Consider the following 68,355-nt stretch of genomic DNA (forward strand, 5'->3'; position numbering starts at 1 on the left):
ATAGACAGAAAGAGAAAAAGAAATCAATAAAAAATCATAGCAGTCAAATATTTTTTCCATTATATTAACATCTAGGGATACCCACTGAGGCAAAATCAGCTGTGAAAAAACATACAGTGAGGGATTAAATTTTTATGGTATAAATAAACAACACATGGGAAGAAGCAAATTACCATCTCTAATTCACAGAGAGGAAAAAGGCAATATGTAACATGTCCAAGGCCAAGTAGAAACAGAGATAGGATGCTCAGAGCATAGTTATCTTGAGGTCCATGTCAGTGCCCAAGCCACAAGTATATTACAATATAATGTTCTCTTTTTTTAAGATAGTAAAGGGCATGTACTAATACACTGAAGTGCAAAACATACATGAAAGTGTATCAGATGATGGGAAGTTTAGGTGAACACTAACCTACAGTAACAGTTCCTGTTTGGTGACATAGTGAACATCTTTGACCTCTGTGATGAAACCTCCACCAACTGGGGAAGGATTTGTTATTTTTTCTATTTCCTATTCACTTTTTTTGGCTCTGAAATAAAACTGGGACATGTGGACTGGTGGCCCCAACTAGCTTTTAGTTTTTTTGGACAGAGTCTACTCTCAAGTGAAGTGGAAGAAGAGCGTCAATATAGTATTTACTACTTTGTGGAGGAGGAAATTCTGTTGCTTCAAGTAGCTAACCTCTTCTAACCACCGTGTAAAATGCCAGAATCTGCCCAATGCAGATAGTGAAAAGATCACCATAAACAAAAATCCTGTTTTATTTACATGTGTACCAAATGGTCACGCTCCGACCTTTGTGAAAGGACACTGATTAATTCATCTCCAAACCCACGAGCCAGTTCAAGCCAGTAGAAACCAGATGTGTTTTTTAAACTAGAGTTTTTACTGAGGCTGTTAGAAACAGATCAGAGCAGTGCAAATAGAAGCACTAAAATATGATAGCATCTTGCAGATCCTTTCCCAAGAGATGACAATGTTCCTCATACACCTGGAACTGCACAAGCGCAGTAGGTCTGCGGAGGGAGGATCAGAAAACCAGCAGCAGGTGGCTGTCCTGCAGAGCAGGTACAATCCACCTGGGGAACAGAATCTGATCAGGTATAAATCTGTAGGAAACCTGTGGCACATGAGAACGAGAAAGCCAGGGATGGGTGGATGAGAGCAAAGCGCTTTCCACAACGCTGTCCTGGCATAGGAAGGGCAGATGGATTGCGGATCCTCTCCCCAAAACCTTCCAGACCAGGAGACTTTTTCAGGGCCCAGCACTTACATGTATCCTCAGGAAAGAAATATGCTGCCTTAGAGAACTCTGTAACCAGGATTTTTTTTTTTTTTTTTTTTTTTTCAGAAGTTTGACTATTTGGGGGTTTCGCTCAATCTCCGTAGCCAGCTTCTGGAGAACTTTTCGTTTCATTCAGTCCGAAATCGAAACCAAAGCGGTTTTACTCGCCCAGGACTCGGGTTTGTGGGTCAAAGCGGAGCCGCCGCTCGCCTCAGCGTCCCCTTCCCGCCCAGCGCGGGCGGCCCCGCGCGCCGCCGTGGCCGTGACTCAGCCGCCTGGCGCGCGGCCGTTTGACCCGCGCGCCGGTGCGTTGGCGCCACCTGGCGGCCACGCGCGGGAAGCACGCGGGCCCCCGCAGGCGGCCCCGAGCCCGCTGCCGGCCAGGCCCGGGGGGGTTGGGGGGGGGTGTGGGGGTCCCCGGGGGTCCCCGCCGACCCTTCCATCCTCCTTCTGAACCGGGTTTTGTGTGGCAGCGGGACGTCTGGGTTAGTCCTGGGCCTTCTGCAGCCCACGGGAACAACGTACAGCGTCCTCGGCCCGCCTGAGGGGCCTTGAACAGCCAACCAGTATTTCCAGAATTATATCGGCGTGACCCTCAGGGTTATAATTCTTTACAGCAGTAATCTAAAGCGGAACACGTGCTGTTGCTGTTGAGAAATCACAGAGGGTGAATATAACAGAAATTTAAAGAAGTCGTAGTTAAAGATCAGTAAGAAGAGAAAGAACAAGCTCAAACTGATGCCTGAATGGCAGAAAACAGAATTACCCAAAGAACCCTTGTGGCAGAGAGAAGTGGCAGGTGGAGATGCAGGGAGGTGGTGGAGTCCCCATCCCTGGATGTGTTTAAGGGTCATTTGGATGAGCTGTTGGGGGATACGGTGTAGGGGAGAACTTGTAGAGTAGGGCTGATGGTTGGACTCCATGATCCAAAGGGTCTTTTCCAACCTGAATGATTCTGTGATTCTGTGATTGGAGTAGTTTCTTCTGTAGCGACTGGTGATGCTTTTGCTGAGAAGTTCACGTCTCAGTGCGATCCATACACTGCACTGGATAAACACAGTGTCAGAATGAACGTTGGAACCATGCCTGAATGGTTCTAAGCGCAACCAGCCCACCCTGACAGCACACATACCTATATAAAGTAGAACTGTACTGTGCTAATTGACAGCCAGAACATATCAGCATTTCACCACCACGCTGTACATGTAAGAAATATTTCTGTCACTATATATTCTCATTACAAGGCGTTAAAATTGGCTAACAAATATACTGCTCCTTTTTAATGTATAACATGACTGTACTTTAGTCAGTGTTTCTTGTCTCATTAAAAAGTAAAACAATTTCTCACTGGCACAAAATAATTGGTGCGGTTGATTTGCATACAGAGGCTTCCATATCACTGCCACATCTTGAAACATCAAGTCATATTTCTTTGAAAACCCCCAAAAAGGATTACATACTCACTTCAAAGGAGTTATTCAGCATCTGAGAGGTTACTAAGAACCCCAGAAGGATCTGTTGGATTTGTTTCTGCAAATACTGCCACAAATGTGCTTGAGTCATTTGCTTTTGTGGTGCTTGTTGTCATAAAAAGATGAAGTCACAGGTCATGCACCTCTCAATCCAAATGGAGATTCCTAAAAAAAGCTTGGATAAGCTTCTTGCTGATGAATATGCATCAAAAACATAATACGGCATAACATAGGTGGTCTTTGTCCAGAAGACAGCTGCGTTCTAGAAGGAACATAGAAAATAAGACACACCAGGGAGCTTGGAGTAAGGATTCTTTTAGCATGTTTTCCTCCTTTTAAAAAACCTACTAATGAGCTCGGTATCATCAATTAGCCTGATTACTTCTTCTTTTTGTCTCCTCCATCATCCTCTTCAGTTGTATCAGCATTATTGGCCATTAACACTAGTTAAAAGCTCTTTACTGCACATTTTCATGTCCAAAATTAAGTGCTCATATCCTGTATTTTGTAATCCCTTTTCCCAATTCGATTCAACAACAGGGTTCTGATCTCAGGGGTCAATATGGCCTCAAAGTAAACACCATATAAGCCTCAAGGCAGGACGTATTTACAAGACATTGGGCAGAGAAGGAGTATAACCAAAGTACATCAAAAAAATTTTTTTCCAGACCCATCCTTTAGGTGCAAAGGAAAATAACTTAAATTGGCAGGACCACATTCCTAATAGGATGTTTCAGTAAAAACAGCTCATTATTTGAAGTGAGAAACTCTCCCCCAGCCTACAGAAACTGGTGATTTACAGTATGATCCCCATCTGGCTTGGGATGACATCAAGACTCAGGGTGACATGGTATCCAAAATGGTCAGAAGCCCAGTGATTAGGATATTAACACGGCGTGCAGAAGCCACGGTTGAATTCTTCCTCTCCCCGATTCAAAGACGACTGTAACCTCCAGCTGTCATCTCAGGTAAGTTTTATCTGTACACTGCCTTGACTCTGACAAGATTTATCCCTCCATCTCAGAAGCAGAGCTTTGACAAATAGGATGGGTTGTTTCGGGTTTTTGGGGTTGTTTTTTTTTTTTTTTTTTTTTTTTATAGGAGATCTTTTTGTCAAAAGCAGCTCAGATAACAAAGGCCTGACTATTTGTGGTTGAGTGTAGAGGCTCATTTACTTTGCTGTTTTTAAAGGCAGGATCCCAGTCAATGTTTCATGTAGTCAAGGAGAATTTGAGTTCAAAGGAATTTAAATTGTGTCCCAACAAAGCACTATGGCATGGAAACAGGATAGAAAGCTTGGATGTGTGTTCTGGATCTGTTTTATAAATAGAGGGTTTGGGGCCCATGCAGTACTGAAAAGATTTCCAGTGATTTCAAGACCTATGGCCAGATCTCTTGGGTGAATTTTCCTATTATATAGGACTGCTATACATATGCTTAACTGCACGATTTCCTTTGTAAATGAAAAAACCCCCCCAACTATTATCATTAGTCTGTGGCTTTGCAGTCTGGCATAACACCTGGGTAAGCACCAACCAATTGGAACACACTCTGCAGTCTTTTACATGTTTGCATATAGAAGTTGTGATTAGTGGCGACAGCTTTGGCACCTTGAATAGTGTTTATTATTGCCAGAAGAAATCCTGTACTAATTAAAAATATTGGGCATATGCCACTCATGGGTTTATCATCAGAGGATACTCTGCATATGCCTTTTAGAAGGCAAATGATATCTACGTGCTTGCTTCTTTACTGCCTTTCATTTAAGTGAGTTCTGTTTTTTGCATGTCTGCTGTTTTCTTCCCATGCTAAGCCAGAAGCACCAACCTTTGAGCTGCCTACACCAAGGAAGAAGTTTATCTTACTAACTGCTTTAATCAGTTACTGCGAGAAAGAGGGTGCTGGCACTTTGGGAAAAGAAGGGGTGTTAGGGTTAGGGTTGGACCCCTCACAACAAAAAGGACATTGAATGACTCGAGCGTGTCCAGAGGAGGGCAACGGAGCTGGTGCAGGGTCTGGAGCACAGGTCTGATGGGGAGCGGCTGAGGGAACTGGGGGGGTTTAGTCTGGAGAAGAGGAGGCTGAGGGGAGACCTCATCGCCCTCTACAACTGCCTGAAAGGAGGGTGCAGAGATGGGGATGAGTCTCTTGAACCAAGGAACAAGCGCCACAACAAGAGAGAATGGCCTCAAGCTGCGCCAGGGCAGGGTTAGACTGGCTCTTAGGAAGTATTTCTTTCCAGAAGGGGTTGTTGGGCGTTGGAATGGGCTGCCCAGGGAAGTGGTGGAGTCCCCATCCCTGGAGGTGTTCAAGAGGCTGGTTGACATAGTACTTAGGGATATGGTGTAGTTGGGAACTGTCAGTGCTAGGTTAACAGTTGGACTAGATGATCTTCAAGGTCCTTTCCAACCTAGATGATTCTGTGATTCTAACGCAATGGAAGAGACAAGCTCCATTGATCCTATGGCCACAGAAGGAGAAGTACCTTAAGTGAGAACTTAATAGATGCTGCAGATAAGAAAACCTGTAATAGCCATAAAAGCAACTTGTCTATTAGAGCCAGGATCTGTTAATGTTATGGGTTAGCGTTTGAAGCAACTTCTAGGTTTTCTCTGAGGATCTGAACTGAGAAGCCAGAGATGGAGGGGTGTTGAGGGCAACCTACTCTCTCTGAGCAACAAGGTGTCTGTGTGCCCAGTTGTGCTTTGGTCCCCCAGCAGCACCCAGCATAACAACCCAGCAGATGCTGTAGTTGCCATAAAGCACATGCAGGTCACCCGGAGCCCTCTACCATCCCACAAAGTTTACAGGACAATATTTGCCAAGCAGGAATTGTGTGGGAGTACTGGCTTGCCCGAGAAGGTAGTTAATATGCCAAACATCAAGTTTAAACCAAATTCTGCTTTTCTGGAACAACTGTTTTCCCCAAAAGTGACATTACAGAGTGTCATCCAGCCTCTGCGAACCTGGAAGTTTTTGGTTGTGTGTTGCATCACACACAAATGAGCTGACATGATATATTTGCGTGGGTTTTGAAGTGAGCTGCAAAAAGTACATTGCTAGCAGCATGAAGCTAGTTAAAGTCAGGGTTTTAGCTGTTCCCTTCAAACAAGGAAAGAAACCCATTTTGAAGCAAAATATCCTAGATACCATAATTCCCACTCAAAAAATGGAAATTTATTTTCCATTTTAAAAAATTTACTTTGTTTCAGACCAGGCCATATGCCTTTGATATTTATGAGAAATATTGGCATATTTGGATATAAGTGATGTGTCCAAAGAAGATGGGTAATCCTGACTGATCCTGAGGCTTCATGTCTTCAGAAAATCATATACAACCTACTTCTTGAACTAGTTTCAAAATTTGCACTGAAACACATGAACAGAGACCTAAAAGACAGGGCTGACCTGAGGGAAAAAAAAAAGACAGATTCAGAAAGTTCAGTAAGCCCACTTTGAAAACTAATAGGTCTCCAAATACCATTGTGACAAATGCAGTAAAAATTTCAGGTTTTTAGGACAAAAAAAAAAAAAATTCAAAGTGGAGTATGAAACTTACAATGTGATCTAGTCTATGGTTACTGTCATCTATTAACCAAACTTCATTTATGTGTCCCAAAACAGAGACAACTCTTTTTCCTCAAAATACCCTGCAAAAGTGAAAAAGTGAGAGTCGGACTTCAAAAGCTCTTCAATGCTGTAACAGTAGATCAAGTGTATTTTAATTAGAAAAAGATTCAGACTGCAGAATACAGGTCTGGCTCAACCTAAACTGCTCCAACGTGCAGTCTGGCTGTCATATTTCAGCTGGGGCCTCTTACTTTTACTGTGGAAATAAAAACAAAAAAATTCTCCACTGTAACATTGGTATGAGTCCAAATTGACAATAAAATTACTGGAGTTTCTTGGGATTTCTTCTAACAGGAAGTTTTATCACTGCATATCAGCATTAGTCATGCATTAGGTTATAAGTCAAGTCAAAACAAAGTAATCACATATTAAACTGTGAAGTCAAAAGAAAGTAAAAGTGAAATCTTGAGTATACTGTATTCAATAATGTGATGTTGACTTTAATAGAACCAATATCTCACCCAGAAAACTGTCTGTAGAAATTCAGGTCTTTGTTTTGTATACAAAATACGCATTACATAGGATGCTCCTCTTCTGGGAAGGGTAGACCTCAGGTAAATATATCTGCATACTTGATTTGATTAGGAATTGCACTTTTAAGCAACCATTCTTAAGAGTAGGAGGTCAGGAATTATGTTACCTAACTAACCTTCAGATTTGGACATTTCTGCTATCTGAAACTGGAGAAAAACATCAGCTTCCTAGCAGCACGTTTGTTCTACATGTACTATATGAACTCAAAAGCCATGTTGCTTTGTTGCAGCAGCCTTCTCCATTCTTTGAGACACTTTACAGATAAAACAAGATAATTTTAAGCAACCAGGAAGTTTACCTGAGTCACTGTAGGAAGCTCACCATAATGAAATATTATTTTACCAGAATTTGGCAAATTCACTCTCCTCATTGCTGGTATTTTAATGCTAAAATAGGCAATAATGTATTTTGATTTCCAATTGTTTTGGTTATTTTACCCCTTGGAATAACACAGCTCTACTCCAGATGTACTTTAATCTTCCTTACTGCTTCTGCCAAATTTCTGTTTTCTGTTTTCCATTTGCTTAGTGCTCTCATTATGAGCAATATGTCTGTGTCACTTCCTCCCTATATGTTTAGGCTTTTTCTTGAAACATGCAATATGTAAGAAGAAAAGCCAAAAGGAGAATGCAAACTCTTTATGGTTGCTATTTTTAAATACAGGAACTTCTGTGGGGCTGTTTGAGAAGGAGATTCCTTTTGAAGAGTAGATAATAAACAACATGCTAGAAATAACATGCATGTACAGCTAGTCCTTTCAAAATCTCATGTTTCGGCCCTCAAGCAGGTCAGCGTAAGCGAGACTCCAAAAACCACAAAATATCCAGAGAAACAACAGAGAATCAGGTTCCCAAGTGCACCTGATGCTGTGGGGATTTGGGATATTTGCTGAAAGATGTGGACTGTCACTGATGATCTGGGCCATGGCGTTGCTGGTATCTCTTCTCTCTCCCCCTCTCCTCCTCAAGGACTGCCCTGAGTTATGGTAAATACAACTTTGATTCCTCCAGATGCAAGGCCAACTGCCCCACGAATCATAACCTCCTCTTTTCAGAACAAGAGCTGAAGAGGTGGGGAGGAGGGGAGATCCCCTCTGAGCCTGGAGTTGAGAGAGGCAAAGGGCTCCTGGGGCAGCACAGAGCTCAGTCCATTCCTATTTGCTCTTCCTGTGTGAATTGCCACCCTCTTTCAAATCACAGGGCACCTTCCTGAGGGACCACCAGCTCCTCAGTCTGCTGGCAGTCGCATATTGTAGTTCTGAACCCCCACCTGGGGACAAGGTTGTCTTATGTTTAAAATAGAATGAGTGGAAAGCAGCAAGAATATGTTAATAGTATACTAGGATATTCTACTATGAAACAGCAAGAGAAATCTCGGTAAGACAAACACTGTCTTTGGGTTTCTGCCAGGATATAAATATATTCCATCTAAGAACTTCTGCAGCATTAAATGGTGCCATGGTACCAGGCAGCGCGCTGGGGTATGATGATGACTGTACTCCAGCAATGTGATTCCACTTCAGAAAGCGTAATCAGGAGTAAAACCACCGATGCTGCTTAATACCCTAATCCTGTTCACATTCCTGTTTTACTATCACTTTTCTGTTACTTTTGTCTAAACAAATAGTACCATAAGAAGCTTATCTTTGAAAATCTTCTGTTTTATAGTTTACTATGAAAAGTAATGGTAGCTTTTCCTGTTCTTCCAGTATTTATAAAGCATTTTTCCATGTTATTAAATGCTAGTTGATACCACATTTCAACCTTTCCCTCATGGCTCGCTCTCCTCTACCCAGCCACCTATTTGCATGAAACTTTCAGGAATGCAATATCCGAGATTGCTGCCCTCTGATAAGTCTGCTTGAATCAGACAATGAATTGCAAGGTTTTAAAGGGAACAGCACGCAAACACAACACCCTTGGCTGACTGCAGCCTCATTTCCTAAGGAAACTAAATTAAAAAAAAAAAATCAAACAAAAAAGTCATGCACTGAGCTGGACTTCACGCCTCTCAGAGGCTGTTATCATCACGGCCAGAACACAAGAATGTCTGATAACATAGATGAGTAGGTTTTGCTCTCAAAGCTCATTATTTATTATGCAGTAATTCCATACAGAGGTTCTTAATAGCAGCCATAGTGCTTCTTTATTCACAGTGTAAATGTGTTGTGTAAATGCTTGTAAAACTTTATGAGCTCCATTGCCTCAAAGCACTTACCATTCAGGTATGATTAATAAATCATGCATATGCACACTGTCTCATGTCTCTCCCTAACCTTTCAGGGCAATACTCCAGTTAGTTTGTGTCACATTACAGGCAAAGAGCTCCTCTACACTGACTGAGCAGTGTTGTTCGGGGTTTTTTTGTTAGCTCACTCTAAAAGACATGAGTCCCCTTGTAATGGAGCTGTATCAGAGATTTAATTAACTACTTTTTTCACCCACACATGGTCCACCAGCTGTTGCCTTTATCCCACACACTCCCTGCCTTGCTTATTGGTGCTGCTGAGCACCCACACCCTCATCAATGATTTCTTTATTTCACAGCCTGACCTCTACGAGATTTCTTTAGGGTGTAAAGCAGCAAACTGGTTCTACTTAATCTTCTGGAGAGCTCCCACTAGGTGGCACCGACTATCTGACATTCTTCTCTCCACCCTGCACATGAATTTCCCTTGCTTTGCTCCAGGTCTTCTCTCCCTTTTTGCAGCATTTCCAAACACTGAGGTCATCGGTTTTAATAACTGCAAAAACAAACAGCTCCTGGGATCTTTTTTCCTGTCCTTACAGTCCTGCACAGATCCAAGCCAAAAGACAAGCTATGCTTTTTCACAGACAAAAAGATCAATTTCCCATGTCATTTTTTACAGCTAGTTCAAGAACCTTACTGCTATAACCATTAATTACTTCTTTCAGGACCATCTTCATACAACAAGTCCTTAGTGGTTCTTTACTTTGTCATCCTCACTTACGTGTGCACGCATAATAAACCTCTGCAAGAATACCCATTATCCCAGACAGACTGCCGAGCTGGACAAACAGGGAAAGCTGTGAGGAAAACTGATGTGGCAGTGACTGAGAGCTGCCAGCAGGCATTTATCTCCTGATAAGAGAGGAGGGGGAGAGAGTCCTACACAAAACCCCTTGAAGGGAACTCAAACAGAACCTGAATCAGGCAAAATGTGGCTCAATGAGGTTTTGGTAGCAAACAAAAAAAAAAAATAATTCTCTCCACAGGAAACAGTCAAGAGTAATTCCTCACCAATAGGACTGAAGTAATTTTGGATATCTCAGACATAAAATATTTATAGTGCACAAAAGTGAATGATTTCAAACGCAGTGAAGAGCTGTACTCGTGTGAGTGAAATGGAGAAAAGATTTACAAACCTGAGGACCGGGATGATCTCGTCTGTTAAGGTGTCCAGTCATGTGCGCTGAACCATCTGAACACCAGGACGATGTTAATCCCACAGCAGCTCACACAGTAAAGAAGAATCCCACTCAAATTCTTCAAGGCATTTGCACTACCAGTAAGACAAATGCGCAAAAAGTAAACACTAACCAAAAAAAAACAACTAAAAAAATGCCCACACAATGAAGTCCTAAAGAATAGGGGAAAAAAAATTGGGGAAATTGCAGAATTTTCTGAAACACAAAAAATGCATAGGGTTTTCACCTAAATTAAGGACTTAATTTCTTTAGCAAGAGCTCAGTGAGTTCCTAGATAGCCTTTTACAAATTGAGGCCTAGACACTGCAAACAAGTACGTATGTGTTTAAGTGCAACCACTGCTACCAACTTCAGCGGTGACACTCGAAACACAAAATGTTACAAATCTTTCAGGAGAAGAGCTTAAGATTTTTCTGACAGGTCTTTCTCAAATTCAGCCATTTTCTCCACTCCTCTATACTCTTTTATGTTCCCAAATAAATCTGTAAAATTTCTGCACTGGAACTAATTTTATTTTGTAATATAACAGTAAAGCACTTCCAACACTAAAAATTAGGAGAGATAGTCATGCTTTGTGAGAGCAGGCTGTACACATTTTCCTGGTGTATAAGAGCAGCACAAAAGCTAGAAGTAAATAAATTAAAATAAAACTACAATCCAGGGATAACCCTGTAACTGACTGGAAAAAACAGTTTCTATTTCTGAGTCTGGCAGGCCATGATAATATCACTAACGGAGACGGCAGTCCCGTGAAGATGAGAATGAATGTGAATATGGCTGTTAAAGTCCTGAGTTCATTTTAATCTCATTTAAAGTTCTTTATCTACATTTCTTCAGATTTTATACATTAATTCCTGAGTGCTTGTTTTCTCTCCTCAAATTAACTCTACAGAGTTCTTTCCAAACTCTGCTTTAAAGTCTCCATTTCAGATCCTTAAAAAAATCACAAAGATATCACAGATATAAACATCAATGAAATTTATATTAGTTCATCAGTCACTACCTTATCTTACAGTACAGTGATAATGGAAACAATTACAAAGATGAGATTTCTCTGTCCTGGAAGGCCAGACAGTTTTACAGCTGTAGGATATCAGATCCTGGCTTTTATTCAGCTGCTGTAAAACCAAAAGACTGTGAAAAAAATAGACAAGTCTGACAAGACTGGAAAAAACAGGGGATGGAACAATTCAAAATTCACTGACCTATTTACTCCTCCATCTGCCATGGCCTCCAGTCTGGACAGCCCAATGGGAAATGCACCAGGAAAATGTTATCACTGGGGATTATTCTATGTATCAGAAAAAACAACGTCTGCAGTCAGCATTCCCAAGTTCAACATTTTCCTCTAACTCACAAAACATGGAATGCAACTGCTATCTTTTGAAACAGTAAAATGGGGAAGCCCACTTCCCTCGCAGAATGTTTCAGCTGGGACACAGGATTCCCCAACACTCTACTGTGGAAAAACCACCAGGCTCCTGTGTCCAAACTGTTTTTATATTTGCATGGTGCTTCCCCCAGCAGTTAGATTTTTCTCCTGTTCCCACCTCAGTGCAGGCACAGCCCCTGGGGTGTTTTATGGCTCGTACTTTCAAACACCCCCACCTGCGGGGCAGACTGAGCGTTGTTGTTGTTTGCATTTCGCCCAGTGGTTCAGATTGATCTGTAAACAGAGCACACAGAAGCAAAATACACACAGATCCCTGTCTTGGAGCACTTGTGTTCTATGCAAATAACATGCTCTTAGATAAATGCCTAAAGGCTCAAATATCCAGCCCCTTATTGTAAGAATATTCATATTATCATTAGCACTCAAACATTATTTTTCTTTTTTGTAAAACGCCAGCCCTCAGGAACACAGGGGTTTCCAGTTGCAGGTTTCTTATAAGGTGGATCACCTGATCATTGTTTAAAGTCAGTTCATGATTTAATATGGTATTTAAATCATTTGGGATCCCAACAGTTGTTTTAACTGTTTACTATCAGTTTTTATGGTAGCTGTCTTGTTAAGAACAATGGAGCATATAACGGTATGAGGAGTTTTTGGGGGAAATGCAGCAAAAGGCTGATCAAATTCCAGTGTTTCTTAGAAGCTCTTCTGCCTTGACAGACAACTAATAGCTCCAACACAGGATACACTGGAGTGCTGCCCCTTGAAGTTGGTCTGTGGTGACTGTATGGCCATGTCGTAATGTGTGACAGTTCCAAGTGTGTCCTCTGTGTGTCACACCTAGAGCGAATTTGTAGATCTGTGGCATCCACAACTCCATTACTTCCTACTCCTATTAAAACAACTGTACATTTTAATACATCTACTTACCTGCATTAATTATTTACAAAGGATAATGGTTTGGAGCCACTAAAATGACAAGACGTTTAAGTCAGGAAGCACCAGAAACAAGGTATTCAGAGTGTAGCCTCCTTACTCATCTCCACCAGTAACCACATTTTCTCACCTCAGTATGAAATGCTGTTTTAATTACTCTATGTACCTACGCAGAATTTTCTTACCAGTGTTTTATCCCCATTCCTACCACGAATGCTGAGTGATTTAGAAAAATGTATCTTTATATGCATCCATGAGGTAGAAGTCAGTCATCATCTACTGTTCTACAGTCAGAACTGAGGCACCAGAAAACAAATGTCAAAGCTGTGTTAACTTTGAGTGTCTGGTTTGAGATACTGTATGTTTGATTTCTTTTTTTTTTCCAGAATATTAAGCAGCATAGCACTTTCTATATTAAAACACAGTCCTCCTTGTCCTCACCTCAAATTAGGACACCGGCAAACAGAGTTCAACTGATTACTTAGGCTGGACACTCAGTCACGGGCAGCTGATAGGTCAGCTATAAAAAGCCTGACTTCCCCTAATGTCACAAACTATGACCTCAGGCAAGGATAAACTCGATTTTCCCAGGAGCATTCACCTCTTCAAGTCCAACCTTTTCATTCCTTCAGTTCCTGACCACTAATAAATGACACTGAGTGTTAAAACAATCTTTGTACGCATTAGTAAGCTTCAGTCACTGGACAAAAAGGTCATTCTTGCCTACACATCTGCAGTTGGAATGTACTTTGTAGCTGGAGAGGTAATAACGTACGCCTTGCCAGTACATTCCTTAACTTCTGGCAACCAAATGAATGGGCTGTGACTTGTATGGGACAACCTTCACTGTACATTTCCATCACTGTGGATCCCTGATCCATTGATTGGTAGGATTTTAAAAATAAATAAAAAGACCTGCTACCTGATCTATTTAACTACTGTGTTCATTGGATCATTCTGGAAAATCTCAAAGCTGTTCAATGATCATTTTTATTAGAATCTGGTATCCCTAGCTACAAAATAATCACAGAATCAGGCTTAATAAAACTGACAGTGAAAAAATTAAAGAACATACAAGAGAATTACATTAAGAGGAAGAAAACAAACAAAGGAAACAAAAACCCCATGTAGTTCTGCAATGTCCAAACTTACTGAGAACTGGCTTCCCACATCTTGTGGTTGATCATGAGAACCCATGTCCCAAAGAAATGGGGTATTTCTAACAACTCTCCCCTGAACAGGCTCCCTGTCATCCACTTGAGTCTGAGCACATCTGAGCCTTTCCTTCCATCAGAGAACTTACAGTGTTATACTTTATATATTGCTCCTCTAATTTCTCAGAACTTATAGGAACTTCATTTTGCTCAATATTTCTACGACCTAGTTAAATTTGTCTGAAATCGGCCAACGTGTTGGCCAACTGCTTGTACTTACAAGGCACAAACTGACAGCCAGTTTGATTGCACAAGCCTCATTTGCTTAGGAAATTAAGCTAAAGATGATAAATAGGTGTGTATTAATGCCTGCCCATGAATTCCCCGTTGCAGCCTCCAAGCATGCTTCCCATGGTACAACATGGCTCAGAAAGCACTTATCCTCCATCTTTTCTGATTAGATCAGTAACTTATTCAGTGATTAGTCAAAGTAACATTCCTCTCCTAGCAACTAATTTAATGCTTTTTAATACATTACAGTCTCTTTTAGGTCCAAACCTTTCTATTTTGGGACCTCCAATTCAAATTTGCCTAATAGCTTCACATAATAGTCCCTTGCTCCCAATAAATTCCTCATTTTAACTCTAATTGGTTTGCTCATGAAGAATCACAATTTACATGAGCTGAAGAGGAGATATATCGCTAGCTATTACTGAATATAAGTAATATTTGATTAAGCAAAGGAGTTACTAATTTGCTTTTTTCTCAGCATTTGTTAATGATATGTCCAATTTCTACAAGGAGATTAAGTATATTTACAACATAATCAATTAAATGTATTTGGAATAGGTATTAAATAACGATGTCACTTCAGTGTCCTCTTAAATTTATGGTGTCTATGTAACCCAAAGTGACTGCAGTATTCAGATGAAGTTGCTGGTTAGCCAATTGTTCTCCAGTGCAAAGGGATCAAAACTAAAGGCGCAATCTGCTTTTATGAAAGGTAATGTAAGCAAGAAGTGGAAACACCAGAAATAAAATAATTTGAATCTCTGCGATACTGAAGTATAAATCATCTTCAGTGATTTCGAGGTCTCGGTCTAGAAATAAAGAATTGTCTCATTCTACGTTACTGAGCTCAGCCTGAGGACCCTGGTCATGTAAAAATGCTCAGGACATCTCTGAAAGAGCCTGGGAGAGGAAAGGAAGCTGGAGTTTGGGTGATACTAAGAAACCTACTGGAACTACTTTGTGAAAGAAATGGATACTATAAACCTGCCTGAAGATGAGTCATTTTGAAACACTCGTGGCTTTGAACAGAAGTTTTTAAATGTAACTTCAAGAATTTCAGGAAGCTTCTTAAAGGCAAGGGAAAAGAATATGATTTTTTTTTTTTTTTTTTTTTTAAAGTATCACTGTTTCAAAGCAATTACAATTTCTTCCTGGGTGTCTAACTCATAACATTGAACACTTCAGTCCTCAAACGGAGAGCAAGGCATTCCGTTAAATTAAAAGACAACAAATATAAATTTGAAATACGTTTAGGTAGAAGTCATACTAGCTCGTGGTACTGACTGCTATTAATTACTGCTATACGTAGAATGTTTGAATAACAAATTTTTAAGCCTCTTTGATGTAGTTTTTCTTTTGCAGCCAGAATAATGCCTGTGAAAACCACAGATCACCGAGTTAGATATATTTAGAAAAAAATAACTTTGGAGTATGTCTTTGATTTTTTTTTTTTTTTTTTTTGCTTATTATTACTTCTAGTTTAGCTTGGTTCTTGGTTGTTTTTCTTTCCTGTAATAAAATCCACTAATAGTGAGAACTCTAGTTATGCCAGTTCTGAAATGCCGCCGATTAAGGACAAACAGTTTCAGGCACGGCGGCGGCATTTGGGAGCAGTGCCCTGGCACAGACACAGCCTGAGCCTGAGCGAAGATTCACCAGCGGCCTGAGCGCGGCTCTTGAAGGAAAAGGCAAAGAGCGGAGGCCGAGACGCGCGGTACCTCAGGGGTACGGTCAACGCCCTGTGAAAAAGATAAAATAATCTGATGCCGAGTGTCAATAAATCAGGGGGTTGGTTATAAAAACAGGCTCTTTGGGATTTCGCCTTCTCCGTACGGGAGCCCTCAGCCGCCCGCAGGCCCCGGTGTGGCCGCGGGGGCCGGTGCCCCCCAAGCGCCGTGTCACCCCCCGGCCCGTTCCGCACCCGCCAGCGCCTCGTCCCACGCAGTGTCACCCCCTTGCTCGCCGCCTCACGGGGGGCCGGGCGGGCGCGCAGGCCCCGGGAGGCCGCCCCGCGTCTCCCCCCAGCCCCGGGTCGGGCCGGGCGTGAGGAGAGGGGCGGGCGGCGGGAAGCGAGGCGCCCGGCGGGGCGGACGGACGCGGCGGGCACCCAATGCGCTCCGGCGCTGCCGCCCCGAAGGGAGGGGAGAGACCCGCGGTTGGGCCCAATGAGGCCGCGCCCGGAGCGGGACTTCCTTCGGGGATCCCGCGGCGGGGAGCCGCGGCGGAGCGGGGCTGACACGTAAGTGCGGGGCCGGGGGAGTTGCCTTTGTTCCTCTCCGGTGGCGGCGGCGGCGGAGCCTCTGGGCGGGCGGGTCCGGGCCGAAGGCGCCGCCTGAGGGGAGCGGGGAGCCGCCCCCCCCCTCCTCCCGCAGGCCGCGCTCGCTGACGCCGCTGCCCGCCCCTGCCGCGGGGAACCGGGACGGGCAGCCGGGGCCGCCCCCTCAGGGCCGGGCAGCGGCGTCGCGGCCGCAGCATGCGGCTGGGCCGCCCGCCCCGCGCCCCGCAGAGTCCCGCCGGCTCCGCTCCGACGCGCAGGGCCCGCAGGCAGGGGGAAGCCGCCCGGGGCGTCGCGGCGGTGCCCAGGGGCTGAGGCGGTCGGCCGGGCCGGCCCGTCCCTCCCTCCGTCCCTCCCTCCTCCTCCTCCTCTTCCTCCTCCCGACGCGGGCCCGGGGCCTCCGATGTCGCCGTCTCGTCGTCCGCCGCCTCCAGCTGCCCGCTGCTGAGCCGTGAGGGGCGGGGGCCCTCGGGACCCCGCCGGGGACATGGGCAACGGGATGTGCTCCCGAAAACAGAAGCGGATTTTCCAGACCCTCCTGCTCTTGACTGTGGTGTTCGGCTTCCTCTACGGGGCGATGCTCTACTACGAGCTGCAGGGCCAGCTGAGGAAGGCTGAGGCCACGGCGCTCAAGTACCAGCAGCATCAAGAGTCCCTCTCAGCTCAGTTACAAGGTACTTACCTCGGCAGGAGCTTCTGCCGCCCTTCCCTAAGGCTTGCAGAATGCCCTCCTCCTCCTCCTTCTCCTCCCCCTCCTCCTCTGGGGAAGTCTGGGTGCCAGCTGTCCAGCCTCACAAAGTTTTGCTCCTTCCACGCTTCTAACCCTTCTCCCTCCAGCCTGCAGGGTTTGATATCTCTCCGTGGGTAGGATCCTACCCTTGCTGAAGTCACTGTGAGTTTTTGTCACGGGCTCCAAGAGAGCTCTCATTCCCCCTCGCTCTCACACATTTTACAGAGTGACTCTTACTCCCAAAGGACTGCACATCACTTTGTAATTCCTGGTATAAATGGAAAAGGCAGGCATACCGCCTGCCGCTCCGCTAGCAGGACAGACCGCATCCAGTTCTGGCAGTTTTGCGTGCTTCTGTGTTCTTAGCGGTATTAATTTTATGCTGCTGAGAGAACGTTCAGCTGCAAAAATGCAAGGCTGCAGTTCCTGGGCAGCATAAACCTTAAATAGCTCCAGGAAGGAGAAGAAGAGTATTCTGATACAGCATGTTTTTAAAGGGTATTTTGAAAGTGAAGTTCAAATACGTTATTTGGATAAGACTGTTGTATTACTTTTGGAATAACTTTGAATTTCTTGGCTTAAAGCTGCCACGTAACAGATCCTTGTGTATCTAGGTTTAAGGATGCACCAAATGTGGGCACCCTGTACTTGATGAAAAGATGCCACTGTCTGACATCTACATTGTCCAGAAATCAGATGCAAAGCAGCAGATACACATGTGAACCATCAATTCTCTAGAAAGTGCAAGACCTCAGTGCCTCTCTGATTCTCGAGTGCAAGGTTATCAGGTTGGCATATACAAAGCCCAGAGCCAACTTTCAAAATTCCTTAGAGTTGTATTTCTCAAAACTGTACAAAACAAGAGTAAGAGTGGTCTGCTCTAGCAGTGTAACGTTACTTAACTTCAGGGTGATCTTCAACCAGACGTTTCACCATGGAAGCATACATAAAAGCACACCTAGAGGCATGTAGTTTTTATGCAGAGTGCAGAATTGGGCTTATGCTGTTAGATTCTCGTAGTGATTTGTTACTTGAATATGTTTAGCTATGATCTGAGACTATTGTTGCCTAGTATTTCAATTTCGGGCCATTTCCAAGTAATGCTGTGGAAAAATTTGACAGAAGCTTTCATTTTAGTCACAAAAAAGGTATAAATGTTTGTCTGGGAGATGGGTATGTGGCAGATGGCTAAAGGGCTGCTTTTGCTAGTCTGTGTATTTGCCAACAATATTTGAAGAGGACACAGGAACATCTTGTTCTCAAGCTAAACTTCAACAAGTTTAGCTTTTTCTGTTGCTCTGGCTATACCAAAGAGGAGCATGTGACAAACTTTATCCTAACACAGAGGGAGAGATTCTCTTGATCAGATATATTGGGTCTCGACTGTTAGTTTAAACCTTCTATGTCTGAAACATTATTTTCAGTAGCCATCATCTATCCACCTAAGTTCATGGAAGCCGCAGGCAACTAGTAGTTGATAAATGCAGTGAAAACATTGCATTTTATATAAGTATTCTCTTGCTTGTTTTGGTGTATCAATGAGAAATGTAAAATATGGACCAGAAGCTGAAAGCATGAATGCATTTGATTATCAGTGCAATAAATTCACGTGGTTCTGGGACCCATGCCAATGTATCAAACCTATTAAGCAGGAGATCTTATCTATGCCTAGTATGGTAACAGTAAACCTTGTTTAAAAAAGATAATTACTAGCAGTTAAGTCACAGAATACAAGGAAAAATAAAATGTAACAATAAAATTGGTTGTTTAAATTTTCCTGTATTATGGCAATAGCTAATATACCTGAAAGAGGGTGAGGCTGAGAGCCCACAGATGTACTAAATGCAGCAGCAAGCCTTAGATGCCTAATCTCTCACTAAAGTAAATGGAAGCTATATGTCTGAGGACTTCGGAGGATTTGGGCCTAGTGAGCTAGAAATAAACTTATCTTCCCTGTCTTTCCCTGTACATTTAATGACTCTTTCTGAAACGGCCTGCCCTGTAAAATCACTTGGATTTTTGCAGTAGGAGTTTGTTAGTGCGGAGAACATAGAGAATGGAGAACCTGTGCCTATGCCCAACTCACCTGGAGATAAGCAATCACTGTGCTAACTGGTGATGTTCAACACCAGAACCATTTCTGAACCTTTCCTATTTAACTCTTTGATATGGAACAGCAGGAAGGAATTTTCTTTAAACAGAGACTTTGAAACAACATGAAATGATGACAGAAAATCCTGTGTTTGCAGGTGCAGTATCTGACTGTACTTTGAACTCTTGATTTTAAATCAATATTTCTGTTGCCAAACAAAAAAAACCCTCTAAGAATATCTAGACTACATTTCTTTGCTGTCCTTAACATGAGAGATTATTCTTTTATGAGAACAATAAAATGTATCACTACTACAGCAGTGCAACTTATCTTTCCCATGCAGTGTAATCAGTTTATAGATACTGGTCTAGGGTTAACTTTGGGGCCTGAAGTATGATGGGAGCACTCTGAAATCTTTTAAGCAGGAACCAGTTAAAGGGCAAGGTCACTGACGTGGCATGGCCAGTAGGAAAAGAGGGTGCTGTGTCAACAGTGGCTGATTTTTTTAGTGTTTATAGTTCTCTTCTGGGGGATTAAATAAGAGTTTAAAGCTCGTTACAAGCTGAGGAGAGAACCAAACTTTGGACTTCTACTTCCTGAACAACCATTTGTCAGTAGGCTTTATTGTTTTAAATTTTCTTAAAAAAAAAAAAGAAAAAGAAAAAAAAAAAAGGTAACTTCTTGAAGTTGTCCTTTTGTGGATCCTGAGGCTGTATTGTACTGGGCTGGCTGTGCTCCTAGAAGGCTGACTGGATTGAAATGCTTGGATGACAGTGAAATACTGAATTCTGGTTGGGTTTTGTTGTGACTGCTGGTGCCTATAATGACAGTTACTTTCCTGGTTGTACACAGAGGAACGCTGTTAGGGCTTCTGGGTGAAACTTGAGTCAGTTTGTACAATGCTTAAGGATTGCAGGGAACTCCTGAGTTTATGCATAAGGTTGCAGTTTTGGACCTGAATGCCTTTGGTCTGCCCAAAATCTTAAGAAGGATCATCAGATGTAGCTTGGAGTGCAGCCTCCCTTCACCTCCTACTTCCCACTCTACTATTTTTCTATCTCTGCATGTTTTTTTAGGTATTTCATGTATGTAGGTAATAAGAACTTTCCTTTTGGTACTTGCCAGTTCTTTGTGCCTGAATGCACAGTGCTTTCTCATTTTGCTTGAAAAGCCAGTCATCTTAGATTTTTATCTTTTTCATTGCCTTGATTTGCTCAAACGCAGCATGTGAAGAAAACTAAATCTTCAGTGTATGTGGGAAAACAGCACTCACATCCACCAAGGGAGAATGTACAGATCACTGAAAAATGGTTCAGGAAGAGGTCTCAAAACAGTTAACCCATGCACCTCATTTGAAGAGGGCTGCATATGACTGTTTTGTAGGGAGTTCTGCTTTTTCTGGTGTTCGCAGCTTCAGCTATCAGATGAGAAGTATTTGTGCCTCTTGAAATAAGACCAGGATGCGATTGGAGGGATGGCAGACTTGGGGAACACAGTAAGAATAACTGGTTTGGAGAGGCTGGGATCTTAAACTCACCCCCTTCGACAGCTCACATAGAAAATTTTGTATTTGAAGGCTCAACTTCTCACAAAAAAGAATGTCAAACTTTGCATTTTTAGCTCTTTAACAAAGTTCTGATGGGCATGGAGAAAGTAGGGCTGCTTTTGTAACCCACAAAGGGAGACAAAATTTCTTAGCTGCTAAGAAAACCTAAAGTTGTCGTTATCTGTACGTCTTTCATAGAGAAGCTGAACTTCCCAGTAAGCTGATTATTTTTAAATCTCATTTTCTGAGCATTATATGTTCAAAATGTGAAGATAATCTTATTTAGTATTTCTTAAAATGATAAAAACAAAAGTTGGCACTCTTAGTTGGACACATCTTTATAACAGGCAAAGTCTTAAATTATTGGCCATATAGGAACAGACTTCAGTTGTTAGAACAGAAAAGCATTGACAGCTGTAGATGAACCTGATTGTATCTTTGACTGCTTCAAGATGGAACGTATCTACAAATGTCTTTTTACCCCTTACAGCTTCTGTCTTCTTATCCTCTGGGTATTAAGTAACCCCTTGTGTGCTATTTAAATCTGTTTAATCTGTTTTAATCCCTAACCCTAATAACAGCCTACATTTAGTGCCTTTTATACCTTAATTTTCCTCCTCTTGGAGTCTTAACATACCTGATGGCTTCAGGCAATCTCCGTGCAGTCTGAGACCATACTGTAATCTTTCTTGGGAGCCAACCCAGCAGGGACTCTGAACTTGAGAGTTCAGAGTTTGCCCTACTGTAGGCAAGGTGTGGATTTCCTGGCAAGCAAACGTAGAATTCCTCTGTGCCTGTTGTGCTATTTCTCCTAAACTGAGGCCCCTCCTTGGAGGTGACCTGCTAGAAGTTGATCGGATCTACAGCAGCTCTACGTATAGAGACTTGCATAATGCATCACAATACTAGATCACAGTTCTGTGTAACTTTTGAGATTAATATTTATTATGTCAGTCCGCATGCTAACTACATAGGTGCCAGAGCTGCCCTTAGTGAAGTGCATACCAATGTGGATGTACTTCACTAGCTCACCCCTCTTTTATAGTACTCTAAATTTCTACCTTAAGTTGTCAGAGCTAGGAAGAACTAGCAGTACTGTTGATGGCTTATTTTTCACATGCATCATACAAACAGAGCTACATCTAGGCAGCTGCTATATGGTTTGGTTGTTCTCCGTAATAAAGGCAGCCTGAATTCCTGTCATTCCTATTAGTTTCAGATTGCATGTAACACTACAGTGCTTATTTTGACTGCGTTTTGTTGCTATCTGAGATCTGAAAGATTTGTGGTAGCACTAGCAGAGGTTAGTTCTCTGTGCACTATTGGCATGCGGGTGTGCTTCAACACCGAGTACAGTACTGCACGAAAAGGCAAACCCAGCAGCCCTACTTCTGCTGCCTGGCTTCCTGAAGTGGTATGCTTTGGTTTGTAACCTCATTGAAGAATCTGTCTTTTGTACTTCCCTTCACTGGGTATTTAATGGCCTATATACTTAAAACACATTAAACATTTGAAATCATTTGTGCAATATTTGAATATGAAAGATCTATATGGTGTAAATTTATATTCATATGTGCATTTGTATGTACATATATGTATATATAAAAAGTATATTTAGATAGATATACGCCTGTTTTGCAGCTCAACCTGAAGGTTTTGGGCTATCTGGAATTACCCAGATTTCTTCATGATCCAAGTACAGAAAAGGTGCTGGAGCTTTGGTTCAGTTAACTCAGGTAGCTGGTTTGTTCCTTCTAGGTCCATAATGAGTAAGAGTCCCAGCAGCTGAATTCTTTGACTGGAAAGATAAATTGAGCAAATGCCTGTATTGATGCATTTTTTTCATTCCTGTAATCCGTGCCCGAATGCCCTTAAATTACTTTCCTTGTGGACATAATACTTCTGGGATAAATTTCTACCAGTGCTGCAATGTTACATCTGCACGTGAGTTGGAATCTGGGCCGAAGAGCACAGAGCGTGTAGTCTGAAGGAATATTAAGCAGCATGAGGTAATAGGGTGGTTTTGTTCCCTGGGTTTTGTTGTTCCTGCTCCCCAGTTTAATACTGGGCCTGGTAGCTAACAGACTGATGCAAGATAGAGCCAATATCCTGAAACTGCTTGTTACTGATGATGATTTAAACCTTTTTAAGGCGAGTGGTCTGTCTGAGTTTATGAACATTTCAGAGCTGAGAGGGCAGGCAGGAGGCAAGATGGGTGGAAGTTTTGGTGAGTTTGCATTCTGACTTCAACAGTCATCTTCTGTCACACATTCCTAGCAGGCAACGGTTTGGCAGAAGCTTCTGCATCGCCTAAAAAATCATCAGCTTTGTTGGAGGGAGACCAGTGGAGAAGCAGAGGATGAAACAGCCACGCTCATGATCTGACAATTGTAGCTGCAAACTGAGCCAGAAATCCTGTAGACAACAGTGTAGCTTAAGTGGCGGCAGGCTGTGCTAAGCACATCGTGTGGGAAGAGTCTTGGGGTCATTGTAACTTTGCAATTGTACTGACAAAACTTTAAAGTTAATATCTTGAAAGTTAGGCATGGTTGCTTTACTGTTAAAACCAAAGCTTAAACCACAGAGTGGAATTACTTCCTTACTTTTTACATGAGCAACACTGATTGAATTCTTAGGTCTTAAATATGATGTTCCAAACACATTGTCTCACTGGGCTGATTGTTTTGCTGGGCAGGATACAGGCTGTCAGCCTGTGTATCTGGGTGGGGCGACCTTATGAGTAAGGTTTCCACCCACTCTGACATTATAGCATCTCTTGTGTAGTGGTGAGGATATTGCCAGCAATTTGTGGCTAATATAGTTCACTTTGCTCATTTTGGAATAGGATCCTTGCATAGAAAAAATAATTAAATGTCTCCTGCTGAAAGTCAGGTGCTGTTTTGAGGTTTAATGGTAATGAAAGCTAAATAATTCAGATTACTGAAAAAAAATGAACTATACAGAACAACTAATCAAGGCAGAATCTTTTGTCAGGTTATTTTTTTTCTTAGGAATTTTAGGATTCAGGGGCATGAATTTCTAGTCATGTTGGAGCCCGAGGCAAGCACTTAAGGAATTCAGCCTGTGTGGATGCAGTTGTTCCTTGTTTAAAGGAAGGTCTTCTGAGCTGGATGTAATTCTGATCTTCTGGTGATCTAGCGTAAACCAAATTTCCTGAGATTTTTCTACTATGTATCATTAAATAAGAATAAAAGAAACTGCAATTACTCCACCTCTTCCTCTACATTTCCACCCCCCACCCCCCAGGTATCTGAAATTAGCCTAGTATCTTATTTTCCTGAGGTGACTCAGATCCCCGAGTTTGGCAGTCATTTCTAGGGCTTAATTGCAGAGATGTTGAGAGAAATGTGACCTGCTTGTGCTCCTGGAGGGCAGAGTACACAGTCTATTCCTATCCGTGCCACCACCTTGAACAATGCCGTTGTCAGTGTCTCAGTTAATCTGTCATACTCAGATGCATATTTTGAGGTTTGACAGTGATCTTCTGTTACCAAAAGAAAAAAAAAAAAAAGATTATGAACCACTAACTCAAGCTATTGATTTCTGTGTGCAGTTTTTTGAAACGTACCACTGGAGCTGACTCCAAGTCCCCTGTGTTGGAACTCTCAAGAACTAGTTTAAGGAAGCAGTTTAGCAGGTTTGTAGGGTGATAACCATAGCTATTACATCAGTTTTTGCTATATTCCATTACAATAAAAATCCAAATGTAAGCTTCAGTTAGGAGAGACCATTAGAACAACACACGTGCATATATATAGATTGCGTTGTTTTTCTTCAGTGTCGATTTTGCACTAGTTTATGAATATACATATATATTTATATAGAACCCAATACCATGTAGATAGAATCACTAGACTTCTGCATAAAATTGAAAAAAAAGTCTAAAAGAATTTTTGAGAGAAGGAACAGGCCTTTGTTTCCTGGAGCTGAGAGTTGAGCAAACCCAGACATTCAGAGATGATGTGAGAAAGAAACTGTTGTCTCTGCAGCTCCTCTGATTGTGTGTTTTCTTCAAAATGATCTGGTGTGTCATGACAAAAATGGCAGAATAATGGAGAGAAGAAAATCATAAAAAGCAAAAGGAATGGAATTTTTTTAGAATTTTTATGCTAACTTTAAGAATTTAAGTCTAAAATCACTCCACAGGTTTTGTTTGAACTATTTGCATTTATTGCTTCAGAAAAAAATATCTGTAGCCTAGATAGGTGTATAGAAAACAGCATATGCAAGGTGAGATGCTAATCTAACCCAGCATGTCATAACCGTGGGTGGCACCAAAGGTTTGAAGAAATCTTTTGTGGAGCGCGCAGGAAATCTTTTCTGGGGTGGAAAATGTGATCTGTTTCCTAATAAAAGTCATGTCTGAAGCCCAACTGTTAGGGATTAAATATTTAATTGCATTTAATATCCCTTCTCAAACTTTTCTTTTTAGCAGCAGCTATTTCAGTTTACTTCTTCAATATGATAAATACCTCCCTATATCCCAACATATATTGCAATTTGTTTTTAAATCTGTTGTTTCCTAGAGGTGTTATTGACTTTCTAAGAAAGGGAGTACATGAGGCAGCGTGGAGTAAAAGGATTCTATTAAATGTAGATGTTCACTCCAGTTTAGAAATAAATTTTCATGTCATCCTTATAATTGAATAGAGGCCACAACTATTTCCTATAAATATAAGCATGTGTTTCTGGGGTGAACTGCATTAGTGTGACATTCCCCAGCATTCCCCCATTTCCAGAACTGCAGTCAAAGCAAAAATTTAAAGATCTGCAACACTTCTTCACATTGTGCTTCAGATTTCCTCCTTTCTTTTTTGCGGATGCAAAGCTGACGGTTTGATAAGCATATGAATTTTCCTACATGCTTATCTGATCTCTCCACACATTCCAGAGTCTTCTTGAAGTTCTGTCATGATGAGTTCTGATACCTTGTCTAATCTGTTATCAAGCTCTGCAATGTTAGTCTGGGAAAACCCCTTGATAGAAGGCAAGTTTCGTAGAGAGCATCAGTGATAATTCTTGTCCTGGGCAAGACACCAGGGACTGAGTTGGAGTTTGTAGAGCCAAAAGCAGGAGTCTCACAGCTCTAGTTAAGGAGTCACCTGTGAGCTTGAATGGATTCCCAGCGCTCAGTGTCATGTCAGCTACCAGGATACAGGTAATTCCCAAACTATTATTTGGGTTTTCAGATCTATTCCAACTTACCCAGAAGAAAATCCATGTTCCAAGATGGAAAATGTTATATAAAAATGCATGTAGTCAGTTCTCTGCTATCTTTGGGTAGATCTTATCTGACTTACCGCTAAACTTTGACCTAAGCACAGGCACTTGGTCAGTCTCCATCCACAGCTCTGTGTGGAGCTGTTTTAGTAGCAGTGGTGTATCGTTTGTGTAGAACCACTCTGCGTCGGGAGCACGGTGCAGGACATCGCTGGCGTACAGCTATCTGCCTGCGCTCAAGCTAGTCACACCCAAAACTCCATAAATTGCTCAAGTCCCATTCTCCAGTTCTAGTTTCTTGTTGGAGTACTGACTAAATCAGAGGCACAGGTTTACTTTAGTTGATAGGTTATTTTTGGTGCAGGATCTTTGAAAGCAGTAGATGTTATGTTTTCTCATCGTGCAGTTGAAATCAGTGGTAGGTCTATGACAGAAGCTACAAAACCTCTGAATATGAAGATCCAGATAATAAATACAAATTTCTTAAAATTATTAATAACTGAGCAATGTAAATTACTACAGAATTAAGTCAAAGCAGTGGTTATTTTTAAGCACAACTGCCGATGCGTGGTTTAGTTTGCTAGGAGGAATTCTGCTCTTTTGCAGTGACTGGCTGTAATTTGACAAAGCTATTACTTGATCATTCTTCTTGTGAGTAAATTGAAAAGTGTAGGAGTTTCTTTTAAAGTAAATTGTCATACTGTATGCAGTGCTGGTTGTGGTTTCCAGTGAGCAAAATGAGAGCAGTCCATCTCTGCCTGTATGCAAATTGTTCCATAATTAAGACAGAACAATGCTCACTTTTCACACAAAATCAGTTTCACATTATCTGGGCTTCTATTTGCATCCTTTTTGTATAAATTCAAAACAGAAAACTTCAAGGGCGTAATACATGAAATGCCTTCAATGTTTTGTTCAATGTATAGTAAATACATGGTTTCTGTAATGCTGCTTTCTTGCACCATACTTAAAACACAGTTTTCTTAGTCTTTATTGTGGGAATACTTCCACTGTTCCTTAGATGTTTGCAATGTCGCTGGAATATCCATTTATTGCTAAACTCTCAGTTGAGAGTCTTTGAAATAAATGGAGTGCATACTGTGACCTGTATGGGTAGTAACTGGTGGGGAATCCTGATACTTGTTCAGGAGCTGCCCACAGTTTGATAATCTCTTTCTGATAAGATTATCAGTGGTGAAATAGTGGATCTCCTTGTTTGAAGCCAGATTTACTGACTTAAATACAGAGCTGGAAGCTTGGAGAGCAGGTCTTGCTGTATGACTAATGTGTTCTCTAGCATAAAACGTTAGCATCAGACGAGTCAAGAAATATCTTCTGAGATCAAAATTTTAATTATTGTCATTAGACTAGAAAATCTGTCCTACATGCTGTACTAAAGGGATTCTTCCTTGGCTCATGGAAATGCTTTACTCTCAGCAGAAAAGCTATTTGCATGGGTTCACATTTTAAATGGTTCTATTTGCAGTGACAAGAATTGGAAATTTAACAATTTTTCTAACAAGTCTATGTTCTACAGACCTTCATAGTGTTACTAGAAAAGTGTCAGTGAGGCTCACCACACACTGCTGGTTCAGTTCAACTCTGCCACAGTCTGAGAGAAAATAATATTGAATGTTACCAAGACTACTGAAATCTGCCGGTTTTAAACGAAAGGTATCACTGTAAGCTCAGAGGAAGATTGCAGAATAGCATAAGAAACAATAACACTGAAATGAATGAAATTTCTTGCATCGTGTATATTTAAATCCCAGTGTAATCTTAATTTTCCAGTATGTAAGATGGTGGGAGCTGGGGTATTTTTGACTCTGGAATTGTGCTTCTGATAGACCAAAATACCAAAGTAACACAGTTGCAAAATTGCTGGTAATGTAAAATTGGAAATATTTTCTTTTAAATATACAATAATGGCTTATTTGCCTTAATAATAGTTTTACTGCTTAGGGGTGCAAAGCAAAGATAAGAGAAATAACCATGACTGTTAAATAAGCTTGCTTTCATCACATTGCTTGACTCCTGTGTTGCAATTAACGTTCAGCAATGGTCACAGTGGTGTAATCTTCTGAGAACCTATAGAGCACTGCACACCCCCCCTTATTCTCCACTTTCTTTTCTGTATGAGAAAAACTTAAATCAAGGATTTGATTTAATTGGGCTCAATTCAAGAACTGTTAAATATTTCCTTGTTGAAGTCAAAAGGTGTTTTAACCAGCTGTGATGTTACCAGTTCTGTTTCTGGGCTCTGTTCTATGAGGCTGGATCACCTCTCTGTGAGTTTATATTGATCTTTGTTCATTCATGTAGGTTATGTTATGTAGATAACTTAAAGAATTAAACTGATACCTTCAGTTATTCCAGCTTTAAATAGTGCATATTAGCCATTCGATGACAATGTTTTTCCCCTTTTTTGTACCATACTAATAAATGTGACAGAGCAACAAAGTTCAGTTATTTGTGGAAAGATCAATACAAAATTAAGAACTTACCCTAGGAAAAAATTATTTGTGAAGTGCCCTGTCAGTGCATCACACCAGTAGGAATTTGTCAGATTCCTTATACAGGTTCCACCCCCCAGCTGGAAAACCTATAATAGAAAAGATGTTTTTCAATGTATTTATTTCTTTGAGATTCTTGCTCAGACATCTTATATCCAGGCTGGTAGTGAAGAGGGAGAAATCTCCTGCTGTAGTAACAAGAGCCTTGTAGTTTGGACTCTGCTTGCCTAGGAAGTTCCCAACTGGTGGGAATAATTTACATTTATAGGAGATAAACTCCTATATACATACTTACAAAATCTGACCTGCAACCTACTCCCCAAAAGAGCAAGTGAGAAAATATAGAAGCTATGCTTTCTTAATAATTAATCAAAATCTTTGTTACGTTGCACATTAGGAACTTTTATCAGAGAAAAACATTGCTGAACCAACCAGTAAATGAACTAGACGAGGAGAGGTGTAGGAGGAAGTTTTTCTTAACCATTTTTGGCCATTTGAACGGCTATTTTAAGACCTTGCTGACTTTGCTCCAGTATTGCAAAGGTTAGCACACAGAAGGTAGCAGTGAGGATGCACCTGGGAGGGGTGTAGACATGTTGCTTGAAAGTGCAGGGTGAAGACAGGAAAGCCAAAGCTCAGCAGAGATGCAATTAGCTGTGAAAGGTACAGAGCACAGTGGTCCCTAAAACCCAAACCATTCCATTATCTTTCTCCTTTCTTCCTGTCCTTACTAGGGGCTTGTTGTGCAGGGTTTCCCCCCCCACTTGTTAAAACACTAGGAGAGGCTGAGGAAGGTACGCTTGCAGACAAAAGCAGAATGGAAAAATGTTACCTCTGAATCCGTTTGTGGTTTAGTCTGTTTGCCAAAAAGCCTATTTCCACCCCTGATTGTATGGGAGGGGAAACCCATTATGGATTTTAATTTCTCTCCTGAGTTGCTATGCTACAACCACGGTTCCTTTTGCAATGTAATTCAGCATTTGCAGTCTTCAGTGCCTAGATAAAACCATTACTGTAGTGCTGCAATTTTTTTTTTTTTTTTTTCCTCCCCTGAAAGTTTACTTGCTGGTGACTTTGTGAATATTCATTACATGCTTGTTTTGTTGCAGAGGATGTTGGTACATTAGTTCATCTTGACTGATGCCCTTGACTTTAGAAGATAAATAGCAAAGTAGAGATAGATGACAAGGATTGATTAGCAATCCAGCTTCTAAGCCAAAATGTACACACTTGTAGATAAGCCAGTAGCTAAAGAGCCTGCAGAATGCACCTTGGTGGAATTAAGAACGTATTTTAAGGTGCAAGAAGAGTTTTCTGTGGCTGCCAAGATATAAATCTTTATTTGATGCTTCCTGTTGAAGACTTATGTTCACCAATGGTTTATTTCTCAGAAAATGAGTTTCCTAGTTTTGAAGGAAATATCACACATCCCATTAACACAAATTAATAACTCTTTAAAAGAGTGCAAATACAATCTTGGATGGTGAAAGACCCTTGTGTTAAACTGAGCTTGAACAAATATAATTGTACATTTGCAGGAGTTTTAATTAATAGCTTTGCTGCAAACTTGGTAGGCTATTTCAGATAATGATCCTTCAGTCTAGTGAGTGGTGAGGAAAGGGTAAATAGGTCCTGATGTGCCCCATTGCATTGGAAACTAGATGTTCAAAACACAAGCTGAATGAAATGCTGCTTTACTGGCAGCTAAGTGGTGGGACTCTGTGCCAGAGGATATTGGATATCCTAAATACACATGGATACAACAATTAGACAAACTCTTGAAAGTAAAATCCATTTTGGAGTGGTGTACTCAAAGGACCCGTGGTTGCCTCGGACAGTCTTTGAGAGTCATAAAATGCTGGGAGACAGTGCCAAGGAAACACTGTAAGCTCACTCTGTGTATTCTGTATTGGGTGTCTACTCTTGTCAGGGCCTGAGAGATGGCACGGTTGGTCTGTTGGACCATTGATATGATCAAGAGTAGTTGTCATACTATTAAAAAAATCTAAAAATAAGATCGTCTCTGCCTTCTGTGATCAAACCTGGAGCAGTCTGTCCCATGCCATGCCACCCAGCATTCCAGGTCACTGCCAGTCATTGCTGCTGCTCTCTTAAAAACTGTACAAGCCAGCACTGCCACCAGAGAAACTGTTACATGCCCTGTCCCCCACTGCTAGGTCCTGCTGTCCCATCACCCACGGCAGCGAGAGCAAAGGGAGGGACAGTACAAGAACAAGCAGCAGAACCACCTCTTCTGGTAGCAGTGTCAGCTCAAAGGGCTTGTAGAATTTGGCAAAGATATCAGAGCATCTTTCCAAAAACCCACGTGCATTTTTTGTAGTCAGTGACCCCGCTGGAGGGGACAGTGACACACTGTATGACTACTGTTACCTGGTCTGCTGAGGATGTTGTGGGTTGTACTATGAGTGGTGCCCCTAAAACCTCAGCTTGTTGCTGTATGCAAACGCTGTATGCAAAACACTTCATTCATTTCTAGACTACCGTGTGGGTATTTTGACTCAATTAACGGAAATGCATAAGTGGATTTAAAAATCGGTGAAGACTTAAGTTTTTCTCTCAAACTGAACACTTGATTCCTGATGAGCACTCCCTGCCCTAGCCTTACAGAGAAGCATCTGGTTTAGCTTTATACTTCCACTCTCCTAGCCCTTCAGATGATTTCTTTTGTCCTTCCTGCCTTATCTGTGTAACTGGGGGGTGAAAAACCCCTCAAAACCCCCCAAATCCTCCTCAGATTATATGGCTATTGCAAGTACAGGCTGCTTTACTGTATGTATACTCGCTGTCAGCACATGCTTACGTAGAAGTGTAGGACATTATACCTAAGTATTTAATTGTGCGAGCTGGGGGTCTTCAGCAGTGCTGTGGTGTAAAGGATACTGTTATCCAGGCTTTACAAAAAAGAAGGTCACAGAAGACTGAGTTGTCCAAGTTTTTGGAAGAATTTAGGAATGGATCTCAGGTTCTCCATGTCTTACAGTGCAGTGCTGCCCCTTTTTAAGCTGTCCTGCTCTTGTGCATCTCTCTTCCCTCCTTGTGACAGTGTGTTTGCTGCAAGGATTTACTCTGGCAGGGAGGTTGTCCTGCTTTACTTCCTTGTCTCTTTACAAACAAGGCAGGAGAGAATGAAAGCATGGGGAAACGTGTACCCGCACACCTAATAGGGAAAGAGGATTTGGTAGCATTCACGTAGATCCACCATAGCTCACTGTCTCCATAAGCACTTAAACGGTTATCCCATTCTATGCTTATGCAATGGAAATAGCCCAGAATTCAGGATCAATAAAGCATAGAAAAAAGAAAAAAAGTTACTGTCCCAAATGATACAAACAGTCCTTTATCCTATGACCTCATTCCACTTGCATTTTTCTGGTACGTTTTGTGCCAGTGCTCTCTAGGTGTGCTGGGGGTGGATGGTGTTTTTTGTAATATTACTTTTAAAATGAATTGTGTACAAAATTTCTCTTTTCAGTTGTATATGAGCACAGGTCAAGATTAGAAAAGTCATTACAAAAGGAAAGGCTTGAACATAAGAAAGCGAAAGAAGGTAATAATATTCTTTTCCCTTTGACATTTAAAATAACTTGATTGTTTTAGAAAGTAACTTCAGATGTATCTTGTTCAATTATAAATGAGTTACCAATATATAACGCATTAGCAGGACCACCTTGGCAGATCTGTGGTGGTATTTTTGGTACATCTTTTCAATTTACTTTTTTATTTATTTTTTTTTAATCTAATCTTTTTTAAAAGTAATCACCTTTTTAGTACCATTTACAGATCGCTGCAACATGGCATATTATACACAGTGAATATGTGTATATTGATGTACATAAACCTAATACATATGTGGATTATGGGCATGTGTAAATTCTGTTCCAGTGTGCTGAAAATTTAACATGTACCAAAAACTTGGGATATTTTCCTGCGTTCTGCCAATGTGAAATTAGACTCTGAATCAGTACTTTTACACATGCTTAAGGGTAAACACATGCTTACATACTTTTTTCTGATTAAAAGTTAAGTTCTAGGTGCGTGTCAGGGGGAAATGTTGGCACACGTTGTATTTCTTGCACACCTGCCCTCCATGAAACTTCAGCAGAATGCAATACTCTGAGTTTCCTCCACGGTTTTTATTGTTTTAAATTAACTACAATATTCAGAGTAAAGCCTGTATTCCTCCTAAAACTGAGGACTCAGCCGCTGGATTAAAACTACTTTAGCAAAGATTAAGAACGTGTAAGAAACTATTTTTATCATGCAGCTCTTGATAGCTTTCTGGTGCCATCTAGTGTAGAGCTGTCTTATTGCTATGCAAAGGTGAGTTGGCATTTTTAAATCCTGAAAAGGGGATCAAGGAACAAAAGGGGAAATAGGGGATCAAGGAACAAAAGGGGAAACTTTTGTTTTATTTAAACTTAGTCTAGACTTTCATGCTTCTTAAAGTACATTTTTTTTTTTTTTTATCCTAATACAAGAATATGCAACTTACAAATGTCCTTTTCCTTTTGAATGATGCTACTGGGCCTCTACTGAGATTTAATTAACCATCTGTAGTCTTCAGCCTGTACCCCCTATATCTCACACTAAGATATGAAACTTTTTAATGAAAATGTTTTGTCAAATTTGAGCATTTTGTTAAATTTTCTGTAGTTTTTTGAAGATCTTTTGGAAAATTACAACTTCCTAAGTATTTGGCTCTTAAGAGAATTTATGTATGCAACAGTTATGTTATTTAAGTACACAGTTATGTTATTTAAGTACAGATTCCAATCCTCCTGTTTTCTTCATCGGTATTTTCCCTTTTATGTTGTAGATTTTCTTGTTTATAAACTAGAAGCACAGGAAACACTAAATAAAGGAAGGGTAAGTCATCATTCATAGTACAAGTTTTTAATAGTTGATGCTATTTGAGTTGCAACAAAAAGGAAATGCTTTGCAATTATAACTGTTCAAAGAGGTCTCTCAAAATACTAATTGAAAGAGTGCTCGTTTATTCAATTTCTACTCTGCATGTGTAAGTGCATTGCAGTTCCTAATTATTTGAGCTGTAACAGGAGATCCTCATAGCTTTCCAGAAAATTAATTTAGAAAATACCCGCCTGTGTATATTATGGTAGTTCAAACGTAATGTTGCCATTTTTAAGGGGAGGAGGGGAATAATAAGGCATTAGAAACCTTTTTGTAGCTTAGTCCACAGGGAAAAGGGCAGTGACAACTTTGTAACACATGGTCTTTGAACTGGAAGGTATAAAAACATCAAGAAACTTTGTTTTATATACCGAGTGCTAGAAGGAAAGCTGTATCTGGCAAAGGACCCAGAGACCTGTAGAGAACTCTTTATAAAAAGTGAGTAGATTAGGATTTTATGGCTACTTCATGTTGAAACTGGGGAGCAGTTTGTGAGCTGAGTAACCTAAGTTAAAACACATTGTTGCTGCAGTAAGTGCAAAGTATATACGCTTGCTGTGTCCCAAAGCAGGTTGAGAGATTAATTTGTCTCCTGGGGAGTTATGTCCCTGGGCTTGGACTCCTGAATAACTGCATGTACAGAGGTTAGAGGAATGACAGTATTGTTGTGTTTAACACTAGCGCTTTCGTTTTACAGCAAGACTCAAATAGCCGATACAGTGCACTGAGTGTACAACACCAGATGTTGAAGGTAGGTGGCTGGGATACCATCAGTTTCACAGGATACTGGTATTCTGCTGTGCCAGGGAGATGTGGCCTCACTGGCTTCTGGTAATTCGCTCCAGAACGTCAGTACATTGACGGTGCCTTCCTCTTGCAACAGTACTGCTAAAAGATGATTTACTGCAGTTTTTCCTAGTCAGGCTTTCCAGTGGGTAATTTAATCTTATCAAATGCAATTGCTTGTATGGAATGCCAACTTATCAGACTTTACATAGCTTGGCATGTAAGGAATTTCTTAGACACATACAGCAGCTCCCAACGGGACAGTGCAAGTGCAGGGTGAGGTGACGTAGCCCTAGAACAGGAGACTGCTCATCACAGAGATCATTTTGTGTTTGAAAGGAGCTGCAATATGCATGCTTTGAATAATAAACTTCTTGTTATGAATGCTTCCTATTCATCTGGACTTATTTAACAAATTGCCAAAGACAATATTAGCCAGATATGCAGATACAGAACTGTTCCAGTGTCCAATTTGGTATTTGCAGAGTCAACATGAAGAACTAAAGAAACAGCATGCAGACCTTGAGGAAGATCACCGAAAACAAGGAGAAGAGTTTAGCAGAACGTTCAGTGATCACAAGGAGCGATACTTACAACTGCAGCAGGAAAAAGAACAGGAGATCTCTAAGCTGAAGGGTATATGCAACCTATATCTGGGTGCCCATATTAAAATGTATATTTATCATTGTGCTCTGTGTGATGCGAGACAGAAAGGCATTGTTTGTGCTCTCACTAACAGGTCATTCATACGTCTTATCCCTCCTGATAAGTTACATTTTCTTGATGATTTTCTGTAGCCTCTTTCTGAATTCATGTGTGCTTCGTGTTTCTATCTAGATTAGAGAAGTAGTGAGAAACACAGCACTTAAAACCCCATCAAGTGTCAGAGGATGGTTTATCCAGTCTTTCATTTTTAGTTCTATGACTTGTGTAAACCTGGAAAAATAGATTTGCCTCTTTGCCTCTCATTTACAAAAAAGGAGTAATCTGTTTGTCACTTCTATCAGATATTTAATTGTGCTTCTTTATGAAGTGACTTTACATACAGTTTAGACCTCATTTTCTCATATGCATCAGCTTCTCTAAAACCTGTTGCACCTGTATACTTGGATGACGAAGTATTCATTTTTTACTCTTGGCATCCGGTTTCCTATTAAAGAGATTCTTCACAGTTTGCAGACCTCTCCAGTCACAGAATCACAGGATGGATTGGGTTGGAAGGGACCTTAAAGCCCACCTAGTCCCAACCCCCTGCCATGGGCAGGGACACCTTCCACTAGCCCAGGTTGCCCAAAGCCCTGTCCAACCTGGCCTTGAACGCTTCCAGGGAGGGGGCAGCCACAGCTTCTCTGGGCAACCTGTGCCAGGGCCTCACCATCCTCACAGGGAAGAATTTCTTCCTTAGATCTAATCTAAATCCACCCTCTGTCAGTTTAAAACCATTACCCCTCATCCTATCCCTACCCCCCCTGATCAAGAGTCCCTCCCCAGCTTTCCTGTAGCCCCTTTCAGTCCTGGGAGGTCGCTCTAAGGTCTCCCCGGAGCCTTCTCTTCTCCAGGCTGAAGCCCCCCAACTCTCTCAGCCTGTCCTCACAGGGGAGATGCTCCAGCCCCCTGAGCATCTTCATGGTCCTAATTACACAATTGCATAGAACAAAAGGATGAGGCTTTCCCCATCAAGGGCCTTCAGCCACTTTCTGCCATGTGTCACTAACACATGAGATAGTTTTGGAGCTGTCTGCAGTTTTGTCTGCACAGTATTTTGCAGGCAGAGGCTGTGTTTATTAGTTCTGCCTTGGCACCACAGCAGTGAAGTCATACAGCTAGCTCTGGATTGCAGCCTAGCAGCTTGAAGTGTGGGAAGAGCTTGCCTGTGTCTGCTTGCAATATTCCACATCAATATAATGTAAGAAGTGGGAAGAGAAGCCCCTCTCCCTGGACCCAGAATGTAAAGCTTTTTATGTATGCTCCCATCTGGGCACCTCTTCCAAAAGAATAGCTTAGTCCTACGACATAAAATTCTCACTCGCCAGATGCGATGTGGGGGAAGAGAGGAGAGTGGCTTCCTCCCTGCCTTTTAAAGATTCAGATTACCGTAGTGAATTTTGCTGTCTGCAGTCCCCAGCACGAACAGCAACGCCTAATTCCAGTTGCAGACTGGTTGTGCTAATATAAGATTTAACCAAATTTTACAATTTTCTGCTTGAAAATGTAAAGCTTTTTATAGGACAGGGGAGAGATGTAACGTAAATAAACCATATAATTACTCTAATCCGTTTTTACTATAGCAGTTACGTAGGATTTTATGTAGTTTGTGTTATAGTCTTAATTTTGGTGCTTAATCTACTATTATAAATCTGACTGGGTTTAAATTCTGTATGCCATTTCTTTTAAACAGAATCCCTGTATAACTTACGGGAAGAGAACCGACAGTTGAGAAAAGCTCACCAAGACATTCACACCCAGCTACAAGATGTCAAGGTAGGTTTTGTTTTGAGGAGAACTTTCAAGACCATTAGGAAAAAGAAAAATTTTCCCAAGTTTTAACAAGCCAGAAATGGGCTATGCTAAAGACTTGTAATTTCTGTTATGTGGCAAAAAGGAGAGGAATATGGCTGAACTAGATTTCTTGTCTTTTGCCACTTGCACTTTAGGTACATGCTAATTTTTTAAAAAAATAAGGAAGAGAAGTATTTAGTTTACAAATTGGAATTAGAAATTTGATTTTGCAAGTTAAGAATTGTGTTTTGGCAAACTAAGTTTGCTGAAATCAATGTTTTTCAGCTCTATTGTTTTTTAAACGTTCATCAACATCTACTCCAACTTCTAATCTTTAGTTACACAAATCCTGGCCTCCAAATTTTCTTTCCTGGTGTGCTTGCTTTCTCTGTTTAATATGCATTCCGTGTTAAATAAATAAATGCTGTCATTCCAACTCAGGATTTGCTTTTCGAAATAAACTGAATTATCTTCCTAGTTCAAAATCCCCCAGGCTACGTAATTTACCTTGAGAATGAACTTTATGTGAAACATGTAACGTTCTTCTTTTTGTGTAGCAACAGCATAAGAACTTACTCTCCCAACACAACCAGCTTGTAGTGACATTGGAAGACCACAAGAGTGCACTAGCTGCTGCACAGGTCAGAAAGGAAAGCAGCTTCTACCAGCTCTAACCTTCCTGAAACTTGTTTCTCCTAGTTCAGCTGACTGTCCTGTTATGCATGGAGCCTTTCGCATGGGGAATTCGCAGTTAGCACCACGCTGCACACTGCAGGGAAATGCATGAGTTAAAGGGTTGATCTTCAGAAGAAGCTGCCACAAATCATAGGGCTGTTGGAAAATAAAAAGCTGTATTACAGGCCCAAGGATGCATGTATTACTGATCAGAAGAGTATCTCTGCTTCCGTGAGAGCTGTCAAATACCTTTCTCTGTCTTCTCTGATAGAACTCCTATTAGTTTAACATCCCACACTCTGACATTCACATGTATCACTTATAAAGATGCTGGAATAGTCTAAAATCTCTTTTTGTGTATGACAGGAAGGTTTATAAGGCTATATGCATCAGTGCAACAGAGGTAGAGTATATATGGAGGAATATAAACTCCAGGTGGAACTCATATTATTTAAAAAACAAGCATTACCTTTCTTAAAACGTCATTTTCAAGTGAACTATCCATGAAGTGTAAACTTTGCTAGATTATTGCAGATTCAGTCAGCTGTGCCAGTACAAGCTGTGTAGGCCACAGGGAATCTGAAAGCAGGAGTAATGTTAGAGCAGAGGAAGACTATTGGTGAAAGATCAGAGGGAAAGGCAATGAGGCAGTGCGAAGTTATTTTTATTCCTGACTAATTTTCTTCATTTAAGTATTTTCACGGTCCACAAAATCATTAGCAGTATTAAAAGCATTGGATTTTTTTTTTTCCTCCCAGTTCTGCTTGTTGTGCATGTCAGTACGTGTAGATATTAAAAAAAATAGGGAAAGACCAGGAAAGTCCCTCACAGACTAAATATATGAAGACTCTTAATTTCCACTACTAAAGTATCCTGGCAGATAATTTTAAGCTCTTTTCCCACTGGCCACGTTAGCTACTTAGTATGTATTTGCTAACATCTGAAATTCCACAAGGGCAGATGTAGGGTCTGATTTAAGGTTCACCAAATCCAAAGGGAAGCTCCATATACTTCTCCTGGCTTTGATTCAGTTCTTTAATTAGAAAACCTGTGTCACACAAAGCCTTTCTATCTGCAATCAGAATGTGGCATTTATCAGATGGAGAACCTCTCCTTCAAGACAAGGCTTTGCACATTCTTTCAGAACAGAAGGTATTTAGCACAGTTCTGTAGTTTCTCCTATAAACCAGCTGCAGAAAGTTCACAAGGGATTCCTGCTTAGAAACACAGCTCGATAAATGACCCCTCTATTTCTAAGTGTATTCTAGACATTAAATATCAGTAGTCAATACTGCACTAATGAATTTGTGACCTGAATCTTTAAGGCATTGTAATCTTTGTGCTTTTCCATAGCTCAAACAGCCAGACAGATTCATTATATATTTTTATAAACCCTGTCTTTCTGCCAGTATTAATACCTTTGAAGCTATGGCCTGGAATCACAATGTTCAGCTTAGTGACTCATGCAGCAGAATGGAGTACTTGAATTCTGATCTGGACGTGCACTTTTTAAATATCCTAGTGTATTAGTCTGTCTGCATGGTCAGTGAGTGGGGAAAAAAAATTCAGACGCCTGCTTATTAGTCCTATATTAAGTAAATACTATTTTTTCCTTGTAAAATTTCTTATTGGACTCTCCAGCAGTTAATCAGGAAGCAGAAGTATCCCTCTGGAATGACAAGAGTAATTACTGTGCATTCTGCTTTGCTTTTAGGCCCGTCTGTTTTAATGGATGCCATAGTCTTTTGAAGATGCTTCGAGGTGCGTCTGGCTTCGGAGCTGTTATGCATTGCATCATGTCAATCTGTAGCACTGTGGATATTGTTTTGTATGAGTATTATGCATTGTACATCAATGCATCATGCCTGTCTGCTGTACTATTGATTGCTATGATACCACATAACACACCAAGTGACATACACAGTCACCGAGTGGAAACTGTAGCCAGCTTTTAACCTGAATTTCAAAAAGGATTATGAAATGCACCTCTGACTTCAAAATGGGTAGTAATCATACCCACCACCTCCCCTGGAGCAACAGAGAAACCCTCTTGTGGGGCACCACCTTTTGTTTATGCAGCTGGCCAGCTTTTATAAATCCTGCCCATCTCAAAAATTTTACTTTACAAGATAATCTTTCTTGTACATCTGCTGTGTATAGACAGGGACTGGTGTACCAGCCAGTCTGGATGTGCACATACTGGGCTTTAAAGCTCTTTGAAAGTATCCTGATATTGTACAAAGTTAAATAGCAAATCAAATTACAACATTGTACTGTTGCATTTCAGGAAGACTTTAGAAATTTACATTTTCTCTTCTTTTTCTTCCTTTTTTCCCCCTTGTTCTTCACCAGTGGTGTTCTGTGACTTTCTTTGCCTCCGTTCTGTACGTTCACTGTTGTCTTGTATAACACCTGTCTAAACGTGGAGGATTTGGCATTTTCATGACATATATATATACTTTAAAACTACTGTTGCTGAAAGAACTGCACTTCCTTCTGCCAGTAAAGGAGAAGTTGTGGTTCTCTCTATTTTCCTCGCTTTAGTCTGCCAGGAAAACTGCATCATCCCCTTTTGACAATTCTCCTGCTTGGCATGAAGAAAACAAATCTTTGTCTTTGTCCCACGGAGATTTTTCTAATATATTTTGTATGCATGTGCACTTTGGCTGAAAAGATCATGATGAATCAATGTTATCTAGTGTGTGGAAACAACCAATTTTAAAATCTCCTGTCCCTTCTCCTCCCTGGTATTTGCTCTAATGTGAATATTGAGTCTTTCTACCATGTGTCATGCCAGCAAGTTTACTCCAAGGTGACTATGTTTTATTAAGAAATTGATTTGAACATTAATGTGTTGACTTTAGTCCCAGGTGGAGGAATACAAACAGCTGAAGGACACGCTCAACAAAATGCCAAGTTTCCGACAGCCTGATAAGTTGGAACAACCAAATGAGCAATCAGAGGTGCGAGCACCATCTCCCCGCAGTGACTTCCCGATGCACCACGACGCTGTGGCTGAGGAGCATAAGGAGGTATAAAGTATTGACTGGCTACAGACACTACAGGAAGTGGTTCTTATTCAGCAAAATACTAGCGACGTGCTTAACTTCCATTGGAAGCATATGTTTAATTGTATGTGTTCGTCAGTTCTGGAGTAAAGTAGTAAGAAACAGTTTAATCTTACAGAGTAGTAGAAAAATCTATTCATGATGACCTTTTCTCACAGGGCTGTAAATGCACTTAAAACTGTTTTATGCAAGCTGTTTTAAGAAGTTGCTAAAAATCTTATTTTTTTGAATAGTAAGTGGTCTCTAAAATTTTAGATATCTCATGTATTACAGAAAAGCTTTAACAAGTTCTGAAGAAAATTGCCTCTTCACGTGTTTTATAAGATTCAGTGGCACCCTTAAGTCAGTATATTTAAAAATGGTGCACTATCTGATATTCAAACAGAAAAAAAGGCAAAGTTGTGGTTTTGTTTTACAAGAGTTCTTGGCCAGCAGAACCCACAGGAAATAAAAATACAAAGCTTCCTTTGTAGATACAGAATTGTATTTGTAATTGTAATTTTTCCACTTCAGATAAAATGAGGTTTAACCTACTTTATGATGCAACTGTCCAACACCTTGCATAGCTGCCCAGAGCCAAGAACCAGGTATTGATACCATCTGGTAGGAAGGGTGGCTTGTTCCAGAGCAGCCATTTGGCTCTCCTGACTACAGCTTCACTACTGCAGGCTGGAATAAAGGCATCCATCTCTGGTCCTTGGCTCTCTTGAAAACAGAAAATCCGTAATATCTTGTGCACACATAATCTTGTGTATGTTTTCAGAATGAGAAGCCAAAAGAGAGAGAAGAAATAAATACCCAGGAAAAAGATGACAGAGCTGAGCTTTTTCATCTGCGAAGAAGGGCTAACGAGGGCCAGCATGCCAAAGAACTAAATATTCAGGAGCAACAAGAAGCTGGAGAGGATGATGAGCAACGTGTTGATCAAGTTGAAGAGGAACGCAAAAAAGAACTTGAAGAGGAAGAAATGGAGCAGGCGGGTCAGCCTGAGCACCTGGAAGAGGAACAGGATCAAGTACCAGAAGAGCATGAATGGAAAAAACAGGAACAGAAAGAAGAAGAAACCAACATGTTGGGTGATCACCTTCATTCAGAGGTATGGAGCTCTTTTCTATGGATTGGTCAGATTTGCTGTTTAAATGGAGGCATCTCTTATCATTGCTGGCCCTGTATTGCACTCGCCTATTTCTAGGTAAAATCAGTGTTATATTTATAGAAAATTTGGGATTCAAAGCACTCAGATGCATAGGATTCAGGCTCAACTTCAGCACACGCATACTGCAGCGCTTGCCAAATGCAGCTTAATGAACATTAATTCTGCTGATAAAAAGCAACAGATAGAAAGAAAGAGCAGCCAGGTTGAATCCCATCTCCTACTTTAAATTTGAAGGCCGTTGGTAGCTGATGGGAAGAAGATAGAATGAGACTTATCTTCAGCACTTTGATGGAGACCTGTCCTGTCTTACTAATTTGATGCATCTCAGCAAATTGCAGTGTGCTTCCTTGTCAGATTCACCTACCTTCTGTAAACACATTTCCATCTAAATGCTCGCTGTCATTTGATAGGAAATCTTAACTGCAAGATGAACGTGACTAAAATAGCCAGGGGAAATCAGTGCGCAGCAATGGCAAGTCTTGCTCTAAATAAAACCAGCAAATCCTGGATTTACATTCTAGATTGGATCTCCGGTGGAAAATACATGTTACTGATCTCACGTTAGGCTTTGCAAACACTTGCTCTCCTAGCAGAGTAACTGTCACTCCGGTGTGATGAGAAGCCGTTGTTGGGGAGGTGCAGTGGATTAGAACAGCAGCAGTAGGTTAAGCTGGGAAACTGGAGTTAAAGTTACTGCTGACTGTAAAAAATGGGCAGTGTCTCACTTAAGGCTCAAAGCAACCCCTGCTGAAATTACCAGTTAAATCAATGGAAGCATATTTGTTGTCTACATTGTCAGCCATCAAAACTTCTTTTACCGGTAATATGTTGGGGGGGGAGATGTTATTATTATTGGTGTGTAAGAAAAACATGGCTTCCCCCAGCCCATTATCTCTTCTTCCTTCCCCATGTCTTTCACAAACACCCCAACACTTCCAGTCTGTGTTCAAAAAAAAATTAAACTTTAAGCTGAGACAAGAAAACTTAAAATCACTTTTCTGTAATTCTGCCTATTGCATGTAGCATCTGCATAATTTTCCCTCGTCACAGGTCTCTGCATGCTTGCTTCTGATCATTGAAATTATGATTAATCTATGACTAACACATTTCTTTGCCAGATAACATCAACAAAAGCTGTAACAAACAGACATAAGCCAGCTTATCAACAACAACTAGAGCAGCAGCATCTTGCAGCCCAAAGAGCAGAGGAAGCCAATCAGCTACGAGAACATCAGGAATCGCTACACCAGCAGAGACTGCGAGGACAGCTTTTACGACAGCAGCAGCTTCAAGAAAAAGAGCTTCAGCTGCAGAAACAGGCAGAACAAGGAGAAAATCTCTATAAAAACCGACTGAGGTTAAATTCTTTTACGTGAGCTTGTCATGGTCTGTGCTCTAGGTTTTATGGCTCCCACCATACCACCTCTGAAAAGAGGGTAGTTTAATGCTATAAACCTAGACTGCCCAGAAACTAAATTCAGTGAGCCTCGTCTTCTTCATTCCAAGGATAAATCTGATTGTATTTTGAGGGTTTTTTTCCTTCTTTTTTCTTCCTTTTACTATGGAAGCCTCTGAAGTCTGCAGTAATGAGTGCACACTGCCACGCACAGTCTTGAGAGAGGTTAGGGGCTTCCGGCCCTTGTCTTAAAACTTGCTTTAAATTAGTAATTATGTTCTGCTAAGCAGCAATTAGGATCTTGTACTACTGAGGAGCTCTGGTATCAGATGTGCATTAAGTACCTAAGCTAAAGTTCCTCTTAAATGTGAGACTAAGTAATTCCACGAGGACTTTCTGGACAAGAGTGACTAGCATTATTTGCATTGTAGAGACAAAATCATGATTTTGGGAGAAACCAACACCCTGTTGGTGTCATAAAGTTATTGTGAATGCAGTTATATTCATGATACTGTAGCTTCTACATGCTTTTCACCCTCCCTGCCATATTTCCTTATGCTTCTGCTTAGTTTAAAATTGTAGTGACAATTTTTTTGGTTTTTGGAATCTTAAGCTCATTGAATTTTCTTTGCTGAAACTTTGAAATATCAATTATTAACTTGACCCATGTTCTAAAAGGATTTGGGTATGAGAGCGCCTTTCATAAATTGGTAGTCAAAACATTCAGTCCTGCAAGAGCAACCACACAAGTAAACCCCTTTCAAGATGAAAGCTAAAACTGCTTGTTCAACAAAATAACTGATCCATGTAGTCTGTCTTTCAGACCCTTTATCTGAGAAGTTCTTTGCTTCCAGTTCATAGTATTTGTGCTTTGATTATGCCATATACTAGCTTGGGAGTTTGGAAAATACAAGGCAGATCCCATTGATAAATATAGAAAAACAGAAGTTAGTATAGTAGGACAAGAAAGTCTTTGTTCTATAAAGTATATCTTCTTTCAGGAAAGGTTGTGTGAAAAAAATATTAGGTAATAGAAAGCTAAACTGGAACCCATTCTGACAGGAGCTGGGAGAGGCAGAGAGGCAGTAGGATGGTTTGTTTGTTAAAGCAAACCCACACTTTTTTGAAACTGAAGTGATGTATTTGTGTTTAATTTTCTCAGCCAACAGGCTCATTATGATACCATGGACCATGATATTGTACAAGGAGAAGAACAGCAAGGTATTCAGGAGGAGGAAGGAGGTAAGATAAAATATATGTCCCTACCGTGTTCACAGGTTCCCTGTGTACTGCCTTTCATGGGAGATTTTAATATTCATTTCATATCCAGTTTGGATTCAAGTGAAATATAAACTTGCAATTTAAAACCAGAAACTCAGATAACACTGGCTGAAATGACTGAGTGAAATATAGGAATTACTGAAGATAATATCCCCATTCCTGAAAGGAACAGTGTCCTTTTGATTGAGCTACTAGGATAGGGCTTTGTGGATCTTGGTTACATTCCTGGCTCTGCCTGTGATTTTGTGTGATCTCTTCAAATTATATAATCTGTCAGTGTCGGTTTCCTACTAGCACTAAAACAATTCCATTAGCATTATATGTTTGGGTAAGCTCTTTAGGTAAAGGCTGCCTACTGCTAAAAGCATGTATGGAAGCTAGTATAAAGGAGACTCTTAAAAAGGCTAATTAGAAACTGCTGTAATACTATAATAATATCAAAAATTTGTCAGCTTATGAACGTGACAACCAGCACCAGGATGAAGGTGAAGATGGTGATCAAAATAATGCAAATGAACAGCAAGAACCAGAACATCAAGTAGAAAATCAGCAGGCTGATGAATCAGTGAGTATGAATTAAGATGCTATGGATTGCAATCGGTACTGAAGTGAAAACCCAGAAGTCTCATCTGACATAATTGCGTGTTACAGAAATAAGATGAACCAGAGGTCTGCTAGGAAGACAAGTTTGACAGTTTAAAACTACATCTAAGATCTATTTAAAGTTGTCCTTACTGATTTGGGAAGAAATCAAAAAAAGCTTCCTTGTTGGAAGCAAGTTGCTTTTCTACATTCCTTTGATCTGTGCTTTAGGTGGAATAAAGGATTTGGACTTAGCAGGGACCTGAACAGGTAAATTTGGATTAAAAAAAAAATAATAGGAGTAACTCATTGGTGGTCAGTCAGAAAGAGGGGTGATGGTATTTTTCATGCTATCGGTAGTTCAGAGGGTAAGAGCCAACTCGATAGCCACTGAAACCAGCTGGAGTCAGTACAGAAGTGTGAGATCTTGAAAGCAGACATACCTTAGCACTGAACACAGCCGTGATATCGATTGCACAGAGATCTGGATACAGGAGATTCAGTCCCGTGCCTTCCCTCAAAGTTCCATCTTATTTGGTGTTGTGGAACATCAAGCGTATCATCTTTACTCCCCTCCCCCTCAGCAAATTAAGGTGTATAGTAAATATTTCTAAAGGATCTTTAACGTGTCAGCTATAAAGGTATCAGAAATGCTTTTACTGAATGATAAGTAGAAGGAAAATGCTCGTTTTCTGAATAGCAGAGTATGATGAAAAGTGAGTGTTGCTTCCTTTTGTTTTATTATAGACAAGGTCAATATTGCAGGACAGACTGGTACTGAAAGATCACATCAGCTCTTTTGAGCCATGACCATCTAAACTCTTATCTCTCTTCACCTGGTCTTATCAGGCATTGTCAGTTGTCAGATAGTCAGTAAACAAAAGGAGTTCAGCAGCCTGTGTGAAATAAGTGAAATAAGTCATCGGATTCAATGTGGTTTTTAGCAGACAGAGACCCATCCTGCAGGTCTGGGTTCAGCGCTGAAGTACCTTTTTTTTCAGGAACAGACACTTCTGTAGTGGCTGGGGTTTGGTCTAGTGACCCCTGAGGCCTGTCGAGAGATTCCAGCTGGTTTCAGCGGGTATGGAGTTGGCTCTAAGGTAGCTCATGCTAGGGTAGCTTTCAAGTGAAGCAAAATTTGACTGTGAGATAAAAATACGTATTTAACATTCACTTCTGGAAATTACAGAAGGCAGCCATGGAAGATGTGAATCCTGCTGATGACCCCAACAATCAGGGAGAAGATGAATTTGAGGAAGCTGAGCAAGAGAGAGAAGAAAATCTACCAGATGAAAATGAAAAGCACAAGCAAACCAGTCAGAAACAAGGACATCCAGGAATGGAAGAGCACCTAGTGGTCAGTAGAGGGAAAGGAAGGTCTGTAGGGCCTCTTTAAGGACAGTGTGGCACAGCTTGGTGAGAGAACACTGAATTTTGATTTTTAAAGATCTCTTTTAAGCCATATATGACACGTGCAGGTAAAAGTGTGGAATTACTCCTAGCGCTGCACTGGTCTGTCTCTCGTCACTGGCTCCACTCAGCAAGGTTCTATAGTCTTGTAGTTCAGGCCCCTGTATTTACCTTCACACCAGGCCCTGCAGGAAACACCCGTTCATACAATCCTCATGTCCCTGCACAAATCCCTTCGGCTGCTTCTGTGCCACCAGGGCTCAGTCAGCTGTAAGCAGTGGTGTCGCTTTCCTTCTGCGGCCGTTCCAGCGAATGCTGCGTGTTTCAACCGTGTTGAAACTGTAAACTCCTCTAGGCAGAGAGAACCTGTATTTTTATGGTGTTGGTCTTTAATGGTGTGAATATTTCATTGTCTTCCTGCTTAGTACAGCAAGCCTTGCTTTATTCTGTGAAGGGATTTTTATTATAATCATTCTGCTGTCATCTGTTTTTTAATTTAGGGCAGTTCTAAATCATGTAGCTAGGCTATCATCAATGCTAATGAACTTCTTATGCTATTTTTTGTTACTTTAGCTTTACATAAAGTTTTAGTTCCAGAACAAGAAGCTTTAACCTTCAGTCTTCTAAAGTTAGTAGGCATGCACGTAGAACTGAATTTTTACATGATCCTTCTGCAGATGGCAGGAAATCCTGACCAGCAGGAAGATAATGTGGATGAACAATACCAGGAAGAGGGAGAAGAGGAGGTAAGGAAATGGACACAAGGCATACGTGGGCTCAGGTGGCATAGCACCTCTCCGTTAACATTCAGCGTGGGTATCTTTCAGAGCTGTAAGATGAACCCAAATCACTTTGACTTTATGAAACCTAGGAAGTCTTTGCCGTTACTCTGCTGTCCACTTCTGGACACATTTAGTGTTACTCATGCTTATATGCTGCAATCCATTAGTCTTCATGCAACACGGTATTAATTGTGCAATAATGGAAAAGATGAAGCCATTCACAATGTAAGACAAAGTTCCTGAAAACCTCAAGCCTTCCGAAGGTCACTGAAAACCTCATTAACTTTGCCTCTCTAATCACCCACTGCTGTTCTGAGCAAACCGCTTCCTTGGCCGGTTACTTATTCTTTAGCTCTGACTTTGATTTATCTGTGCTTCTCCTAAGCAATCCAGGTTACGTAAGCCCTGGCTATTTGTGGAGTCAGTCAGGAAGCTGTTGGCACATTGCTTTGAACTGGAGGAGAAAAGGAAGGGAAGGGACTTTTTCCTTTGTCTGTTGAATGGTGTCCTCGTTATGCATGTGCTAGCATAAGCTGCCCTGCAGTTCTTCAATGCAGACCTAATCGATTGCTGTTTTCTACTTCATTCATAATGATTTACAAAAAGCAATAGAAACAGCTACTCATTATTCTTTTATGGGGAACGCTTTGTCTAGATTAGCTGGTATGCACTTAGAGCTCACCAGTTCAGAATAAGGTTACTTAAATCAAAGCAGGTCGTTAGGAACTGGAAATAGTTGGCCTTTGGCAACTCCTCTTTGGCTTACAGGAACTGCTACTGATGTTGGGAAGACAGTTGTTGCTGTTGAGCAGGAGAGTGTGATGGCAGCTGCTAGAGGGAGGGAGCCCCGTGGAAAGCAGCAGGTCTCATCCTTGCTCTGTGTGGCAGGGGTGGGTGGCAGCCCTGAGTGGCAAGTGCTTCCCAGCCAGGTGAAACAGCTTTTTTTTCCAGGGGGAGAGCTGTATGGCCTTACAGGAACATCTTGCCCAGCTGGCAGGACATCATTTGGAGCAGATACATATAACAGCATTCTCCAAAAGCAAATCAAGTTTACTTCCAAAAGCATGCCTCTTTCAAATTGCACCTGACTGTAAAGGGATGTGGAGGTGAGGGAGAGTGCTGGCATCGAAGTGATAGATCAAGATGTGAACATCTGGAAACCAGATTCAGCAGGGCTGCCTCTCTCCAAGGATAGAGTTGGAAGAGATAATTCTTTGCTCCCAATCCCCCTTTGCTCTTTTGCAGTTTCCAGGGGCAGTTGGCGGATGGATCGCTCAACTGCTGGGAAAGCACGGACAGAGTTACCCTTAAACACCTACATCACTTCGCAGAACTGAAATAGTTCTGGGAGTTCCTTGGGGTGGAAGTGCCACTAATGACTCTGCTGTGTCATGACACTTACTATGAAGGACAAAGAGAAAATAATATATATGTAAAGTTAAAACATGGAATGGAAGTCCAAATGCTTTAGCTGCTGATGAGAGAGTCTCTGAAAATTGTAGTTAAAAATGCTCTCAAAGCGAGTTTCCTGATTATTGGGCAGTTGCAGTTTCTTTTCCTCCTTTAACCTCTCTCTGCCCTCTCCTCCCTTTCTTTTGAATCTTTGTTCTGTAAAAGTGTAGCTGTGAAAATGCATATGCTTATGCCACAGGGTAATTTTTTAAAGGAAATTAAAATCTACAGAACATCTCTGTGCTTTGTAGATCCAGGAAGATTTGACTGAAGAGAAGAAACGAGAACTGGAACGCAATGCTGAAGAGCCATATGGTGAAAATGATGAAAATGTAAGTACTGTGTAAACCCACAAACTCGGTGACATGATTAAACACTTCACGTAACTGTGATCATGTCAAAGTGACATTATATAATAATAATTGTAGCTTGCTTTAGATCATAGACCTTAAAACTTTGTGCTGTCCCAACATCCTTTTGCTCATCCTTCCACCCCCACATCCCTTCTTGCTGCCTGGAGGCCTTTGAAAATCTTTCCCTGTTTCTGTCCATCAGCTCTAACAACTCCAGCTCACAGTCATTTTTCCTTTTCCTTAACTTCGTCTCATTGCCCTAAAATAAACTATAAGAAACTGGCAGTTGCACTGAATCTGTTTAATTACTTTTTTCAATCAGGCTGATGAAAAGAATAACAGAGGGGCAGATCAAGAGCAAGAAATGCAAGAAGAGAACAATCAGAAAGAAGTTCATGAAGAAAATTATGAGGAGGAAGAGGAGGAGGAGGAGGAAGGCAGAGCTGTTGCAGCAAAAACTCGTAGACGAGGGGAGATGTAATCCTCTTTTTTTTTCAGCACACAAATTCCTGTTTTGTTTTGTTTTTTTAAAGAAAACCCCAACAACTTTTTTAGGATATTTAATTTCCAAACAAAAGTTTGTTTTACACTTTTTACTTTTCTATTAGATGCTCTCATACGTTTATATGAATACTGTATTTTGATACTCTAGATTAGGATTTCTTTTCTATTAAAGCTGTACATAAACAGACATCATATAGGTTTAATTTTTTGTAATTCTGGGCATGTTTTATGAAAGGCCATTTTGGAATACACTTTCACCTTGTCCAAGTCTGAGATGTCTGGCCTAGTTTCAGGTACATTCAACATCTGAGGGAATACACCTAGTGCCTAAACCCAGCCGCCATTAGTCACTCCACCTCTCTTTGTCTTCCTTGACACGACTTTTAGGACTAAGGGCCGGCCCCACTGCCCATCTGAGGCCTGATCTGCGCCGCTCGCAGAGGCCTGGGGGGGAGTTTCATCCATTATAATCTCATGAGATTCTTCAAATCCTTGAAGATAAGCACATACCTAGCTCTTTGCAGGACCAGGCCTTTTATAGGTGCAGAACAGTTATAAAATATGCAAGTTTTACAAGCCTTCAAAGTACAGCCAGGTTAACAGCTGTTAATTTTGGCAGCTGTTTATATACTGTTCAATTATGCATATATTTTAACGAGCAGACCTAGGTACTTCAATTACATGCACTACATAGCAGGTAATGCAAATGGTGCTATGCTGAGGTGAGATGGGAGCTGGAAACCAATTTGGACTTGAAGATCTGTTTTGCCAAATCAAAACACTACAGCTGTCACACGAATGAAGATTTACAGAAGGAACAATTTTGTTGTCCTAGTTAATATATAAAATATTTGACCAGAGAAATATAATTACGCTGCCTCAGTGACATGCTTTATGGAGACTGTAGCGAGGGGTAAGGTACCTTAACTGAGTTGACATGATTGGTGCAAGATGTTGAACTAAGGCCTTTACCTTTTACTTATTTATTTTTAAGTCTATGCTGGAAGGATTTGTGTCCCCTAGTGTGAAAAATCAGACTAGAGACAAATCCCGCAGGAGTTTTTTTGGAACAGCAAACCTCTCTAGCACTGCATGCCGAAATATAAGGGGTGGGGGGGAAATGACACAAAACCTGTGCCTTGGTAGGGTACTATGAACATAACCACAGTGCATGAATATATACAATATTTGTATTGGTACAGACCCTAGTTATTTAATATATGTTAAAAGGAGAGTGGGAATCTGGATTTCCTAGGCTATGCCCCATTGCTGGAAATGAGGCGCACAGTAGCTCCCCATGAAAGTGGGTGTTAATATATAAAAGGAGAGGGTTTGGGATTTTTCCCTTTTTTTAATAATGATGCATAGCAATGTTTTTAGTTTAGCTTTTTATATGAATGTAATTTAATTCATTTTTCTACTAACGCAATTATATTATGTTTTATAGTTGGTTTCCATTCTTTGCAATTTTCCTTAATGGCCCAGACACAGTGCTTATGTTTCATAGGAATATTTTTGTCAGTGAGTATTTTGGGTTTTCCAGTTATCAAATCAGATTTACCTTATGTATAAAAAAAGTTTACATGATACTGTAAAATGTATAATATGTACATAATCTTCAGAATACAATTATTTTGGTAAATTGGCCTGTATTTTTAATGTCACAGTTGCAGTATTTAATTATTTGAGGCATAATAAAACTTGACTGCAGTCAATAAACTAGAATATAGTTACTGATCATGCATAAGTGTGGTGGTTTGTTGCAGTTTTCCTAGTGCTGCCTTCATCCTGTATTTTAGCAGAGGACAGTAGAGACTGACAGGGGAGGGAGGGAGGGAGGGAGGAGCCGGGATGGCAGTTGCAGGGCAGAGAGGCAGTGTTAGGGCCAACATCACGCTGGGGGCAGTTTTAGCCTCTGTCAACATGCTCTTTTAAGTCTCATTACACCCAAGGTCTTTCTCCAGCTGGAGCAATAACAACCCTTAACCTCTTGTAGCAAACATGGGGCTGTGAAAGAGGAGGAGGCAGCGCCCAGACCCTTTTGCGCCCAAGCTTCTCCCCCAGCCAGGAGCAGTTGTCCCCTCTTCGGCCCAGCACATGGTGCAGGAAGCCACCTTGGGCCCGCCCCAGCTGCCTTCCTGGCCCAGGGAGGAGACTCACACTGACAGCAGAGCCCTTCGTGTTCTGATTGGTACCTGTGTCTGTTCAGTCTCTCACACTTACGACGAGCCAGACACTTCAGGTGTTTGTTCCTGGGGTACAGCAGAACAGGGCCTGTCTTCTGCCATACTTAGTGTGGAAAAAGCCACTTTCACCGTCACCTGCAAGTACAGGCTGTACACCTACACAGCCTCTTCGCACCAAAACAAGCTGCTGCTTACTTCTCTCCTCTTTGCTTCAGCAATGAGGCTACAGACAAAACTACACCGGTGCTGGTGTGTCCTGCTGGCTCGTGGGCCCTGCTGTTCCCCAGGCCCTGGGTGCAGAGCGTGGCTCTGAGGCGGCTTTGACGATCTCCTTTTGTTTGCTGTCGGGCTGCAGGGCTTCACTTGGAGAACTTGTGGCTCCAGCAAGAGTCCAGAGAGACAACAAAACTCTGCCCGGAATGAGAAGCTGCAGAATAAGGGCTCTTATTGTGCGTTGTACGAGCCAGTATTCACAGCGGATGCAATATTTACTTCAGCAAGCATAACAAGTTCACATCTAATGCGAATAAGCCAAGAAAGTCTTAATGAAAGCCTGTTCTGTCCTTAATCAAGGGCCTATTCACTTCAGACAAGAGTTTCTTGACTGAAGATCAACTTTCTGAGTAAGACTTCAGGCTTGGCTGACAATAGCTGTGTGTAACCTCCACAACACGCGCCAGCCACCGCTCTAGCAATGCCTGGTGGTGCTTTCCCACGACCCCCTGGCCAACGTTGCTCCCTGCCAGCATCTCAGAGCTCAGGTTGGCACGACTCAAAACGCAATTCCTTGCTTCTTCCAATGTTTTTTGCAAAGGGCAAACCCCACAAGACCTTGCACAACTGCCTGCTCTATAGCTGCTCACCCTAAAATTATTCTGACCTCTTTGCCTGACACACGTCACTTAGTGCCAGACCCTGTGGTCCTATCTGGTAAGTGAGCTGGTGGTGGAAAGGGGGACCCACATAGCAAGTCCTCAATGCCATAGGATGCCTTCTGGGATACAGGGAACACTGAACGCTTTGCTAAATCAAGAAATTAATGTGTTTATGCGACCTAAAAAACCGGAGACAGACCACAACTCCGGCCTTGTGGGCGTACAGAATGAATGGCAGAGGGAAATGCTCTTTCTCAGTTTTACTGCTCCCAGAGCGCGACTCCCAGCGTGACGCTGTGGCAAAGAGGACTAATGAGAGTCCCACATCAACACAGTGGAAATACAACTTCAAAGGGAAAATTACATCACTTCTGGATTTGGCAGCAGCAAGACAGCTATTGGCATACTGTGACCAGGCCTAGCATTCACTCATCAAAACACTGGAGACAGTTCAGAGAACAGGGTTAGAGTGATGGGAAAACTTGGCTTATAGAAAGGAAGTTCATGCTACAATCAACTCAGGAAAGAAATGTTGGGGCGACTTGATTGTGGGCTAGAACCCACAGAGGCAGCCAACTGGTGAGACAGGAGTTCTCAGTCTTCCAGTGAAAATCCAAAGAATCCAAAAAAAATCCCACAGTAAAATTCAGGCCAAAAATAGAGTATAAATATTTCATAATGGAGTTAGTCATTGCAGCAATTATTTTAAAGGCTAAGATAAATCCTTATCACTAGACATCTTTTAAAAGTCTTTCTAGTCCAGCCCCAGCTTGGGCATCATGACGTAAGTCCTACTACCCATGATGAATTGAAAGGTCAGTCAAGAGGATGATAATAGCATGCTCTAGCCATAAAATACATGAAACGATAACACTCAGCGCAAAAAATATAACCCAGTGGAATTCATTCTGTAGGTCAGGAAATCCTCCAGTGGACCACGTACAGTATTATGGCTCCACAACTCACCTCAGTAAAACGCCTGCTCCTTGCCACATTGCCTTTAACAGCTCCGTGTACATCTGGGAGTCTGAAACCCCTCGTAGGCTGAAGGCCACTGCGCACCATTACGTGTGAATTTGGTCCAAATCTATTAAATGCCAGCATGCTAACTTAAGGCTTGATCTAACCCAAGCTGAAAAGCGAGTTAGATAGCTCTACTTTAAAGCAAACATTAGAAAAATTGCTGCGATTAGGAACGAAATACATAGATACACTTGTCATTGAAGTACAAACTGGTTTCTGACAAGTTTTATCCACTTTTGCTGCAGGTTTTCATGACAAAGGAGCCGCAGAGCAGTCATTGCTAAAAACGACCTTCACTCAGCTTTTCAAGTCTGAGCACGTAAAATGTGTTTACTGTGTGCACAGAACTTCCTGCATGTAGCAGAGTAAGAAATAAATTTATATTGTTACAGCCAAAATATTTGCAGGGTGAAAGGATGAGAAACCCAAAGCTGCGTATCCAGAGCAAGATAAAGAGTTGCCTTCAGTACACCTGACACATCATCAGCCTTCAAGCAGGTTTCCCTTCCTTCCACAGTTCTTACTTTAACAGTTCTTGCTGGTTCAAATGCAAAATTATTCCTTACTTTATCATCATCGTCGCTTCTAAATGGAATAAAAGCCCAACTAACTTTGCCATATCTACTAGGAAAGTATTTTAAAATTTTCATTAGAAGTTCAGCATATTAAAGGTATTTATCAGCTCTGTTATAGTCAGGGATTTGGCTGACAAGATTAGCAATGCCTCTTCTTGTTTCTACATGCTGAAATGCACAATAGAAAATTCACAGGCATGTTGTTATCATTAACCTATGATCCCTTGAAACACAATCATTGCGCTGTGAGAAATATTTTGTTCTCAAAGCTTCTTCTACCTGCAGATCTCAAATCGTTTCAAAAAAAAAAAAGTGCTAAACTCTATCATAGAGAGGCACAGAGGTAAGGCAGCACGAGTGATTGGGAAAAAGGTTTTCAAGAGGAAACCTGAGAACAGAGATGAGATCGGGCCTGAGTTTAGCCCCAGAGTCCTTCTGTACCTTCTGACTGCAATCAGCAACATTCAACTGTATCTTCTGCATGTTTTCAACCATAGAGCAAAATTATTTTATCAGTTCAAAAAATATTTTGCAAGAGCCTTTGACCTGGGTAACAGCCTCAAGTTGTGCCAGGGAAGGTTTAGGCTGGCTCTTAGGAAGTATTTCTTTCCAGAAGGGGTTGTTGGGCGTTGGAATGGGCTGCCCAGGGCAGTGGTAGAGTCCCCATCCCTGGAGGGGTTGAAGAGTCGGGTTGACCCAGCACTGAGGGATCTGGTGGAGTTGGGAGCAGTCAGTGTGAGGTTAATGGTTGGACTGGAGGAGCTTCAAGGGCTTTTCCAACCCAGATGATTCTGTGGGTCTGAGCTCTCGCTATTTTAGTCTTACAGCCCTTGCTTGTGTGAGCTCCCGGCCTCCCTTTGCCTCTGATGTCAGCTAGGGCCTATGTGTCTCCTCAGCTCCATATCTACATTTCAACTGCATGAATTAATACTCCACCAAAATTTCAGAGGTGGCAAAACTATTTTTTCATCGTAAGTGCTATGTATGTCAGCCATGTACGTGACCACAGACAGCATCACAAAGTGCCCTGAAGACACTCACGGTGCCCTCAAAGCCACCGCCACAGACCCTCCAGTGAATGGCCATCACAGAGCTGACTGGCTGAAAAAGGTGTTATTTTCATAGAGTTGCCTTTAGTGACTAAGTGACATGATTCCCAGCATTTTCATAGCCCTACAGACTTTCACTGGATGCCCACAAACAGCTCTGCTGCTTCAAGTGGGGTGGGAGTTCCCTTCCCAACCAACCATGCCAACACATGAGCGCTGCCTTGCTACTGTATCTCCCGGTGCTAACTTGCCCATCTACAGGTGCCACTTACGTACAACAGCTGGGAAATATGGTCCTTTCTCCTCAGCATTTCTTTTATTTCATAAAATAATACCATTGCTAACTGCAGAATAATTCAGCCAGTTGCACTCCTGCTGCCCATCACCCTACCACAGTTGGTGCTTGATTGAACTGAAGCAACTTTGATTTCTACAGACATGTGAGTCACAGGCACTGGTAAAGCTTTTGAGGTAAAAAGGACTTGAATTGACAACAGCAGAAAACAGCTCAGCCCTTAGCACCTATGTGACATTTCTCCCCTGCCACCTAAACTCTCAGTTCATTTGTTTTTCTGTTTGGAAACAGGCCTCCAGAACGGCCATCGGTCACCCCCAGAGACACGCGTGCTCTGGGGGTAACACTCTCGATCCTCGCGTGCTGCGCAAGCACGGGCACCTCTGCATCCCTCTTTGGTCACCCCGCCTTTGTGATTCCCTGGATGCATTTTATAAGGATGTGCTGTAATGGTGCTTTTTAGGAATGATGCTCCTCTGCTCCAGGCTGCAGGAAGAAGCAAACATCTCCCTGCATCTGATACTAGAGGAAAAAACAAAACATTGACTCTTTGATCAAAGGTGCACAACAAGCTGTTCCGTGATTTCTTTATGTTTCTTTGTCCTTTTCCAAGAGGGAGAAGGCAACTGTAAGGATGTGCTTGCAGAAAATACTTCTGCATAAAGTAAAATTCCACAGCTAAGGATCAGGGCTGAGCTCTTGGTGTGCCGCAGGTCAGAGCTTCACTGTCAAGCAAGCCACGAGCATTGTGGTAAAAATTTACCGTTTCCTAAATGTTTGTAGGAACTCCTCAAGTCTTCAGCATTATGCAGGAGGCTCATGCAATTCATCCTGCCTTCCTCACACAGAGGATGGTGTTGAAGACTGGAAGAAGACTGCTGGGCCAGCCCTGGCCATACCTCCCTGCTGGGGGCAGCAATGGTGAGAAATGTGGCTCCACAACCTCTCTTTTCTCAAATGAACAAAAGTATCTACCATGTAACCTGCTGCCACAAAGGTGGGATTAGGGGATCTCATGCATCAGAGGTCAAACAAATTGGAGGGTCTGTTTACATTAGCATCTCTCTAAAGGCTGCTGGTTTTTACCATGAATTTGCATAGTGTCCAATGGAAATGTCCCTCTCCTCATCAAGGATTTTGATTTACAGCGCAAATAAGTTAGCACACTGTCTCCTGAAAGAGCTCATATCCATGTCAAAGCCAACCATTTTACATTTGTCCATGAGGTGCAATTAAGACCTTAACTATGAATTGAAGTAGATTAAAAAGGTGAGCTTTAATGAAAGGTTAAACTTCACAGGGAATTTTATATACCGCCTTATGTCAAGGGAACAAAAAAAGTCCTAGATGGCATTTTGGAAAAGGCAGCATCCTTAATTAATGAACAAATGATATTGTTAGCTGTTCATCAGAACAAAATTGTATAAAAATGAGACCATGAAGTTAATTCACAGACACTTTGGGGTACATTATTCCACTGGTGTCAAAGAGAATGGCAAGACCTGCAGTCTCTCCCTGACCTGACAAGCTCAATCCTTCCTGGCAAGAGCTGCAAAGTACCTTTCTAAAGTAGTAATTGTGGTGAATAACCCAGGTCAGCCCTGTGCAAGATACTCCTGATTGCAGAAGCCCTGAGCTGTTTGTGTACAGCAGATACTGCAAGTTGGAAGTGAACAGCCCTCCCAGGTTACAGGGAGCCGATTTTATGGTCATTTATTGTGACAGGTGAGAAATGTGATGGCTCCTATACATTAAGCTGAGATGGTTTATAATACTAAACAGTGTCCTCACATTCAGACAAACCCTACCTGGATATAGCTTTACTAATAGTTTTATACTGTAATGCCAAAGAATAAAATCAATATCTGGGAAGATGCAGAGGGGATCAGAGCCTTCATTTAAAAGTTGGTGCAGCACACAAACGGGTAGTGGACTGCTGCCAGACACCTTGGCACACCTCAGCATGATCTACCGAGAGCAATAGTGGTGCCAATGAAAACTGCTGTATTTATGTCACAGCTAAGCAGGGCCTGTGCCAGGAAATTTATATTAAAGAAAGATTAAAGGCGTTTTCTATTTCACCGCAGGAATAACCAACAGGTGTTAGAAGTGAACATATGTAAATGCCTATTGCAGCAGCTACACCTCTGAAAGCTTATGAGTGACCTCATGGAAAATATTGGACATCACAGTTGCTTTATCAGCCACAAAAGCCAAGCTTAATTCAGCACCAGCCGTCACGCTGGAGTGCCACAGGGAACTGGGGGGTATGGAGGGGGTGGGCAGAAGTGGAATAACTGGAGACATGGCCAGGGTTCCTGTGCCAGAAAAGGTGTAGGGATGAAGGACATAAAACCATGTGGCACCAGATTTCACTGGCTCTAGTGTCCACGGAGCCATTTGTGTTACTGTGAAATTACACAGGTATGTATAAAGAATATACAGGTAGACATATTGCATTAAGAAAGAGTTTGCACTGAATTTCATCTACCTGAACCTTGTGCAAAAGGTGCCTCTAGATGAGCTCAGTTCTGAATTTGCAGCTACTGCCCTTCTTCTGCAATCCCAGTTAGACTTTTATGAATACCTACAATGTACTGGCCACTTTCACCAAAGAGCAGCAATGTTATGTGGCACAGAAGAAAAAAAAAACTTTACATAACCTTGGCTTCCAAATGCTCTAGAAGACACGGAAATGGTTCCACTTCTTGTTTAACAGGTGTGTCTGATGGCCATGTTATTGGATCAATTTGCTTGTAAAATTGGAGGATATGGTGAAATAACTCAAAGTGTTGAGATGTTTCCAATCTCAAGATCAATATTTTGATAGGTTTTTAAAACAAATTTGTTGAAAATAATGCTATAATTGAAGAAAGTCTTTGTAGAAGTGTTATAATTCACAATGATAAATGTGCAAAGCCACAAACCATGTTATTCATGAAAAAACATTGAGATTTATTCCAGAGGAAGTTTCTTTAAAAATTAGAATATTGGATAACATGATGCCCTTCTGCATAAAAAAGTTATTTAGAAAGGAATTTCACATTGCTGTTTTTGTATAGAGGTTCATAAACCCTACCAGGAGACATATCCAGCTCTGCTAGCCTGAAAACTAAAAGCCTAAGAGATCGTGTGGGTTATTTGGTGGTTCTGTTACAAAGCAAGGTGACTCAGTGCAAGTGTGAGGAAAGAATATGTCATAGTTTCTAGCCTTGCTTCGATTTTCCATATTGATTTTGGCTGTAACGTAATTAGTAGTTCACCAGGTTATTCTGCATAGTGGTTCCACACTGCCAGACATTCCCCTTAGGGTTTGTCATCACAGCAAACGTCATTAAATTCACAATTTACCTTAGTGCCAGCTATGTTCCCCATCCAGACAAACCTTCATGTCAAATTGCTTCAGTTAACATGAAGAACTGTTGGTCTACCACTACTTAAATGTGAGACAGAGCACCGTTTTCTTATCCTTTCTCACCCTGTTTTTATTTACACTATTTAGGTTTCCTTGGTTTTCACTTCTTCATATAAATCCGCACAAGTGGCACTGCTACCTCAGGCCTTCCCCTTATGCACTGAACTGCTTTATTGAGCCTCATGGATTCAAGCCCTTTGCAGATAATGTCACCATTAAATAAACCTGAACTCAAAATCTGAGCTGCACATATCTATTATAATCAGTGTTGTAAGGAATGAAGGAAAGAAGGGGGCAGTTTCATCTTGTTGGATAGCAAAGGTTTCACATCTCAAACAATTAGATGTTATAGTACGGGAAAAGAAGAGGGTATTATTTGAAATTCCTCTGTATCTTAGGAAACTGCTACACATTCATGAATATTTCAAAGATCCCTGGTTTTCTAGAAAGTTCCATGGTTCTCTTTGGTGTGCTACAGATGTGGATTTTTTTCATACCAGGTACAGCATCACAGATGCATGGATTAAGCTTTAGGATGGGTTGACTGTATTTTAAAGCATCAGGGGAGGGGAGAAAAAAAAAAAAATCAACATTTTTCTTTCTATAGGGAAATCCCATGCCTTGCTCAGTTGGTTCATGCGAACACAGAACAACTGCAATTTCACAAATTGCTAATTCTTTTTGTGATTCACTTTTTCTATAGCCAAGGACACATTTACACAGAACCTGGCCTACACGATTTGCACATCCTGCATAGTCTTTTTGTTCACAGGCAGCTGAGTTTTGCTACTACATGCCTCTTGTAGAAAGTAGCACTCATCTTGAGTAAAAGTACAGAGTCAGGTTCCACTTTGCAGAAGTTTTTGTTTCCTTGCCTTCATGAAATGGTATTTTTCCTTCTGACACTGTTTTCTTGGGAAAGTTGCGCCCAGAAGGCGAAGCAGCTGCCAGGTTAGATTTCCAGGGGACCCTGCAGAGGTTCCCTGCCTGTCTCTGTTTACTGATCACTCAGGCACCAATTAACACCCCCCGTACAGTCACCCCATCATGGCAAGCCGGGTGTGAGGAGGGGGATTTGTAATGCCACAGAGCTCAACCTCTCCTCTCTGCTCCCGTAACCCACAGATTTCATCACGGGGAAGGCACCCAAGGAGAAACACAGGGAAACAAAGAAACAAGGCTGCAGCCCTCTCAGGAGGGGCTTGGTTTTTTCAGTTCCCTCCGATTTCATGGGAAGATAAAGGCCTTTCACATTTTGTATCACCGGGTCCATATTCAATAACTTAGGCACCAGTGAGCAAACTGCATTCATCCTCTCCAAGACAGGACATACATCTAACTGTCAGAGACAGAAAATGGTAAACCTGTAGTAAATTTTCCCCATCCCTCACAGGATTTGGGCCCATACACGTATTATCTCTTGCACCGTACCAATGCAAACTGATTGATGTATCATCCCTTTTTATACAAATCATTTACAATCTTCTCAAAAAGTGACAGATCACTTCATTACGTGCTCTTACCAACAGGTGGCAAACACACCAACAGCCAAAGTAATACAATACCTAATAAGAGGATTAAGTAGAGAGGATTTCTATTTAATATTGTATTAGCAATAGCAGATACCTTCCCTGCCCATTCTAACTCCCTCACAGGATACAATGTCCACACTTGTAAGGGAAGCTTATTGACATCTGATCAGTCAATAAATCTGTTCTTGTTTTTTAATGACCCCAAGAGCTGTTTCCACATGCTCACATAATCTTACCAACAATTTACCCTCATAAATTAATAATTGCCTTTAGGGCTTTTTAAACCCTAGAACCTGATTTAGCTCCTCTGCAGCAATTCTCTCCTAACTGTAAATCAAGACTCAGCACAGAGCAGCATTCAGCCTCAAACCAAACCCAGCAGTGCATAACAAATAACCAAGAGAGACAGAGACAAAAACACTCTGACATCTACAAACGGTAGCAAAAATCTTCTCAAAGGAAAAAGGGTGATCCCAGAGTTCGGACGCTAGATTTGAAAGAGATGGTTTTGAGTCTTTGTTGCCAAATCCTGCATATGACATTTGCAATTAGTTCCCCTTCTGTGTTTCAGTTCTCTGTCTGTGGAAAGTGAGGACAGCACTTTGTTATCATACAAGGACTTGATCAATAAGAACGTATTAAAGATTCATATATAAGTGCATTAAAGCGTCCATCCTATGCTAATGTCTGCCATTTAAATACTATAAAAAGCTCAGTGGGCTCTTGACTGAACCATTAAGTGAATGATAGGCAAATCAAAAACGTCCAAGAAAAAAAACAGAATTACATTCTGCTATGAAACACTGGGCAACTCCTATAAAAATCAATGGGACCGCATCACAGTAAATTGCCGGGGAGATGAGCTTTATTTCATGGCTCATAAGTGAAAATGGATCTCTAACAACCTGTCAGTCCTGACAGCTTTGCCTCTGGAAAGAGCTGGCTTCTCGGGCACTACTGCCGTCGTCTCCGTGCCCCAGTCCCTCTCCTCGGGGCAGCAGCTCCTCTCCCAACACTGTGGCCCCCCTGCGTGAGCAACCCTGTCCTTCAACAAGGAACCAGGGGCTGGAGCGTTGGCCAGAGGCAAGGATATGCCCTTATGGTGTCTGGTCCCCAAAATACCGTAAGATGGCAGAAAGCCTCTCCAGCCTTACAGGACTGACCCCATCAAAAGCTGCAGTGAGGAAGGTGCTGGAGCAAACATAGCATCTGTTGGTCAAGCCACGCAAACACCTCTTGCAACTGTGGGGTTTGGTTTTGTGTGTTCTGCTCGCTAACGACCTTATGCTTCAAACAAATGAGTTATTCCCCAATAATGTTATTTCCCCGCTTTAAAGGACGAGGCACCAAGAGAGAAAGCAGCCTGCCTGAAAACAAACAGAAAAATCTATGACAGGGCTGCAAATTGAAATGGGAGCAGGGCTCCCACATGCCTTGAAATTTGTGTCCCGGTCCAGGGCCTAACCAAAGCAGAAAGATGCAGTGTTAGCTAGCTGCTTTTATGTTGGGAAAATTGCTAACACATGGCAGCCATCAAATAAGATTGGCAGCAGTTGTGGTGCTACAAAATACATTACAAGAGGAAGAGATGCATATTTTAGAGACATGGGCTTCAGTGACTGCACTGTGCTCACTGAACTGGTAGGATGGCTGAATTTGAGGAAAATACATGTTAATATGCAAGGTGTCCTGCAAACATGAGTAGCTTTGCTGCTCCTTTAGCTTCCTGGCAGAACATTTACCTACCCTTGTATGCCAGAAACCTAGCATGTGCCAATAAATTATCTCTTTTTGGATTACCATACAAATAACTTGTTTTGATGCTGGCTGTTCACTTAGGGAGCATAGTGCCATCCTCCAGATTCAACAACAAAAAGCCAACAGGGGATGCACACAAATCAACACTTTGTGGCCATATCTAGAGATAAAGGTCTATGGGAACTATAGATAAAAATCAAATAAATTACATAAATCCCTGAGGTTTCAGAAAAAAACAGACTCAGATTTAACTATTGCCCTCTATTTCTTCACACAAGGACATTAAAACAGGCCTTTTTATCTGACAGTGAAAAGCATGAACTCATGAAACCTTGAGATGACAAACCATCCTAAAACCAGAGTGTATTTTTTGCTCAAGCTAAGTTCTTCACCTTATCCTCTCCCCAGATACTGCACTTGCCTTCAGCTACCCCCTTCAAGCTGCCAACCCATTTACACAACCCATGTCAGGTAGACCCTTCCATCTCTTTCTCTGCCCAATCTTTCAACTATTTTCCTTCCCCACAGTGTGTTTTTTTTCCTAGTAATGATTTCTTATTCCCCTCCAAAAGGCATTTGATTCTGTTTTCCCAACTCATACAGCACAATAAATTATCAGGAATTAAATTAGCTATCAAAGGGCTAATAGACTCATTCCTTCAAGGGCTAAATTAGTTTTATCATACTTCATCTGGAAGGGGGAAGGTTTAACAATATACACTTCCAACAGGTTTTGTTCCTCATTATGTATACTGAAGCCTATCTTCACCAGCCACTCAAGGGACCAAGAAAAGTCAGCCGCTCAGCACAGATGGCCTTGAACTAAAGGTCAAAGAAAAGAGCATGAAAAAACATGGAAATATTTTAAAACCATTATTGCAGACAGCGGTTGCTGGCTAGAGTTACCTTTCTGTATAAGCTTCACTCTCTTTGAAATGCCTTCTCAGTTTTACTGCATTCAATTTAATTTCACAAGAATTTTTTTTTGGTTTAGCTTTGCTTTGTGTTTTAAGTGGGTTTTCTGGTATCTCTCAAGAAAGGAAAAAATATTTGCTTCATTGTGAAAGGATTAGGACAGCTGAATTAACTAAGATATTGTATAATATTAAAGCAGTCTGGACTCTCCATTATACAATAAAAACTTCACAACAAAAGCCCTCAAAAACAGATTATGAGAACTATTTTCCCCCATACATAACATTCCGATCCCCACTGGCAGCTGAGTGGATGAAAAAGCTATACTGGACGTTATTGCATCTAGGAAAAATGCTGGGTAAATACCTATTGTTTAAAGTCCCTTTCAGCTTGTCAACTGATATCCAAGCAAAACAAAGTATATCATTACTTTGACATTACTGCTTAAATACTGCTTGCAAATCACAGCTTAGTGCTGCATTCTGTACAGTTTATTTCCCGTATGCTCATTAATACAGAGATTATATAAAAACAGAGATCCCAGGTATAACTAGTACTGAATCTCAAACATTCATAAGACCCATCCATTTGTGCTACCAAGCTGGACAAAGAACACTTTTGGGTAAAGAATCTTCCCTTACCTGGGTGAGGCTGGACCAGACGATGTCCAGAGGGTCCATTCCAACCTGAACTATCCTGTGACGTGACATTCGTCACAACTTTTCAACCACAAGCATTACCAGTGAGTTGCCTCGTCTGAGCACTACAATGCATTCCAGCAACAAGATACACCTGTGAGGCAGGAATTCAACCCCAGCTGCCTCTGGCAAGAAAAAAAGATGCTTGATTACAGGTCGAGGGCAAACATGCAGCAACAAGGGCCGTTTGCTAACACACACCCAAACTGATTAATGGAGATACTGATATGACTTCATCTGAAGTGGAAATTACTGGGGAAAAACTTAAATTTCATAAATTTTTAGGAAGAAAAGGTTAAACAATGCACAACAGAAACAGTTTGTGATAGATATGTGGGGTACTTTGAGGAGATGAATGTGCTCAGCTCTACAGTATTTTTGGGAGCTGAATATCTGCACAGAATTGTGAGACTAAAGAGAGACCTGTAAAATGAACATCTAGCTAATTTTAACAGGCACCATAATAAAGGGATTTTATTTTTATGAAACAGAATTCTTTGAGGTATGCAGGAGGCTTTGAAGAATTATTTGCACAACTCAAAAAATCAGCACAAAGAGGAAAAAAAGCACTTTAAGCCCAAGGCCTAAAGCCAGCTATCTCAGGTAGGGTCTTTTGGGCATGCTGGACACAACAGACTACACTTTTAGCAAAAACTCAACAACTGGGAGACCCAGAATGGCTTGAGGAAGAAAGAGCAACAAATTACAGCTGATTATTGTTGTCAAAAAGTTCTGTTTCTCTATGAAATCTGTGTTTCTTTTGGCTGTACTTCATTCCACTGAAAAAAAATCTCTTTTTTTTCTACTTAGTTTTAAATTTTGGCAGTTGCACTGCAGTTTATTGGCCAGGGTTTGTTGTCTGCTGTGCTCTCTATAGTTCTTATTGTTGGATAGTTCAAGTCATATTATTTCGCCCAAGACAATATTAATTGCTGTGACAATTTTCAGTGCTCGTACAGGCATCTACCTAACAGATAAGCCACTAATTCTGTGAATATCTTCCCTTCCAATCAATGGGCTTTGTTAAAACAGGATTATACACTGAAATGAATAAAAGGAGATTCTATAGTGGGTACTAAAATCAGTACTAAGGGAGTTACAAAGCCCCACGCTTCAGGAATGAACCACATAGTGGCTGGTGACAGGCAGACTTGTCCTTCACCTATCTCTAGAAAAGGACAAGAGCTAAGCATATCTGAGAAAACCTATTCATTTTCTTTGAAAGTTTACACCTTGGCTCTACTGCAAATAGCATACGATCCATATAGCCCTATCTCAAATTAAAGCATGTGTCTCCAACTAAATTAGAAAAACAATTTATTTTAAAGAAAGAGATGAATTACAACTTAATTAAAACACAGGAAGGCTGGAGAAGGAAGGATGAATTCAAACCAGTCCTAAGGGAACTCCAGTCCTTGCAGTGCTTTGAAAGAAGACATTCAGGTACCATACATCATCAGCACAAGAATTTCCATTAGTTAGTCCCAGGAGGCATGACTCTCCTCTGGTGGATGGCTTCACAAATATTCCTCTTTACCACAGCATACTTCCCAAGCACAAATATCACTCACTCCAAAGCCAGTTTGTATTTAGAAATAAAAAGGAACAGAGATTGAATAGGAACACCGCAGCAGTCTGCTTCTGACAGATTTAAAGTCGCAGCAGAGAGAACAAAAGATGTGCCACTTGCATAGCATGAAATGCACCTTGATTTACAGCGCAGAGCCAAAGAGGGTGTTTCAACATGCTGTCCCGTTCCAGGAAGCAGACAGTACTCTTGGAAAGTAGGTAAATTCAAGGAGAGTGTTAACCTTCAGCAATATATATTCTTTCAAGAAACTTGTGTTTACCAGCTGCTTTTCTCCAGCAAAGCCACATTCAGTAATTAATAACCCAAGCTTTATGGCCTACAAAAAAGTGTGTAATAATTAGCTCACCTTGTTTAGCAGCATATTGTCTCCTTATTTATTTCCACTTGCAGGTTGCTAGTTGTCCTCAGACTATTAGGAAGAACAGAGGCTTCTGCAAACCTGCCAAGGCTGGAGGAGCAAATCACAGTAAGTCATGTGGGGCAAACACACCAAACAATTCCAATCTCAATGATCTCCCCTTCCCAGCCACTCCATGCACATACTCGCCCTTCATCTACTCTTTCTTTGGAGACTCCAAAGTTCAGTTCACCAAGTTTTACCTCGTTAGGCAGAGCCCACAGATGTCCTGATCCACTGGCTGTAGCTGGCTGTGTTTCTTATCTGGGCTTTATTTACACAACTATCACCCATTCTACTTTGTAGGAGACTGTTGACCTCTGTCCTCAGCTTCCCAGAGAGCCTAGGAAAACCCCTTCCCATGTCAGGAGGGCTGCCTTATATCTGGAGATAGCTGCCTGGAGGGCAGCATATTTTTTAATTTACAGGCAGAGGAAGAAGGAGAGGGAGTAACAGGAAAAACAGTAGCAACTGGAATATGAGCACATCAGCAGTCCAGCTCACTTAATGATGGGCCTTACAGCATCCATACTGGATTCCTGCCCTTCAGAGGAAGCAGGCACATGGAGGACATATGCTTATAGAGGGAGAAATGGCTTTCATTTGTACACAGATGTTCATAATTAGAAACAGAAACTGAGATTTTTGTTTTCTCCTAATACTGTCATATAATACGTTTCACTGTAGTTTGTTTTAAAAATACCTAGTTTCCTTCAGAGATGACTATTCATATACATTTACTAAGCAAACAACCCCACCACCCCCAAACCCTGGTCCTTCTCTTGCACTATGAGCTGCCCTGTCTAGCTTGCCCATATTTTGAAGTTGCGTGACATTAAATACATCACACGTTTATTATGTCACACTATATTTTGCTATGAATGTAGATGTTTGGGATATCTGGAGCTTTTATTACTCATCTGGACTTTTCCCTCTGGTAAATAGACATTACCTTTCCGGCCATGTTTATAGTTCTAAACTTGAAGATGACTGTGCACTGAGCACTGCATCCGTCACAATGAAGGCACTGCAGTACATCTTCTAGGCCACTGAGGCATTAACTTGTAAAGTTCCTGCTGGAATGTGCCCCTTTAGCTTTGTTGTAACACCACATTTCTGGCCTTTGCTCTCTTCGCGATCTGTGCAGCCCTTGGCTGTCTGCCCCTCCACTGCATCCCCACAGCCCAGCTGGTTTCTCTCCAGCACAAACCCTCTCACCAGCCCTCTCCTGACCAGGCTCCCCAGGCACAAAACCTGCCTCTGCCCCTCCTTGGGGCAGCAGTTCCCAGATGTCTGGTCTGGGAGGACTGGCACAACTTCACAGTAGTGCAGGCTCAGAGCTGTAATAATTTATAATGATTTTCCAGCTGTGTCGGTTAAAAAAGAAATTCCTTTTTCTTCTCTTGAAGTACTCATTATGGCAAGGATATATGTATATGCTGGGATATGCCCTAGACAGTGCTGTGCAGGACTTTGCAGTGCCACACAATTATGCTTGAACTCAGACACTTTTCATCACACAAACTGCTGCCTTGCGGCCCTGCCCGAGCTCATGTGTGCTGTGCTGACGTTATCCTGCATCCAGCACCCGAATGACTTTGGGCATCCAGGCATCGCAATGAATCGGAATGTGAAGATACAGGACTTCAGGTAGATTTAGGCCAGACTTAATTATGGCCTTTTCAATAACTGGCAGATATCTGCGGTGTAAATAAATCCTGCTAGAATAAATGGGATTATATCTGCAGAGAAATTTGTCCTGGATTTATTCTAGCACCTTTAAGCTGACAAATATTAGGCACCGAATATAATAATTAGGCACTCTGTTATTGTGAGGTTTTTGGTTCAGAGTGCTTGAGTGTGATATTGTCACAGTAAAAATCTTAGGACATTTTAATCTAATCTTTGTGGCATGGGACATGATAAGCACTTTGAGCACTTCCCTCTGTAGAATTAACATTATATTCCATTTTCTCTACAGGCATACATCTACTCTTCTGAGCTTAAGCTGTGACTTTATAATCACAGTTGTAATGTTTAAAGGAAGACAATAAAAAAAAAATAGCAGAGGAAAAGAGACTGCCAATACTTCAAGTTAGAACCAGTGGTAAAACCTTAAACTGAGTGAAGAAATGCAGCAGGTCTAAGCTCCTTATTCTTTGTCTTTTAGACACTGCTGATTTCAAACGTCCTCCAAGCTGAACACATTCCTCTATAATGTCCCTTGATTTAGAAATCGGTCCTCATGAAGAATTCTGCCTTTTAAAGATAAATAGGGATAGCTCATACAGAATGGATGTCATTTGACTTATTTAAACCCACAGAACTCCTTGCTCCACCAACAATTTCATTTTGTCTACGTGATGCCAAAGATACCAAATGCAGTGGTGGACCTGAAGGTGGAACTGGGCGAACCTGCAGGGCAGGACCAGAGACACGAGCAAGGAGAGAACAGCTGGGTCTGGGAGGCAAAGAAAGCTCTGCAGCAGCCCAAGCAACACCCTGGGCTAGAGTTTCAGGCTCGTGGGAAGCTGTAGCTCAACATGGTGCAGGTCTCTGCAGCCACGAGAGTGTGACTGAGCTAACACGTAAAAAGAAGCAAGTTAAAACCCAGGAGAGTAAAGCTCA

General features: G+C 41.4%; 1 protein-coding gene and 1 long non-coding RNA gene across 4 annotated transcripts; one reads left to right on the forward strand and one right to left on the reverse strand.

The window, feature by feature from the left end:
* Positions 1-13,675: 13,675 nt before the first annotated feature.
* LOC141927412 (uncharacterized) lies at positions 13,676-16,177 on the reverse strand. The gene is made up of 2 exons (XR_012624381.1): positions 16,067-16,177; positions 13,676-15,884 (listed from the first exon to the last, which is right to left on the reverse strand). It is a non-coding gene; the product is annotated as an uncharacterized LOC141927412 (long non-coding RNA).
* A 187-nt stretch (positions 16,178-16,364) lies between these two features.
* Positions 16,365-51,155, forward strand: GOLIM4 (golgi integral membrane protein 4). 3 transcript variants are annotated; one of them, XM_074834317.1, is made up of 16 exons: positions 16,366-17,094; positions 32,036-32,110; positions 33,380-33,429; positions 34,172-34,225; positions 34,746-34,896; positions 36,659-36,741; positions 37,317-37,400; positions 40,299-40,466; positions 41,266-41,598; positions 42,777-43,015; positions 44,217-44,296; positions 44,788-44,900; positions 46,107-46,274; positions 47,005-47,073; positions 48,813-48,893; positions 49,237-51,155. In XM_074834317.1, exons 1-16 carry the CDS (start codon positions 16,908-16,910, stop codon positions 49,393-49,395), a joined length of 2,094 nt encoding a protein of 697 aa, XP_074690418.1. In that variant the 5' UTR covers positions 16,366-16,907; the 3' UTR covers positions 49,396-51,155. The 3 variants fall into 3 exon arrangements, with proteins under 3 accessions (XP_074690419.1, XP_074690418.1, XP_074690420.1); XM_074834318.1 differs by lacking the exon at positions 34,172-34,225 and having other exon boundaries at positions 16,365-17,094; XM_074834319.1 differs by lacking the exon at positions 37,317-37,400 and having other exon boundaries at positions 16,368-17,094.
* Positions 51,156-68,355: the final 17,200 nt, after the last annotated feature.

This window comes from Strix aluco, chromosome 9 (genome assembly GCF_031877795.1).
Source record: "Strix aluco isolate bStrAlu1 chromosome 9, bStrAlu1.hap1, whole genome shotgun sequence".
In the NCBI taxonomy this organism is placed as follows: domain Eukaryota; kingdom Metazoa; phylum Chordata; class Aves; order Strigiformes; family Strigidae; genus Strix; species Strix aluco.

What these genes read in the sequence shown, in the direction of transcription:
- GOLIM4 (XM_074834317.1), top strand. Translation starts at nt 16,908, where the DNA reads ATGGGCAACGGGATGTGCTCCCGAAAACAGAAGCGGATTTTCCAGACC. An exon ending in GGAGATCTCTAAGCTGAAGG is followed by an intron (nt 34,897 to 36,658) that starts GTATATGCAACC and finishes TCTTTTAAACAG; the next exon opens with AATCCCTGTATAACTTACGG. An exon ending in CCCAGCTACAAGATGTCAAG is followed by an intron (nt 36,742 to 37,316) that starts GTAGGTTTTGTT and finishes CTTTTTGTGTAG; the next exon opens with CAACAGCATAAGAACTTACT.